Source organism: Saimiri boliviensis, chromosome 5 (assembly GCF_048565385.1).
Source record: "Saimiri boliviensis isolate mSaiBol1 chromosome 5, mSaiBol1.pri, whole genome shotgun sequence".
Classification (NCBI taxonomy): domain Eukaryota; kingdom Metazoa; phylum Chordata; class Mammalia; order Primates; family Cebidae; genus Saimiri; species Saimiri boliviensis.
In genome coordinates this window covers 154,487,456-154,559,544 of record NC_133453.1, presented here as the reverse complement: position 1 = coordinate 154,559,544, position 72,089 = coordinate 154,487,456, and positions in this window count along the sequence as shown.

Sequence of the window (72,089 nt, the reverse complement as noted above, 5' to 3'; positions counted from 1 at the left end):
AATACAAATACAACGCTTAGCTGTGTCTAGAAAAGTAATACAAATAGACTCCCAAGCTGTGTTATTTTCAAAAATACAAAAATTCAGCCCTTAGCCGTAATTCGGAAAATAATACAAATACACCCACAAGCTGTGTTATTTTCAAAAATACAAATACATCCCTTAGCTCTATCTTGGAACATAATACAAATACACCCCCAAGCTGTGTTATTGTCAAAAATACAAATACAATCCTTAGCTGTATCTTGGAAAATAATAGAAATACACCCCCAAGCTCTGTTATTGTCAAAAATACAAATACAACTTTTAGCTGTATCTTGGAAAATAATAAAAATACACCCCCAAGCTTTCTTATTGTCAAAAATACAAATATAACCCTTAGCGGTAACTTTGAAATTAATACAAATACACCCCGAAGCTGTGTTATTGTCAAAAATACAAATACAAAGCTTAGCTGTATCTTTGAAAATAATACAAATACGCCACCAAGCTGTGTTACTGTCAAAAATAAAAATGCACCCCTTAGCTGTTTCTTGGAAAATAATACAAATACGCCCCCATGCTGTGTTATTTTCAAAAATACAAAATACATCCCTTAGCTGTATCTCGGAAAATAATACAAACACACGCCCAAGGTGTCTTATTTTCAAAAATACAAATACAACCCTTAGCTCTATGTCGGAAAATAATACAAATACATCAACAAGGTGTGTTATTTTCAAAAATGCAAACACAACCCTTAGCTGTATCTCGGAAAATAATACAAATACACACCCATCGGTGTTATTTTCAAAAATACAAATATAACCCTTAGCTGTATCTCGGAAAATAATACAAATACACCACCAAGCTGTGTTATTTTCAAAAATAGAAATAAAACCCTTAGCTGTATCTCGGAAAATAATACAAATACACTTCCAAGCTGTGTGATTTTCAAAAATACAAATACAACCCTTAGCTGTATCTGGGAAAATAATACAAACACACCCCCAAGCAGTGTTATTGTCAAAAATACAAAAAAAAACCCTTAGCTGTATCTCGGAAAATAATACAAATACATCCCCAAGCTGTGTTATTTTCAAAAATACAAATACAACCCTTAGCTGTATCTAGGAAAATAATACAAATACACCCCCAAGCTGTGTTATTTTCCAAAATACAAATAAAACCCAAAGATGTATCTTGAATAATAACACAAATACACCCCCAAGCTGTGTTATTTTCAAAAATACCAATAAAACCCTTAGCTGTATCTTGGAAAATAATGCAAATACACTCACAAGCTCTGTTATTTTCAAAAATACAAATACAACCCATAGCTGTTTCTTGGAAAATAATACAAATAACCCCCCAAGCTGTATTATTTTCAAAAATACAAATACACCCCTTAGCTGTATATTGGAAAATAATACAAATACACCCAGAAGTTGTGTTATTTTCATAAATACAAATAGAAACCTTACCTGTATCTTGGAAAATAATTCAAATACACACCCAAGCTGTGTTATTCTCAAAAATTCAAATACAACCCTTAGCTGTATTTTGAAAATAATTCAAATACACTCCAAAACTGTGTTACTGTCAAAAATACAATTACCACCCTTAGCTGTATCTTTGAAAATAGCACAAATACACCCACAATCTGTGTTATTGTCAAAAATACAAATACAACCCTTAGCTCTATCTTGTAAAATAATACAAATACCCTTCCAAGCTCTGTGATTGTTAAAAATACAAATACAACCCATAACTGTAATTTTGAAAATAATACAAATACACCCCATAGCTGTGTTATTTTCAAAAATACAAATACAACCCTTAGCTGTATCTTGGATAATAATACAAATACAACACCAAGCTGTGTTATTTTCAAAAATACAGAACTTAGCCGTAATTCAGAAAATAAGACAAATACACCCCAATCTGTCTTAATTTCAAAAATACAAATACAACCCTTAGCTGTACCTTGGAAAATAATACAAATACAACCCCAAGCTGTGTTATTTTCAAAAATACCAATACAATCCTTAGCTGTATCTTGCAAAATACTACAAAAATCCCCCCAAGCTCTGTGATTGTCAAAAATACAAATACAACCCATAACTATATTTTTGAAAATAATACAAATACACACCAAATCTGTGTTATTTTCAAAACTGCAAATACAACCTTCAGCTGTATCTTGGAAAATAATAGAAATACACCCCCAAGCCGTGTTATTTTCCAAAATACAAGTACAGCCATTAGCTGTATCTTGGAAAAAAACACAAATACACCCCCAAGCTGTGTAATTTTCAAAAATACCAATACAACCCTTAGCTGTATCCTGGAAAATAATGCAAATACAACCCCAAGCTATGTTATTTTCAAAAATACAAATACAACCCTTAGCTGTACCTTAATAAATAATACAAATACACCCCCAAGATGTGTTATTTTCAAAAAGACAAATACAACCCTTAGCTGTATCTTTGAAAATAATACAAATACACCCCAATCTGAGTTACTGTCAAAAATACAAATACAACCCTTAGCTGTATCTTTGAAAATAATACAAATACACTCCCAAGCTGCGTTATTGTGAAAAATACAAATAAAACCCTTAGTTGTATCTTTGAAAATAATACAAATACACCACAATGCTGTGTTATTTTCAAAAACACAAATACAACCCTTAGCTCTATCTTTGAAAATAATACAAATACAACCTCAAGTTGTGTTATTTTCAAAAATACAAACCAAACCCTTAGCTGTATCTCGGAAAATAATACAAATACACCACCAAGCTGTGTTATTTTCAAAAATAGAAATAAAACCCTTAGCTGTATCTCGGAAAATAATACAAATACACTTCCAAGCTGTGTGATTTTCAAAAATACAAATACAACCCTTAGCTGTATCTGGGAAAATAATACAAATACACCCCCAAGCAGTGTTATTGTCAAAAATACAAAAAAAACCCTTAGCTGTATCTCGGAAAATAATACAAATACATCCCCAAGCTGTGTTATTTTCAAAAATACAAATACAACCCTTAGCTGTATCTAGGAAAATAATACAAATACACCCCCAAGCCGTGTTATTTTCCAAAATACAAATAAAACCCAAAGATGTATCTTGAAAAATAACACAAATACACCCCCAAGCTGTGTTATTTTCAAAAATACCAATAAAACCCTTAGCTGTATCTTGGAAAATAATGCAAATACACTCACAAGCTCTGTTATTTTCAAAAATACAAATACAACCCATAGCTGTTTCTTGGAAAATAATACAAATAACCCCCCCAAGCTGTATTATTTTCAAAAATACAAATACACCCCTTAGCTGTATATTGGAAAATAATAAATATACACCCAGAAGTTGTGTTATTTTCATAAATACAAATAGAAAACTTAGCTGTATCTTGGAAAATAATTCAAATACACACCCAAGCTGTGTTATTCTCAAAAATTCAAATACAACCCTTAGCTGTATTTTGAAAATAATTCAAATACACTCCAAAGCTGTGTTACTGTCCAAAATACAATTACAACCCTTAGCTGTATCTTTGAAAATAGCACAAATACACCCACAATCTGTGTTATTGTCAAAAATACAAATACAACCCTTAGCTCTATCTTGTAAAATAATACAAATACCCCTCCAAGCTCTGTGATTGTTAAAAATACAAATACAACCCATAACTGTAATTTTGAAAATAATACAAATACACCCCATAGCTGTGTTATTTTCAAAAATACAAATACATCCCTTAGCTGTATCTTGGAATATAATACAAATACACACCCAAGCTGTGTTATTTTCAAAAACACAAATACAACCCTTAGCTGTGTCTCGGAAAATAATACAAATACACCCACAATCTGTGTTATTTTCAAAAATAAAAATATAACCCTTAGCTGTATATCAGAAAATAATACAAATACACGCCCAAACTGTGTTATTGTCAAAAATACATATACAACCCTTATCTCTATCTCTGAAAATAATACACATAAACCCCCAAGTTTTGTTATTGTCAAAAATACAGATAGAACCCTTAGTTGTATCTTTGAAAATAATACTAATACAACCAAAAGCTGTGTTATTGTCAGGAATACAAATACATCCCTTAGCTGTATCTTGGAAAATAATACAAATACACCCCCAAGCTGGGTTATTGTCAAAAATACAAATACAACCATTAGCTGTATCTTGAAAAATAATTCAAATACACCCACAAGCTGTGTTATTGTCACAAATACAAATAAAACCCATAGCTGTATCTTGGAAAATAATACAAATACACCCCCAAGCTGTGTTATTGTCAAAAATACAAATACAACAATTAGCTGTATCTCGTAAAGTAATACAAATACACACCCAAGCTGTGTTACTGTCAAAAATACAGATACAACCCTTAGCTGCATCTCGGAAAATAATTCAAAAACACACCCAATCACTGTTATTTTCAAAAATACAAGTACAACCCTTAGCTGTATCTCGGAAAATAACACAAATACACACCCAAGCGGTGTTATTTTCAAAAATACAAATATAACCCTTAGCTGTATCTCAGAAAATAATACAAATACACACCCAAGCTGTGTTATTTTCAAAAATTCATATACGACCCTTAGCACTATCTCGGAAAATAATACAAATACCCCCCCAAGCTGTGTTATTTTCAAAAATACAAATACAACCCTTAGCTGTATCTCGGAAAATAATACAAATACACCCCCAAGCTGTGTTATTTTCAAAAATACAAATACAACCCTTAGCTGTATCGTGGAAAATAATACAAATACAACCGCACGGTGTCTTATTTTCAAATATACCAATACAACCCTTAGCTGTATCTCGGAAAATAATACAAACACACATCCAATCTGTATTATTTTCAAAAATAAAAATAAAAACCTTAGCTGTATATCGGAAAATAATACAAATACACCCCCAAGCTGTGTTATTTTCAAAAACACAAATACAACCCTTAGCTGTATCTCGGAAAATAATACAAATACACCCACAAGCTGTGTTATTTTCAAAAATAAAAATATAACCCTTAGCTGTATATCGGAAAATAATACAAATACATGCCCAAACTGTGTTATTGTCAAAAATACATATACAACCCTTATGTCTATCTCTGAAAATAATACACATAAACCCCCAAGTTTTGTTATTGTCAAAAATACAGATAGAACCCTTAGTTGTATCTTTGAAAATAATACTAATACAACCCAAAGCTGTGTTATTGTCAGGAATACAAATACATCCCTTAGCTGTATCTTGGAAAATAATACAAATACACCCCCAAGCTGGGTTATTGTCAAAAATACCAATACAACCATTAGCTGTATCTTGGAAAATAATATAAATACACCCCCTAGCTGTGTTATTGTCACAAATACAAATAAAACCCATAGCTGTATCTTGGAAAATAATACAAATACACCCCCAAGCTGTGTTATTGTCAAAAATACAAAGAGAATCCTTAGCTGTATCTTGGAAAATAATATAAATACACCCCCTAGCTGTGTTATTGTCAAAAATACAAATACAACCCTTAGCTGTATCTTGGAAAATAATACAAATACACCCCCAAGCTGTGATATTGTCAAAAATACAAATACAACGATTAACTGTATGTTGGAAAATAATACAAAAACACTCACAAGCTGTGTTATTGTCAAAAATACAAATACTACCCTTAGCTCTATCTCTGAAAACAATACACATACACCTCCAAGCTGTGTTATTGTCAAAAATACAGATACAACCCTTAGCTGTATCTTTGAAAATAATACAAATACACCCCAAAGCTGTGTTTTTGTCAGGAATACAAATACATCACTTAGCTGTATCTTGGAAAATAATACAAATACACCCCCAAACTGTGTTATTTTGAAAAATACAAATACAACTCTTAACTGTTTTTTGGAAAATAATACAAATACTCCCCCAAGATTTGTTATTGTGAAAAATACAAATACAACGCTTAGCTGTGTCTAGAAAAGTAATACAAATAGACTCCCAAGCTGTGTTATTTTCAAAAATACAAAAATTCAGCCCTTAGCCGTAATTCGGAAAATAATACAAATAAACCCACAAGCTGTGTTATTTTCAAAAATACAAATACATCCCTTAGCTCTATCTTGGAACATAATACAAATACACCCCCAAGCTGTGCTTGTCAAAAATACAAATACAACCCTTAGCTGTATCTCGGAAAATAATACAAATACACCCCCAGTCTGTGTTATTTTCAAAAATACAAATACAACCCTTAGCTGTATCTTGGAATATAATACAAATACAACCCGAAGCTGTGTTATTTTCAAAAATACAAATACAACACTGAGCTGTATCTTGGAAAATAATACAAATACACCACCAAGCTGTGTTTTTTTCAAAAATACAATTACAACCCTTAGCCGTATGTCAGAAAATAATACAAATACACCCCCAAGCTGTGTTATTTTCAAAAATACAAATTCAACCCTTATCTGTATCTCAGAAAATAGTACAAATACACCCCCAAGCTGTGTTATTTTCAAAAATACAAATACAACCCTTAGCTGTATATTTGAAAATAATACAAATACACCCACAAATTGTGTAATTTTCAAAAATAAAAATACAACCCTTAGCTGTATCTCGGAAAATAATACAAATACACCCCCAAGCTGTGTTATTCTCAAAAATAGATATAAAACCCTTAGCTGTATCTCGGAAAATAATACAAATACACCCCCAAGCTGTGTGATTTTCAAAAATACAAATACAACCCTTAGCTGTACCTAGGAAAATACTACAAATACACCCCCAGCCGTGTTATTGTCAAAAATACAAATTAAACCCTTAGCTGTATCTCGGAAAATAATACAAATACACCCCAAAGCAGTGTTATTTTCAAAAATACAGAAATACAGAACTTAGCCGTAATTCAGAAAATAAGACTAATAAAAACCCAAGCTGTGTTAATTTCAAAAATACAAACAAAACCCTTAGCTCTATCTCGGAAAATAATACAAATACATCCCCAAGCTGTGTTAGTTTCAAAAATATATATATAACCCTTAGCTGTATCTTGGAAAATAATACAAATACAACCCCAAACTGTGTTATTTTCAAAAATACAAATAAAACCCTTAGCTGTATTTCGGAAAATAATACAAATACATCCCCAAGCTGTGTTATTTTCAAAAATACAAATACAACACTTAGCTGTATCACGGAAAATAATGCAAATACACCCCCAAGCTCTGTTATTGTCAAAAATACAAAAACAACAATTAACTGTATCTTGGAAAAGAATACAAATACAACCCCAAGGTGTGTTATTTTCAAAAACACAAATATAACCCTTAGCTGTATCTCAGAAAATAATACAAATACACCCACAAACGGTGTTATTTTCAAAAATACAAATACATCCCTTAGCTGAATGTCGGAAAATAATACAAATACACCTTCAAGTTGTGTTATTTTCAAAAATACAAATACAACCCTTAGCGGTATCTCGGAAAATAATACAAATACACCCCCAAACGGTTTTATTTTCAAAAATACAAATACAAAACTTAGCTATATCTAGGAATATAATACAAATACACCCCCAAGCTGTGTTATTTTCAAAAATACAAATACAACCCTTAGCTGTATCTCGGAAAATAATACACATACACCCCAAAGCTGTGTTATTTTCAAAAATAAAAATACACCCCTTAGCTGTATCTTTGAAAATAATACAAAGACACCCCCAAGCTGTATTATTTTCAAAAATAAAAATACAACCCTTAGCTCTAACTTGGAAAATAATACAAATACACCCCAAAGCTGTGTTATTTTCAAAAATACAAATACAACCCTTAGCTGAATCTCGGAAAATAATACAAATACACCCACAAGCTCTGTTATTTTCCAAAATACAAATACAACCCTTAGTTCTATCTCGGAAAATAATACAAATACACACCCAAGCTGTGTTATTTTCAAAAATACAAATACAACCCATAGCTGTATCTCAGAAAATAATACAAATACACCCCCAAACGGTTTTATTTTCCAAAATACAAATACAACCCTTAGCTGTATCTAGGAATATAATACAAATACACCCTCAAGCTGTGTTATTTTCAAAAATACAAATGCAACCCTTAGCTGTATGTCAGAAAATATTACAAATACACCCTCAAACTGTGGTATTTTCAAAAATACAAATTCAACCCTTAGCTGTATCTCGTAAAATAATAAAAATACACCCCCAAGCTGTGTTATTTTCAAAAATACAAATACAACCCTTAGCTGAATCTTTGAAAATAATACAAATATACACTCTAGCTGTGTTGTTTTCAAAAATAAAAATAGAACCCTTAGCTGTATCTCGGAAAATAATACAAATAAACCCCCAAGCTGTGTTATTTTCAAAAATACAAATACAACCCTTAGTTGTATCTTGGAAAATAATACAAAAACACCCACAAGCTGTGTTATTTTCAGAAATACAAATTCAACCCTTAGCTGTATCTCGCAAATAAATACAAATACGCACCCAAGCTCTTTTATAGCCAAAAATACATATACAACCTTTAGCTGTAACTCGGAAAATAATACAAATACACACGCAAGCTGTGTTATTGTCAAAAATACAGATAAAACCCTAAGCTGTATCTCGGAAAATTATACAAATACACCCCCAAGCTGTGTTATTTTCAAAAATACAGATACAACCCTTAGCTGTATCTCGCAAACTAAAACAAATACACCCCCAAGCTGTGTTAATTTCAAAAATACAAATACAACCCTTAGCTTTATCTCGGAAAATAATACAAATACACCCACAGTCTGTGTTATTTTCAAAAATAGAAATAAAACCCTTAGCTGTATCTCGCAAAATAATACAAATACACACCCAAGCTGTTTTATAGTCAAAAATAACTTTACAACACTTAGCTGTAACTCGGAAAATAATACAAATACACACCCAAGCTGTGTTATTGTCAAAAATACAGAAACAACCCTTAACTGTGTCTCGTAAAACAATACAAATAAACCCGCAAGCTCTGATATTGTAAAAAATAAAGATACAACCCTTAGCTGTATCTCGGAAAATAATACAAATACACCCCAAAGCTGTGTTATTTTCAAAAATACAAATACAACCCTTAGCTGTATATCGGAAACTAATACAAATACACCACCAAGCTGTATAATTTTCAAAAATACAAATACAACCCATAGATGTATCTTGGAAAATAATACAAATACAACCCGAACCTGTGTTATTTTCAAAAATACAAATACAACCCTTAGCTTTATCTCGGAAAATAATACAAATACACCACCAAGCTGTGTTATTTTCAAAAATACAATTACAACCCTTAGCCGTATGTCAGAAAATAATACAAATACACCCCCAAGCTGTGTTATTTTCAAAAATACAAATTCAACCCTTAGCTGTATCTCGGAAAATAGTACAAATACACCCCCAAGCTGTGGTATTTTCAAAAATACAAATACAACCCTTTGCTGCATCTTTGAAAATAATACAAATACACCCACAAGTTGTGTTATTTTCAAAAATAAAAATACAACCCTTAGTTGTATCTCGGAAAATAATACAAATACACCCACAAGCTGTGTTATTTACAAAAATAGAAATACAACCCTTAGCTGTATCTCGGAAAATAATACAAATACACCCCCAAGCTGTGTTACTTTCAGAAATAGAAATAAAACCCTTAGCTGTATCTCGGAAAATAATACAAACACACACCCAAGCGGTGTTATTTCCAAAAATACAAATACAACACTTAGCTGTATCACGGAAAATAATGCAAATACACCCCCAAGCTCTGTTATTGTCAAAAATACAAAAACAACAATTAAATGTATCTTGGAAAAGAATACAAATACAACCCCAAGGTGTGTTGTTTTCAAAAACACAAATATAACCCTTATCTGTATCTCAGAAAATAATACAAATACACCCCCAAACGGTGTTATTTTCAAAAATACAAATACATCCCTTAGCTGAATGTCAGAAAATAATACAAATACACCCCCAAGTTGTGTTATTTTCAAAAATACAAATACAACCCTTAGCTATATCTAGGAATATAATACAAATACACCCCCAAGCTGTGTTATTTCCAAAAATACAAATACAACCCTTAGCTGTACCTCGGAAAATAATACACATACACACCAAAGCTGTGTTATTTTCAAAAATAAAAATACACCCTTTAGCTGTATCTTTGAAAATAATACAAAGACACCCCCAAGCTGTATTATTTTCAAAAATAAAAATACAACCCTTAGCTCTAACTTGGAAAATAATACAAATACACCCCCAAGCTGTGTTATTTTCAAAAATAAAAATACAACCCTTAACTGTATCTCGGAAATTAATACAAATACACCCACAAGCTCTGTTATTTTCCAAAATACAAATACAACCCTTAGTTCTATCTCGGAAAATAATACAAATACACACCCAAGCTGTGTTATTTTCAAAAATACAAATACAACCCAAAGCTGTATCTCAGAAAATAATACAAATACACCCCCAAACGGTTTTATAGTCAAAAATACAAATACAACCCTTAGCTGTATCTAGGAATATAATACAAATACACCCCCAAGCTGTGTTATTTTCAAAAATACAAATGCAACCCTTAGCTGTATGTCAGAAAATATTACAAATACACCCTCAAACTATGGTATTTTCAAAAATACAAATTCAACCCTTAGCTGTATCTCGTAAAATAATACAAATACACCCCCAAGCTGTGTTATTTTCAAAAATACAGATACAACCCTTAGCTGTATCTCGCAAAATAATACAAATACACACCCAAGCTGTTTTATAGTCAAAAATACATATACAACATTTATCTGTAAGTCGGAAAATAATACAAATTCACCCCCAAGCTGTGTTATTTCCAAAAATACAAATACAACACTTAGCTGTATCTCGGAAAATAATGCAAATACACCCCCAAGCTCTGTTATTGTCAAAAATACAAATACAACAATTAACTGTATCTTGGAAAAGAATACAAATACAACCCCAAGGTGTGTTATTTTCAAAAACACAAATACAACCCTTAGCTGTATCTCAAAAAATAATACAAATACACCACCAAACGGTGTTATTTTCAAAAATACAAATACAACCCTTAGCTTAATCTCGGAAAATAATACAAATAAACCCCCAAGTTGTGTTATTTTCAAAAATTCAAATACAACCCTTAGCGGTATCTCGCAAAATAATAAAAATACACCCCCAAGGTGTGATATTTCAAAAATACAAAAACTACCCTTAGCTGTATCTCGGAAAATAATACAAATACACCCCAAAGCTGTGTCATTTTCAAAAATAAAAATACAACCCTTAGCTGTATCTTTGAAAATAATACAAAGACACCCCCAAGCTGTGTTATTTTCAAAAATAAAAATAAAACCCTTAGCTCTAACTTGGAAAATAATACAAATACACCCCCAAGCTGTGTTATTTTCAAAAATACAAATACAACCCTTAGCTGTATGTCAGAAAATATTACAAATACACCCTAAAGCTGTGGTATTTTCAAAAATACAAATTCAACCCTTAGCTGTATCTCGGAAAATAATACAAATACACCCCCAAGCTGTGTTATTTTCCAAAAGACAAATACAACCCTTACCTGTATGTTTCAAAATAATACAAATACACACTCTAGCTGTGTTAATTTCAAAAATAAAAATAGAGCCCTTAGCTGTATCTCGGAAAATAATACAAATAAACCCCCAAGCTGTGTTATTTTCAAAAATACAAATACAACCCTTAGCTGTATCTCAGAAAATAATACAAAAACACCCACAAGCTGTGTTATTTTCAGAAATACAAATTCAACCCTTAGCTGTATCTCGCAAAAAAATACAAATACGCACCCAAGCTCTTTTATAGTCAAAAATACATACACAACCTTTAGCTGTAACTCGGAAAATAATACAAATACACACGCAAGCTGTGTTATTGTCAGAAATACAGATAAAACCCTAAGCTGTATCTCGGAAAATTATACAAATACACCCCCAAGCTGTGTTATTTTCTTTTTTTTTTTTTTTTTTTTTTTTTTTTTTTTTTTTTTTCTTATGGGGTTTTGCCATGTTGGCCAGAATGAACTCCTGACCTCAGGTGATCCACTGGCCTCGGCCTCCCTAAGTGCTGGGATTACAGGCATGAGCCACAGTACCCAGTCGATTATGGTTACTTTTAATCTTAATTTCAAGCTGTGTTATTTTCAAAAATACAGATACAACCCTTAGCTGTATCTCGCAAAATAATACAAATACACACCCAAGCTGTTTTACAGTCAAAAATACATATACAACCTTTATCTATAACTCGGAAAATAATACAAATACACACCCAAGCTGTGTTATTGTCAAAAATACAGATACAACCCTTAGCTGTATCTCGTAAAATAATACAAATAAACCCCCAAACTGTGTTATTGTCAAAAATACAAATACCACAATCAGCTGTATCTCGTAAAGTAATACAAATACACACCCAAGCTGTGTTACTGTCAAAAATACAGATACAACCCTTAGCTGCATCTCGGAAAATAATTCAAAAACACACCCAATCACTGTTATTTTCAAAAATACAAGTACAACCCTTAGCTGTATCTCGGAAAATAACACAAATACACACCCAAGCGGTGTTATTTTCAAAAATACAAATATAACCCTTAGCTGTATCTCAGAAAATAATACAAATACACACCCAAGCTGTGTTATTTTCAAAAATTCATATACGACCCTTAGCACTATCTCGGAAAATAATACAAATACCCCCACAAGCTGTGTTATTTTCAAAAATACAAATACAACCCTTAGCTGTATCTCAGAAAATAATACAAATACACCCCCAGCTGTGTTATTTTCAAAAATACAAATACAACCCTTAGCTGTATCGTGGAAAATAATACAAATACAACCGCACGGTGTCTTATTTTCAAATATACCAATACAACCCTTAGCTGTATCTCAGAAAATAATACAAACACACACCCAAGCTGTGTTATTTTCAAAAATAAAAATAAAAACCTTAGCTGTATCTCGGAAAATAATACAAATACACCCCCAAGCTGTGTTATTTTCAAAAATACAAATACAACCCAAAGCTGTATCTCGGAAAATAATACAAATACACCCACAAGCTGTGTTATTTTCAAAAATAAAAATATAACCCTTAGCTGTATATCGGAAAATAATACAAATACACGCCCAAACTGTGTTATTGTCAAAAATACATATACAACCCTTATCTCTATCTCTGAAAATAATACACATAAACCCCAAGTTTTGTTATTGTCAAAAATACAGATAGAACCCTTAGTTGTATCTTTGAAAATAATACTAATACAACCCAAAGCTGTGTTATTGTCAGGAATACAAATACATCCCTTAGCTGTATCTTGGAAAATAATACAAATACACCCCCAAGCTGGGTTATTGTCAAAAATACAAATAAAACCATTAGCTGTATCTTGGAAAATAATACAAATACACTCGCAAGCTGTGTTATTTCCAAAAATACAAATACAACCCTTAGCAGTATCTTGGAAAATAATACAAATACTCCCCCAAGCTGTGTTATTGACGAAAATACAAATACAACCCTTAGAAGTATCTTGGAAAATAATACAAATACACCCCAAATCTGTGTTATTTTCAAAAATACAAATACAACCCTTAGCTGTATCTTGGAAAATGAAACAAATACACCCGAAAGCTGTGTTATTTTCAAAAATACAAATACAACCCTTAGCTGTATCTTGGAAAATAATACAAATACACCCCGAAGCTGGGTTATTTTCAAAAATACAAATACAACCCTTAGCAGTATCTTGGAAAATAATACAAATACACCCCCAAGCTGTGTTATTTTCAAAAATACGAATACAACCCTTAGCTGTATCTTGGAAAATAATACAATACACCCCCAACCTGTGTTTTTTTCAAAAATACAAATAGAACCCTTAGCTGTATCTTTGAAAATAACATAAATACACACCCAAGCTGTGTTATTGTCAAAAATACAAATAAAACGCTTAGCTTTATCTTTGAAAATAATACAAATACACCCCCAAGCTGTGTTATTGTCAAAAATACAAATACAACCCTTAGCTGTATCTTGGAAAATCATACAAATACATCCTCAAGTTGTGTTATTTTCAAAAATACCAGTATATCCCTTAGCTGTATCTTGGAAAATAATACAAATACACCCCCAAGCTGTTTTATTTTCAAAAATACAAGTACAACCCTTAGCTGTAACTTGGAAAATAATACAAATACACCCCCAAGTTGTGTTATTTTAAAAAATACAAATACAACCCTTAGCTGTATTTTGAAAATAATTCAAATACAACCCCAAGCTGTGTTATTGTCAAAAATACAAATACAACCCTTAGCTGTTTCTTGGAAAATAATACAAATACACCCCTAAGCTGAGTTATTTTCAAAAATACAAATACCTCCCTTAGCTGTATCTTGGAAAATAATACAAATACACCCCCAATCTGTGTTATTTTCAAAAATACAAATACAACCCTTAGCTGAATCTTGGAAAATAATACATAAACACCCCCAAGATGTGTTATTTTCAAAAAGAAAAATACAACCCTTAGCTGTATCTTGGAAAATAATACAAATACACCACAAAGCTGTGTTATATTCCAAAATACCAATACAACCCTTAGCTGTATCTTGGAAAATATCACAAATACACCCCCAAGCTGTGTTATTTTCAAAAATACCAATACATCCCTTAGCTCTATCTTGGAAAATAAAACAAATACAGACACAAGCTGTGTTATTTTCAAAACTACAAATACAACTCTTAGCTCTATCTTGGAAAATAATACCAATACACCCCCAAATTTTGTAATTTTCAAAAAGAAATATGGAACCCTTAGCTGTATCTTGGAAAATAATACAAATACACCCGCAAGCTGTGTTGTTCTCAAAAATACAAATACAACCCTTAGCTGTATGTTGGAAAATAATACAAATACACCCCAAAGCTGTGTTATTGTCAAAAATACAAATACAACTCTTAGCTGTATCTTGGAAAATAATACCAATACACCCCCAAGATGTGTTGTTGTCAAAAATACAAATAAAATTCTTAGCTGTATCTTGGAAAATAATGGAAACACATCTCCAAGGGGTGTTATTTTCAAAAATACAAATAATATCCTTAGCTATATCTTGGAAAATAATACAAATACACCCACAAGCTGTGTTATTTTTAAAAAGACAAATACAACCCTTAGCTGAATCTTGGAGAATAGTACAAATACACCCCCAAGCTGTGTTATTGTCAAAAATACAAATACAACCCTTAGCTGTATCTTGGAAAATAATACAAATACTCCCGAAAGCTGTATTATTCTCAAAAATGCAAATACAACCCTCAGCTGTATATTGGAAAATAATACAAATAAACCCCCAAGCTGTGTTATTATCAAAAATACAAATACAACCCTTAGCTGTATCTTGGAAAATAATACAAATACACCCCCAAGATGTGTTATTGTCAAAAATACAAATACAGTCCTTAGCTGTATCTTGGAAAATAATGCAAATACACCCCCAAGGTGTGTTATTTTCAAAAATACAAATAAAACCCTTAGCTATATCTTGGAAAATAATACAAATACTCCCCCAAGCTGTGTTATTTTCAAAAAGACAAATACAACCCTTAGCTGAATCTTCGAGAATAGTACAAATACACCCCCAAGCCGTGTTATTTTCAAAAAGACAAATACAACCCTTAGCTGTATCTTGGAAAATATTACAAATACACCCCCAATCTGTGTTATTTTCAAAAATACAAATACAACCCTTAGCTGTATCTTGGACAATAATACAAATACACCCCCAAGATGTGTTATTGTCAAAAATACAAATACAGTCCTTAGCTGTGTCTTGGAAAATAATACAAATACACCCCCAAGGTGTGTTATTTTCAAAAATACAAATAAAACCCTTAGCTGTATCTTGGAAAATAATACAAATACTCCCCCAAGCTGTGTTATTTTCAAAAAGACAAATACAACCCTTAGCTGAATCTTGGAGAATAGTACAAATACACCCCCAAGCTGTGTTATTTTCAAAAAGACAAATACAAACCTTTGCTGTGTCTTGGAAAATAATAGAAATACAACCCCAAGCTGTGTTATTTTCAAAAATACATATACAACCCTTAGCTGTATCTCAGAAAATAATACAAATACACCCCCAATCTGTGTTGTTTTCAAGAATACAAATACAAACCTTAGCTTTATCTTTGAAAATAATACAAATACACTACGAAGCTGTTTTATTTTCAAAAATACAAATACAACCCTTAGCTGTATCTTGGAAAATAATACAAATACACCCCCAAGCTGTGTTATTTTCAAAAATACAGATACAACCCTTAGCAGTATCTTTGAAAATAACACAAAAACACCCCCATGCTGTGTTATTTTCAAAAATACAAATACAACCCTTAGCTGTATCTTGGAAAATAAAACAAATACACCCCCAAGTTGTGTTATTTTCAAAAATACAAATAAAACACTTAGCTGCATCTTGGAAAAAAATACAAATACACCCTCAAGCTCTGTTATTTTCAAAAATACAAATGAAACACTTAGCTGTATCTTGGAAAATAATACAAATACACCCTCAAGCTCTGTTATTTTCAAAAATACAAATACAACACTCTTTTGTATTTTTGAAAATAATGCAAATACACCCCCAAGCTGTGTTATTTTCAAAAATACAAATACAACTCTTAGTTTTATTTTTGAATATAATAGAAATGCACCCCCAAGTTGGGTTATTTTCAAAAATACAAATTCGACTCTTATTTTTATTTTTGAATATAATACAAATACACCCCCAAGGTGTGATATTTTCAAAAATACAAATACTAAATCACTTAAATCGGGGACCGTTTTAGCTGTTTATTCTGAATAACTTGTCTAGCATTCAAAGCACGGAGAGTTTTAGCTGTGTATTTTCAAAAAGTTGTCTCTACATGCCATAGCTCTTGAAGTCAAAACGAGTGATCTGTGTCCCCTTGAGTTGAGCATTCTTTTCGTAAGAAAGGATTAAGTTCTATTTGAATTCTGGAAAACTGCTTCTCATCCTGTCAATCAACTGTCAGTTTTGTGTGTTAACTTCCAGGAGAGGTAATAGAATCAATCCAAAATCAAAGATGTATTCAACTCCAGATTGACAAGTCAAATCAAGAAAGCAGGCACTGAGTCAGAAGAGGTATCTTTTCCCAGTAGGCCTTAAGGCCCACATAAATCCCTGTGAAGGAATCGGGAAACAGAGACAGAAAGGGACTCGCCTAAGGCTTGTCACTTGAAAGGGCCTGGCAGACTGACTGGCAGAGGGCTGGAAATCAAATCCAAATCTTCGGTTGTGTAATTCCACAGGGTACACCGCCTCCCCCAAGCCCAATGTGACACTTCAATGGCTTAAGGAGAGCTTGAAGTGATGGATGTCAACATGAAGAGACATTAGATTCCATCGGACCTGTCTTTGGCTCATTGTCTCTAAGGAGAATGTGCCTGGTTCAAATTCTCAATTTGCTTCTCACCTGAGAGATGTGACCTCAGTGGTCAATGGGAAATGAGCTGGTTTCAGTCACCACCCTCTCACTCATCATCAAGAAAATTTCCTTCAACCATACATTTATAGTGTTTTCAGGAGTGCTGGGCTTCATCCACAGTTCTGAGTAACATGCTAAAAGAGGAAAGAAGATTTGCTGCTCAGGAATGGAGACAGAAACACAGACACACAGACCCTCAGACAGACACACACACACACACACACACACACACACACACACACACAGTGTCACAAAAAACACCCAAACACAGGCCGCACACACCACTTCTCGTGTTCAGCAAAATACTTAGTGGTTTGAGGTGGGCTTTGAACCAGTCCATACTCCAAAAAAACACACACCTTTCGCTATTTCAGCCATCTATTCTCGTAGGAAATGTGAATAATTCTTTCAGACACGGCTCATGATGACAGTGACCACTCTCATTTCACCCTCAGAGGCAGACAAAAGGACTGCAAAGGACTCAGGTGTCGTCCCTGCTGACTGAAGAGGACTCCCATTTCCCCTCGAACCCAAAGTCACAGAAAAAGTAGCTTTCTCTTTGAAGAGCACGCCACTTTTAAAAATACACAGCAGTATTCTGAAAAACTTGTCTAGCATTCAAAGTACGGACAGTTTTAGCTGTGTATTTTCAAAAAGTTGTCTCTACTTGCCATAACTCATGAAGTCAAAACTAGTGATCTCTGTCCCCTTGAATTGAGCATTCTTTTATTAAGAAAGGATTAAGTTCAATTTGAATTCTGGAAAACTGCTTCTCATCTTGTCAATCAGCTGTCAGTTTTGTGTGTTAATTTCTAGGAGAGGTAATAGAGTCAATCCAAAACCAAAGGTGTATTCAGTCCAGATTGACAAATCAAATCATGAAAGCAGGCACTAAGCCGGAAGAGGGATCTTTTCTTAGTGGGCCTTAAGGCCCACATAAATCCCTGTGAAAGAATTTGGAATCAGAGACAGAAATGGACTCGTCTAAGGCTTGTCGCTTGAAAGTGCCTGGCAGACTGACTGGCAGAGGGCTGGAAATCAAATCCAAATCTTCGGACGTGTAGTTCCACAGTGTGCACCGCCTCCCCCAGACCCAATGTGACTCTTCAATGGCTTAGCGAGAGCTTGATGTGATTGATGTCAACATGAAAAGACATTCGATTCCATCGGACCTGTCTTTGGCCCATTGTCTCTAAGGAGAATGTGCCTGGTTCAAATTCTCACTTTGCTTCTCACCTGAGAGATGTGGCCTCAGTGGTCAATGGGAAATGAGCTGGTTTCAGTCACCACCCTCTCACTCATCATCCCATTTCCCCTCAAAGCCAAAGTCACAGCAAATGTAGCTTTCTCTTTGAAGAGCACACAACTTTTTCAAAATACAGAGCTAAAGCGGGGACCGTTTTAGCTGTGTATTCTGAAAATCTTGTCTAGCATTCAATGCACGGACAGTTTTAGCTCTGTATTTTCAAAAAGTTGTCTCTACCTCCCGTAGCTCATGCAGTCAATACGAGTGATCTGTGTCCCCTTGAGTTGAGCATTCTTTGAGTAAGTAAAGATCACGTTCTATTTTAATTCTAGAAAACTGCTTATCATCTTTTCAATGCACTGTCCATTATGTGTGTCTATTTCCAGTTCAGGTAATAAAATTAGTTCAAAACCATAGGTTTATGAAAGTTCCGATTGATAAATTTACTCAACAATCCAGGCGCTGAGCTGGAAATGTGGTTAGACAAAATTCTGACTAGAATAACCAGCTTAGAGAAGAACATAAACGACTTAATGGAGCTGAAAAACACAGCAGGAGAACTTCACAAAGCACACGCCAATTTTAGTAGTTTAATCAATTAAGTGGAAGGAGGAATATCAGAAATTGAAGATCAACTGTATGAAATAAAATGAGAAGGCCACATTAGAGGAAAAAAAAGAGTGAACAAAAATGAATAAAGACTACAAGACCTATGGGATTATGTGAAGAAACCAAATCTATGCACGATCGATGTACCTGAATGTGACAGGGAGAATGAATCCGAGCTGGAAAACACACTTCAGAATATTACCCAAGAGAACTTCCCTAACCTCGCAAGGCAAGCTGACATTCAAATTCTGGAAATACAGAGAACACCACAAAGATATTTCTCAAAAAGTGCAACCCCAAGGCACATAATCATCAGACTGACCGGGGTTGAAATGAAGGAAAAAATGTTAAGGGCAGCTAGAAAGAGAAAGGTTGGGTCATCAACAAACGGAAGCCCATTAGACTTACAGTGGATCTCTCAGCAGAAACCCTACAGGCCGGAAGAGAGTGGGGGTCAATATTCAACACCCTTAAAGAAAAGAACTTTCAACACAGAATTTCACATCCAGTCAAACTAAGCTTCATAAGTGAAGGAGAAATAAAATCCTTTACAGACAAGCGACTGCTGAGAGATTTTATCACCACCAGACCTGCCTTACAAGAGTTCCTGAAAGACGCACTAAACACGGAAAGGAACAACCACTACCAGCCACTACAAAAACGTATCAAAAGGTAAAGACCGAGGACATAACGAATAAACTGCATCGACTAACGGGCAAAACCACCAACCAGTGACAAAATGGCAGGATAAAATTGGCACGTATCAATATTAATGTTACATATAAATGGTCTAAATGCACCCATTGAAAGACACAGACAAACTGGATAAAAAGTCAAGATCCTTTGTTGTGCTGTATTCAGGAGACCCATCTCATGTGCAAATACACACATAGACTCAAAATAAAGGGATGGAAGAAGATTTACCAAGCAAATGGAGAGCAAAAAGAAGCAGGGGTTGCAATCCTGGTCTGATAAAATGGACTTTCAACCAACAAAGATCAAAAGAGACAAGGTCTTTTACATAACGGTAAAAGGATCAATGCAAGAAGAGCTAAGTATCCTAAATATGTATGCACCCAATACAGAAGCACCCAGATACGTAAAGCATATCACTCCTTCTAAAACTCTTTGAAACAATACAAAAAGAAGGAATACTCCCTTTTTTTAAATTGCATTTTAGGTTTTGGGGTACATGTGAAGAACATGCAAGATTGTTGCATAGCTACAACATGGCAGTGTGATTTGCTGCCTTCCTCCCCTTCACCTGTATCTGGCATTTCTCCCCATGCTATCTCTCCCCAACTACCCACCCCCTGCTGTCCCTCCCCTGTTTCTCCCCGACAGACCCCAGTGCGTAGTGCTCCCCTCCCTGTGTCCATGTGTTCTCACTGTTCAACACCCGCCTATGCGTGAGAACATGCGGTGTTTTTAAAGACCCACAGAGAGACTTAGACTCCCAAACAATAATCGTGGGAGACTAACATTCCACTGTCACTATTTGACAGATCAACAAGACAGAAAATCAACAAGGATATCCGGGACTTGAACGCAGATCTGGACCAAGTGGACCTAACAGACATCTACAGAAATCTCCACCCCAAATCCACAGAATATATATTCCTCTCAGCACTGCATGATACCTAGTCTAAAACTGACCACATAATTGGAAGTAAGTCGCTCCTCAGCAAATGCAAAAGAACGAAAATCCTAACAATCTCTCAGAACACTGTGAAATCAAATTAGAACTCAGGATTAAGAAAGTCACTCAAAACCACACGAGTACATGGAACCGGGACAATTTGCTCCAGAACAGCAACAGGATAAACAATGAAATGAAGGCAGAAATAAAGATGTTCTTCGAAACCAATGAGAACGAAGACACGACATACCAAAATTTCTGAGACACATTTAAAGCAGTGACTACGAGAAAAATTATAGCAATAAATGCCCACATTGGAAGTGAGGAAAGATGTAAAATCGTCACCCTATCATCAAAATGGAAAGAGCTAGAGAAGCAAGATCAAAAAAAGTTCAAAACCTAGCAGAAGACAAGAAGTAACTAAGATGAGAGCAGAAGTGGAGATAGAGGCAAAGAAAAACTCTTCAAGAAATCGGTAAATCAAGCAGCTGGTTTTTTGAAAAGGTCAACAAAATAGACAAGATAGCCATACTAATGACATAGAAAAGAGAGAAGACTCAAATGGATGCAATACAAAATGATAAAAAGGGTATCACCACCAATTCCAAAGAAATACAAACTACCATCAGAGATTACTACAAACAACTCTATGCATATAAACCAGTAAATCTGGAAGAAATGGATAAACTCCTGGACACTTACACCCTCCCAAGACTAAATCAAGAAGGAGTTAATCCCTTAATAGACCAACAATAAGGACTGACGTTGAGGCAGTAATTAATAGCCTACCAACCAAGATAGTCCAGGCCCAGATGGATTTACAGCAGAATTCTACCAGATGTACAAAGAGGAGTTCATATCACTCCTTCTAAAACGCTTCGAAACAATACAAAAAGAAGGAATACTCCCTAACATATTTTACGAAACCATCATCATCCTCAGACAAAACCTGGCAGACATACAACTAAAAGAAAAAAATTCAGGCCAATAGCCAGGATGAACATTGATGCAAAAATCTTCAATAAAATACTGGCAAACTGAATCCAACAGCACATCAAGACGCTTATCCATCACAATCAAGTAGGCTTCACCGCGGGGATGCAAGCCTGGTTCAGCATACATAAATCTATAAATGTAATCCATCACATAAACAAAGAAAAAAAAAAAACACAAAAACACATCATCTCAAAGGATGCAGAGAAGGCCTTCAACAAACTTCTACAGCCCTTGATGCTAAAAAAAAAAAAAAAAAAAAAAAAAAACTCTCAATAATAAACTAGGTATCAATGGAACACATTTCAAAATAAAAAAAGCTATTTATGACAAACCCACAGCCAACATCTAACTTAATGAGCAAAAACTGGAAGCATTCCCTTTGAAAACTGGCACTAGACAAAGGTGCTCTATCTCACCCTTTCTATTCAACATAGTATTGGAAGTTCTAGCTAGAGCAATCAGGCAAGAAAACGTCATAAAGGGTATTCGATTAGGAAAAAAAGAAGTTAAATTGTCTCTATTTGCAGATGACATGATTGTATATTTAGAAGATCCCATTGTCTCGGCCCAAAATCTCCTTAAGCTGCTAAGCAACTTCAGCAAAGTCTCACAATACAAAATCGATGTGCAAAAATCACAAGCATTCCTATACACCAGTAAAAGACAGAGAGCCAAATAATGAGTAAATTCCCATTTACGATTGCCACAAAGAAAATAAAATGCCTAGGAATACAACTAGCAAAGGCTGTGAAGGACCTCTTCAAGGAGGATTACAAACCACTACTCAAGGAAATAAGGGAGGACACAAACAGATGGAAAAACATTCCATGCTTATGGTCAGGAAAAATCGGTATGGTTAAAATGGCCCTACTTTCCAAAGTAATTTATAGATTCAGTGCTATCCCCATCAATCTACCACTGACCTTCTTCACAGAACTAGGAAAAAAAAAAAAAAAAAACAAAACACTTTAAACTTCATATATAACCAAAAAAAAGAGCCCATAAAACGACAATCATAAGCAAAATAAACAAAGCTGGAAGCATCACGCTACCTGACTTCAAACCATTCTCAAAGCTACAGTAATCAAAACAGCATGGTACTGGTACCAAAAATGAGATATAGAGCAATGGAACAGAACCAAGACCTCAGAAGTAATGCCACACATCTACAACCATCTAATCTTTGACAAACTTGACGAAAACAAGCAATGGGGAAAGGATTCCATGTTTAATGAATGGTGTTGGGAAAACTGGCTAGCCATGTGCAGAAAACTGAAACTGGACCCCTTCCTTACACCTAATACAAAAATTAACTCCAGTTAGATTAAAGATTTAAACATAAGACCTAACACCATAAAAACCCTAGAAGAAAGCCTAAGCAAAGCCACTCAGGACATAGGCACAGGCAAGGACTTCATGACTAAGACATCAGAAGTACTGGCAACAAAAGCCAAAATAGACAAATGGGATCTAATTAAACTGAAGCGTTTCTGCATAGCAAAAGAAACAATCACTAGGGTGAACTGGCAACCAACAGAATGGGAAAGGAATTTTGCAACCTACCCATCTGACAAAGGACTGCTATCCAGAATCTACAAAGAACTAAAACAGGTTTACAAGAAAAAACGAACCTATTCAAAAGTGGACAAAGGATATAAACAGACACCTTTCAAAAGAAGACATAGATGAGACTAATAAATACCTGAAAAAATGCTCATCATCTCTGGTCATTAGAGAAATGCAAATCAAAACTACACTGAGATACCATTTCAGGCCAGTTAGAATGGTGATCATTAAAAAATCTGGAGACAACAGATCCTGGAGAGGATGTGGAGAAATAGGAACACTTTTACACTGTTGGTGGGAGTGTAAATTCGTTCAACCATTGTAGAAAACAGTATGGCGATTCCTTAAGGATCTAGAAATCGAAATTCATTTTGACCCAGCAATCCCATTATTGAGTATATGCCCAAAGGATTATAAATCATTCTATTATAAATACCCATGCACACATATGTTCATGGATGAATCTGGAAACCATCATTCTCAGCAAACTGACACAAGAACAGAAAACCAAACACCCCATGTTCTCGCTCACAGGTGGGTGATGAACAATAAGCACACATGGGCACAGGAGGGGAACATCACACACTGGGTTCTGTTGGGGGGTGCAGAGTTAGGGGAGGGACAGCAGGGAGTGGGGAGGCTGGGTAGGCATAACATTGGGAGAAATGCCAGATGTGGGTGATGGGGGGATGGGGGCAGCAAACCACCATGGCACGTGTGCACCTTTACAACAATCCTGCAAGATCTGTACGTGTATCCCAGAACTTAAAGTACAATAAAATTAATAAATAAATAAAATAGGGATCAATGCAGAGCAAAAAAGACTTGTTTTCAAAGGTAAAACACATTTTTTATAGAAAAGATAGAAACCAAACACTGATTTGGCACATAATTCAGACATGTTATTGATCGATAAATATCTGAAAAATCAGGTACAAAAAAGTGAGTTACAGGGAACATTAAAATCTGAAAATTAGTGTGCATTTAGCAATAGGACAGTACCACAGGGGCAAAGGAATCTCAAAGGCCCCCTATAATCTAACATAAGCTAGCTGAGTTCATCTTGTTCTCAAATTGGACCTTCGACTCCAGCTTATGTGGCCCACTTCCCTACACTCTGAATACAGCTTGCTCATTCATACGTCTTTGCCTTTGGTGACACCTTTTGATGTTCATGGAAAAATCCTCTAATTCCTAAATCATATGCCTCCGTTAAAATCCCTCCCTAGATACACCTTTTCCTCACAGTGTTCCCTAGATGACAATACTATTCTTGCAGAATTGAGAGAGGTCTCACTTAGATAAGATCAAGAAACAGTCCCGGACCTGCCACGTTCTCACACAAATATGTATTACCATGAAATGACTCTCTCACTGTACCACACTTGTTTATTGTGCCCTGCCAAATTAGATCATAAACTATTCTGGAGGAAGAATGGTGTCCATTGTTCTCTTTGTTCCAAATCACCTGGTTGAATAAGAGGTTAATAAATGGTCATATACTTGCTATTTTAGACCTAAAAAAAATTCTTCCTAAAAAAAACAAAGTACTTAAAACAATTACTACAAAAGCAAGAGAAGAGGTTAATCTTCCTAATGTCTTTAATTTCAGTGGCCTAGGTAATGACTACTCTCTTCAAGTTTAAGTGCAATTCTTCGGAAGAGGTCGGAGGAAAGACGAGTGAGGAGAATGCAATTTTTTAATGTTCTAAGTACTACTCAAGAAGCAAAGAAGCAGATGTCCTTCGTTTCCATACAGACCAGAAATATGTGATGTAATAGGCTTCACACAGACTGAGAGAAAATTTGTTTATACGTGGGGAAGAATTTTTCACTGCACAGCTAACCACTGAAGCAAGCTTCTTAAAGGAAATTTCAAAAACCACGTAGACAACGATGTGTTTCCATTCGTTGGAACATTTTACTACTATAGGAACAATCGCTTTCTTGACTCTCCTCCCCCTGCCCTAGATCCATCATGAACAAGTGTCTTTGGAAATATCTTACATTTAGAAAGTTGGATAGTCTTACTGGAGTGAAAGAAATAGTTCTTACCATTTTTATTCACAAATAACATAAAAATGTAACAATGATTGCAAGTAGGTACTGAAGAAATAGAGATTACACTGCAGGTTTATAGAAGACACAAAGTCAAAGCAAAAGCAAGCAAAATGTCATCAAATGGAGAAGAAATTGTTCAGCCTTTCTCTTTTCTTGATCTGTACTCTGAAGCTGGCATAAACCCTCATGTTTATTAGAAATGTCCTCAGCAGGGAATCTTGAAGTAGGGATGTGTATCCTAGTCACTAATGGGATTATTTAATCTCCCTGAACCTCTGTTTTTCCGCCATTCATAAGATGAGAATGAGAATACTTATCTACCTATATAGGTGCGACCAGATGCTGTCATGAATATGAACATATTTGCTAAAGTAAAGTGAGCTATTACTGAAATGTATGATTATTATGGGAAATTTGGTGGGGAAAGTAGAATATGATTAGAATAGTATTTTACTCTATTATTATTATTTTACCACAGCACAATTGCCGATTTTCCGTTTAATACTTGTTGAGTACCAGGTTTCCAGAGTAGAGAAATAAACAAAACAAATACTCCTGCAGTGAATGAAGGAAAGCAAACTCTTGTCAAATACATGTTTGTGCCTCAGTACAATACAGCTAACATTTCCTGAGTGCCGGCTAGACAACAAGTGCATGAATATTTTCATATAAACACTCAGAGCTCAATCTTTTTGCTTAAACTATTTTCTGACATGGAAAGAGCCCAGGTTTTCTTTTAAAAAGATAGAAAATTTAGAATGCTCAGTAAAAGTTATGACATCAAATTAATAGAAATTGACTCAGTTTTTACAACTTAAATTTTACGGTGCTTGAACTAAATCAATATCGATTGAATTCTTTTGAGAAAACTTCAACCCTTACTAGTGTTGCTTCCCTCAGGTTGATTCAACAGAACTTTAATCCACCCAAATCATATGTGCTGCGCCTGGATGTGCCTCTGGAGAGCATCGAACTCTCCCTGTACATGAACAGCTTTTCACTCAACTTTTAAATCCCACTTCAATATCATAGAATTTTAGAATTACAAAAGGACCTTAGAGGTTAAAATCTTCCACTCATTCTAGGAGTCTTACAAAATATTCATGGACAATTTTGCCCTGTCTAAAAGCTAGACTCCCTTCTATTATGTAAACATCTAAAAAAAAAAAAAAAAGGCATCATAGTCTTTCATTAGGTAGCCCAAACGATTATATCATTGGTAAAATATTAAGACAAAGTCCGTATTTCTGGAACACATTTAATGCCTCAATTTTGGAAAAAAAAAAGTCATTATTGTCCTCCATCAAAATTAGGTAGAACTGGAAAATTTTTTACATTATTAGCTGGACATAATGTATTTTTAGACCCTCAGAATAAAATACGTACATACTTGCTTTTTAACGCCTGAAATTATCATTAATGTTAGTAGTCTCCTCATCTCTTACATTATGTTAATACAGTATTTACTAATTAATTTACTCAAATATTTTACATTCTTAGTATGTGTCGTGTAGATTACCAGTCCATGAAAAAGATCAAAATTCAATTCTTTATCGTAATTTTTATGTGTTACACAGGGGTGACTCTCTTGCCTCTTCTGTAGCATCTCAGAGGCAATTCTCCATGCCCAACAATCTTCCCTCTCCTTCCATATGTTACCCCAGACATATTTGGGGTTCATAAGTGGAGGACCACAACCCCTGGGCTACCTAAAATAAGCCCCTTACATGCACAGAAACGTTGGCCTGCAGGTTCGGTAGAATGTCCTTCTACCAGAGGACCCTGGATTCCAAAGGTGTTAAGCCATCTCCTGATGCACCTGGTAGAATTCTTTGCTGGCACTACAATTGTCTTTGGCTCTGACCTTCCTGAGCAGGGGTTCCTAACTCCCCAGGCCGTGGACTGAGACTGGTCTGCGGCCTGCTAGGAACTGGGCTGTACAGCAGGAGGTCAGTGGCAGGCAAGTGAGCATTACCACCTGAGACCTGCCTCCTGTTACATCAGCCAGCATTAGATTCTGACAGGAGCGTAAACTCTGTCGTCAACTGCACATGTGAGGGATCTAGCTTGTGCACTCCATATGAGAATCTAACTATTGCCTGATGATCTGAAGTGGATCAGTTTCATCCAAAAACCATCCCAACTGGTTTTGGGGTAAAGCTGCCCAAGACGGAAACCAGTCTCTGTTGTCAAAAAGATTAGGGACAGCTCTTCCCAAGGATAGGACTTCCCAGTTGTGTTAGTCCATTTTGTATTGCTGTAAAGGAATATCTGAGACTGGGTAACTTATTCAGAAAAGAGGTTTCTTTGGCTCACAGTTCTGCGGGCAATACAAGCATGGCACCACCACCTGCTCAACTAGTGGTCAGACCTCTGGGAGCTTTTACTCGTGGTGGAAGGCAAAGGGGAAGCTGGTGTTTCACATTGCAAGAGAAGAGGGAGGTCCCAGACTCTTAACCAGCTAAACTAATAGAGCAATAAATCACTCATTTCCCTGGGGAGGGCATCAAGTCATTCATGAGAGATCTGCTCCCATAACACAAACACCTCCCGCCAGACCCCACCTCCAACACTGGGTGAATCACGTGTCATCATGAGAGTCAGAAAAGACAAAACATCCAAACAATATCCCCAGTTCTCACACCTGTGCAGTGCCTCCAATCAGGGTCATACATAAAGCTGCTGGTGCTGTCATTCGGCCTCTGAAGTTTTTGTTGCACGTGGGTGTGTGCATATGCATATCAGTGGTAACTCCTCAAAGCAAGCCTGGGACTTATCGTCATTTAAGTTTGCATCATGGCCATACTCTTTACATTCCAGTTCCTGGAAGAAAATCCCATGAAACTAAAAACAACAAAGCTGGCCTCCATAGCCACCTCCCTTGTGGGAAATGAGTCATCTAAAATTCACAGGGAGGCATGTTTGGCATGGGATATAGAAATGATCCATTTTAATGTAGTGCTTTTGGTAGAAAGAATACCCACACTTGGGACAAGCATATTATACGCCATGAAAAACATACAACTTTGTGGTTCATATAACCTCCTCTGAGATGGAGGTCAACATGTATTTTTGATTTTAACCTTCAGACTCAGTACACAAACCCTGTCCAACTCAACTAGACTCCGTCATGCTGGGTGTTGGACAGAAATTACCGATGAGCTTAGTAAAAACAAACCAAGCTAAAGCAGACAACCAAAACTCCTCTGGAAAACATTTTTTTTCAAGTTCTTAAAGGCATTTTTATATGCACTATTTCTTATGCTCTGAAGAAATTTATTTTATATAATCATTTAAGAGATTAAATAACTAGTATAATGAATAGAAAATTACTTTCCAATTATTTGGTTACATTTCTGTACAAGGTCAAATGTAATTCACGGGAAAACGGAATCTGTCCAAATAAACCAAAGAATGACACAAATAAAAACTGTCCGAGAATTCTGAATTATTTCTGGAGAAACTGTTATGCCATTGTGTCACTATAACCACTGTTAGCATGAGTGGCAGAGAACGTATTTCCAAGGCAGTTTTAGTGGCAAAATAAGATCTGAACACAATTGCCTTAAATAACTTAAAATAATCACAAATTCCATAATTAGGAATCTACTTATGGATCAAGGCAGACGAGAGGCAGGAGTAGGTGGCAGCTCCAGTCAGAGCAGCATGTGGAGGCTTCCACTGTGAATTTTTGCTCCAGATTGACTCCAAGAACAAACCAGCAATACTGAGATGACTGACAGACCCTCTGAAGGAAACAGACTCTTTCCTCAGGACCCCAGAGACACCCCAAATACTATGAGAGACCCAGCTGTGGAAGTGGAAAACGTCCCCAATGGAGAAGCTGAAGCTGAAAGAAGGAAACCCTCTGGCAAGTTTCCGAGCCTGATTCGTCATTCACCTGGAAACAGACTCAGGGATGCTGCAGGGGGCATCGTGGGAGTGAGACTGGCCCTTCAGGTTTCCTGGGAGCTGGGTGAGGCCTGTGACTGCCAGCTTTCCCCCACTTCCCTGACAACCTGCAAGATCCAGCAGAGGCAGCCATAATCCTAGGTACACAATGCCAGTGACCTGGGAGTCTCATCCCCACCCACCACAGCAACCACAGCAAGACCTGCCCAAGGAGAGTCTGAACTCACACACACCTGGCCCTGCCCTACATGACGGTCCTTCCCTACCTACCCTGGTAGGGAAAGACAAAGGGCATATAATCTTGGGAGAGAAACCCACCAATGGTTTCTCTCCACAATACCACAGCTGATGCTTTCTGGGATGTGCCACCTCCTGGCAGGAGGCCAATCAGCACAAACATAGACCTCTCAATCAACAAAGTTAAGAACCCTCATGGGTTTGCTGCACCCTACACCACCTCCTCCGGAACAGGCACTGGTATCCACAACTGAGAGATCCATAGATGGTTCACATCACAGGACTCTGTGCAAACGATCCCCAGTACCAGCCCAGAACCAGATAGACTCACTGGGTGGCTGGATCCAGAAGAGACAACAATCACTGCAGTCAGCTCACAGGAAGCCACATCCACAGGAGAACAGGGAGAACACTACACCACGGGAACACCCCATGGGACAAAAAATATCAGAACAGCCTTCAGCCCTAGACTTTGCCTCTAACACAGCCTAGCCCAATGAGAAAGAACCAGAAAACCAACCCTGGTAATATGGCAAAACAAGGCGTGTCAACACCCCACAAAAATCACACTAGTTCACCAGCAATGGATTCAACCCAAGAAGACATCCCTGATTCCCCTGAAAAAGAATTCAGGAGGTTAGTTAAGCTACTCAGGGAGGGTCCAGAGAAAGGCAAAGCCCTGTGGGGGTGGGAAAAAAAATCCAAAAAATGATACTAGAAGTGAATGGAGAAATATTAAAGGAAACAGACAGCTTCAAGAAAAAAAAAAAAAATCCAAAATTCAGGAAAATTTGTTCATACTTTTAGAAATGTAAAATGCTCTGGAAAGTCTCAGCCATAGAATTGAACAAGTGGAAGAGAGAAATTCAGAGCTCAAAGATAAGGACTTTGAATTAACCCAACCCAACAAAGACAAAGAAAAAAGAATAAGAAATTATGAACAAAGCCTCCACAAATTATGGGATTATGTTAAATGACTAAACCTAAGAATAATTGGTATTCCTGAGAAAGAAGAAAATTCTAAAAGTTTGGAAAGCATATTTAGGGAAATAACTGAGGAAAACTTCCCTGGCCCAGATAGAGACCTAGGCATGTAAATACAAGAAGCATGAAGAAGACATGGGAAATTCATCACAGAAAGGTCTTTGCCTAGGCATATTGCCATCAAATTATCCAAAGTTAAGAGGAAAGAAAGACTCTTAAGAGCTGTGAGACAGAAGCACCAGGTAACCTGTAAAACCAAAGTCACCCGATTAAAAGCAGATTTACCTGCATAAACCCTACAAGCTAGAAGGGATTGGTGTCCTATCTTCAGCCTCCTCAAACAAAACAGTTAGCGGCCAAGAATTTTGCATCCAGTGAAACTAAGCATTATTTAAGAAGGAAAGATACAGTCATTTTCAGACAAACACACACTGACAGAATTGACCATTACCAAACCACCACTACAAGAACCGCTATAAAAGGAGCTCTAAATCTTGAAACAAAATCCTGGAATCACACGCAAACAGAATCTCTTTAACGCATAAATCACACAAAACCAATAAAACAAAATTACAAGGTAAAAAGCGAAAACAAAACAACACAGACTATGCAGGCAACAAAGAGCATGATGACTGCAATGATACCTCACATTTCAATACTAACATCGAATGTAAATGGCCCAAATGCTCCACTTAAAAGATGCGGAACTGCAAAATGGGTAAGAACTCACCAACCAACCATCTGCTGCCTTCAGGAGTCTTGCCAGACACATGAGGACTCACAGAAACTTAAAGTAAAAGGCTGGAAAAAGGCATTTCATACAAAAGGACACCAAACTGAGCAGGGATAATTGTTCTTAGATCAGACAAAACAAATTTTAAAGCAACAGCAGTTAAAACAGACAAAGAGAGATAGTACATAATGGTAAAAGGCCTTGTCCAACAGGAAAATACCACGATCCTAAACATATATGCGGCTAACACTGGAGTTCCCAAATTTATAAAACAATTACGAACGGTCCTAAGAAATAAGGTAGACAGCAACACCATAAGAGCGGGGGACTTCAATACTCCACTGACAGCACTAGACAGGTCATCAAGACAGAAAGTCAAGAAAGATACAATGGATTTAAACTATACCTTGGAATAAATAGACTTAACAGATATATACAGAACGCTTCATCCAACAACCACAGAATACACATTCTGTTCAACAATACATGGAACTTTCTCCAGTATAGACCATATGATAGGCCATAAAACGACCCTCAGGAAGTTTCAGACAACTGAAATTATATCAAGCACTCTATCATACCAACAGTGGAATCAAACTGGAAATAAACTCAAAGAGGAACCTTCAACACCACACAAATACATGGAAATTAAATAACCTGCTCCTGAAAGAGCACTGGGTCCCAAAGCAAATTGAGATAGAAATGTAAAAATTTGTCAAACTCAATGACATATTTAAATTACACAACCTATCAAAACCTCTGAGCTACAACTAAGGAGGTGCTAAGAAAAAACTGCATAGCCCTTAACACCTACGTCAAAAAGTCTGAAAGAGCACAAACAGACAATCTAAGGTCGTGCCTCAAGGAATGAGAGGAAAAACATAAACCAAACCCAAACCCAAACCCAGAAGAAAGGAAATAGCCAACACCAGACTAAATGTAATAGAAACAAACGAACAAAAATACAAAAGATAAATGAAACAAAAAGCTGGTTCTTTGAAAAGATAAATAAAGCTGGTAGACCATTAGCAGAATTACCCAAGAGAAAAGAGAAACATCCCAATAACCTCACTGAGAAGCACAACGGAAGATATCACAACTCACACCACTGAAATACTAAAGATCACTCAAGGCTATTACGAACACCTTGACAGAAATAAACTAGAAAAGCTAGAAGAGATGGATGAATTCCTGGAAAAATACAGCCCTCTTAGCTTCAATCAGAAAGAATCAGATGCCCCAAACAAACTAATAACAAGTAGCAAGACTGAAATGGTAATTTAAAAATTACCAACAATAAAAAGTTCAGAAGCAGATGGAATCACCACAGAATCCTACCAGATATTCAAAGAAGAATTGGCAGCAATCCTTTTGACACTATTCCACAAGACAGAGAAAGAAGGAACCCTCCTTAATCCGTTCTATGAAGCCAGCATCACCCTATTACCAAAGCCAGGAAAGGAGACAACTAAAAAGAAAACTACAGAGCAATGTCCTTGATAAAGATACATGCTAAAATTCTTAATAAAATACTTGCTAAGCAAATCAAACAACATATCAAACAGATAATCTACCATGATCAAGTGACTCATACCAGGGATGCAGGGATGGGGTAACATAAGCATGTCAATAAATGTGCTGTACCACATTAACAGAATTAAAGACAAATATTACATGATCATCTCAATAGATGCAGAAAAAGCATTTAACAAAATCCAGCATCATTTTCTGATTAAAACCTTCAGCAAAATCGGTACACAAGGGACATACCTTAATGTAATAAAGGCCATCTATGCCATACCCACAGCCAACAGAATACTGAATGGGGAAAAGTTGAAAGCATTCCTCCTGAGAATGGAAACAAGACACGGATGGCCACTCTCACCATTCCTCTTCCACATAGTACTGGAAATCCTAGCCAGGGCAATCAGACAAGTGAAAGAAATAAAGGGCATCCAAACAGATAAAGAGGAAGTCAAACTGTCTCTGTTTGCTAACAATATGATCATCTACCTTGAAAACCCAAAGGACTCCCCAAGAAAGCTCACAGAACTGATAAAATAATTTAGCAGATTTCCCAATACGAGATTAATGTACACAAATCAGCTCTTCTATACACCAACAGTGACAAAATGGAGAACCAAATCAAGAACTCAAACCCTTTCACCATTGCCGCCAAAAAAGAAAAAAAAAAAGAAAAAAAAATACTTAGGAATATATCTAACAAAAGGGTGGACAGACCTCTAGTAGGAAAACTACATAACACGGATGAAAGAAAACATAGATGACACAAAGAAATGAAAACACATCACATGGCCCTGGATGGGTAGAATCAATATTGTAAAAATGAGCATACTGCAATGTACAAATACATGCAATGTATAAACACGATGCAATTCCCATCAAAATTTTACCATCATTCTTCACAGAGTTAGAAAAATAGTTCTAAGGCCGGGCGTGGTGGCTCATGCCTGTAATCCGAGCATTTTGGAGGCCCAGGCGGGTGGATCACCTGAGGTCGGGAGTTCAAGAAAAGCAGTTCTAAAATTCATATGGAAACAAACAAGAGCCAACATAGCCAAAGCACGACTAAGTAAAAGGAACAAATCTGGAGCATCACACTTCCTGATTTCAAACTATAAGGCCATGGTCACCAAAACAGCATGGTACTGGTATAAAAACAGGCACATAGATCAATGGGAACAGAATAGAAAATCCAGAAATAAAACCAAATACTTACAGCCAACTGATCTTCAGTAAAGCAAGCAAAAACATCAAGTGGAGAAAGGACACCCTTTTCAACAAATGGTGCTGAGATAACTGGCCAGCCACATGTCGGAGAATAAAGCTGAATCCTCATCTCTCACCTTATACAAAAATCAACTCAGGACAGATTAAAGACTTAAACCTAAAACCTGAAACTATAAAAATTCCAGAAGATAACACTGGAAGAACCCTTTTAGGCATTGGCTTAGGCAAAGATTTTATGACTAAAAACCCAAAAGCAATTGCAATATAAACAAAGATAAATAGCTGAGAGATAACTAAAGAGCTTTTGCATGGCAAAAATAACAGTCAGCAGAATAAACAGTTAACTCACAGAGTGAGAGAAAATGTTCACAATATATACTTCTGACAAAGGACTCATATCCAGAATCTACAACAAACTCAAACAAATCAGTAAGAAAAAATCAATCAACCCCATCCAAAAGTGGGCTAAGACATGAATAGACAATTCTCCAAAGAAGACATACAAATGGCTAGCAAATAATTTAATAAATGCTCAACATCACTAATGATGTGGGAAATGTAAATCAAAACAACAATGCAATACCACCTTACTCCTGCAAGAATGGTCATAATCAAAGAATGTAAAAACAACAACAACAACAACAACAACAACAACAACAGTAGATGTTGGCATGGTTGTGGCAATTAGGGAACACTTCTACACTGCTAGAAGAAATATAAACTAGTACGGCCACTACGGAAAACAGGGCGGAGTTCCTTAAAGAACTAAAAGTAGAATTACCATTTGATCAAGCAATACCACTACTGGATATCTACTCAGAAAAAAAGTCATTATTTGAGAAAAGATACTTGCACATGCATGTTTATAGCAACACAATTCACAACTGCAAAATCATGGGACCAACCCAAATACCCATCAATATATGAGTGGATAAAGAAACTGGCATACATATACATGATGGAATACTACTCAGCCAAAAAAGGAATAAATTAGCAGCATTTGCCATAACCTAGATGAGATTGGTGACTTATTCTAAGTGAAGCGACTCGAGAATGGAAAACCAAATATTGTATGTTCTCACTGATATGCGGGAACTAAGCTATGAGAACACAAAGGCTTAAGAATGACACAGTGGACTTCGATGACTTGGTGGAGGGGGGGAGGCACAAGGGACAAAAGCAACAAATACAATGCCGTGTATACTGCTCAGGCGATGGGTGCACTAGGATCTCACACATTACTAAAGAATTTACTCATGTAAGCAAATACCAGCTGCACCCCAATAACTTGTGGAAAATAAAATAAAATAACAAAGAATCTTTCTATGAATTATTTGTTATGCACTAGGCATGGTTCTAAGAGGTTTACATATATTGATTTATTTAATATTCTCACCAACCACCCTCAGGGGACACTATTGTCAACCTCATTTTACAGATGAGGGAATGAGACATAGAAAAGTTAAATTGCTTACTCAATGTTACACATAATATGTGGCAAAGACAAGATTTAAAGTAATTAATAATGTGACCGTATTTTAGGGGAAAGTTCAATTGATTTGAGGAAATAAATGTGAAATGCATCAGCATTTTCTTTGTGTTTCAGCAGATAATGCATTGTGCCTCACTGCCACTGATGAACCACGTAGGAAGCTAGGCGAGAACAAAGCCGTGATTAACCAGCAGTCTGCTGGTCAGGAGAAGGGTGAGAAGGTGCCAGTGGGGTCCTACCCATTCTCTATGAGCTTATCTAGGACTCTCCAATCTCTCTACTTTCTCATTCTGCCTAATACAAAATACATTACAAAACCTGTCTTCCTGAGACTAAAATAATTCACCCATGCTTGGTGTCCAGGGCCCACGTTAATCATATCTGAAACTTGGTTTAACAAATGCACAATGAATCATCATCGCTTTCATCTCTTTAAACTATGACACAGTCATTAAAACATACCTAACTTGACTTCAAGATGCGCAGGGTAGAGAATCAGAGGGTTGGATGGGCATGGGGAGCTGGGTGCAGGCTCAGTCTCATCTGGCCTTCACTTGCCTTCCTCTAAGCCAGATTGCCTGAGGGGAGGAGCAGTGTAACATCTGCTTCCAGTGATGAAAATCCACCCTACCAACAGAATGGCCATACATTGAGAAGAGGGAAGTACTGAGTTCTGAAACTCAGTACTTCATGAGTGAAGACTCATCCCAAACTCCTTCGATGTAAGTTTACTATCTATCTGTGGATGTTATCAGACTACATAATCTTGTAAATTTATTTAGACCATCTTTCAGTTATTTTGAGTGAGTTATGCTTTTTCAATTAGTTGATGGTTGTTTTTTTAAAACTGGGAAGAAATGCAGATAACTGTTTTCTCACCATAAACTGAGCACATATGATGCTTCAAGCCATATAAATGTTTCATGGGTTTTGTGAACTGTACTGGTAGGAAGAGAATTCTGACATGTCACCTCATAATTCTTTGTGTAAAATCAACATGACAACAGCTTGAAATTGAAATCTAAGTTCAAACCTGATTAATAGTTTCATAAAATCTACAGTGGTAGTAAGTGATTGCAGGAAGGAAAAAATTATCTGGGTAGTTTTCAGCCATACTGATGTGTACAATGAATCTAGGGGTGATTAAATGTTAAGTGCATAAACAAATGAGCTAATATGTAAGTGGAATGTTGATAAATTATTGATCGATGGCCTAAATAGTACATACGACTTAGTTATATCACTGACTATCTAGATGATTCTGCTTTCCTGAATTGGTTTTTCTAGCTCCATTCTTTCCAAATCATCAGGAATGCTTGATTTACTACCTGGCTAACCAGGAGCTCACAGGTATCTTCTCATCCTTGAGCCAAGGGCCTTCACTCATCACTGTTTCTTTCCTTGATTATTACTTGCAAGTGATAAATGTACTTGCTTTTCATCATCTCTTCTTCCAATACATGCCCCATGATGAGAAGGACTCAGCCTGGCTTGTTATTCCCATAAGGACAAAGGCCAACTAAAAATAAGAAGCTCGACTCTATGTAAAGGACTGAATTGTGCCCCACACTAAATTTGCATGTGGAAGTCCTACCCTCCAGTGTGACTTTATTGGAAGAGAGGGCCTTTAAAGAGTTAATTAAGGTTAGATGAGATGACAAGGATTGGGCTTCAGTGTGATAAGACTGGTGTTCTTCTAAGAGGAGAAAGAGACACAAGAGATCTCTCTCCCTGTGCATGGGGAAAAGGCCACATGGGAGGGAGTGAAAAGGTAACTGTCTCCAAGATAGGAAGAGCAGTCTCACCAAAAGCCAACCCCACTGGCACCTTCGTCTTAGACTTTCGGCCTCAAGAACAGTGAGGAAATAAATATCTGTTGTTTAACTTACCCAATCTGTAGTATTTTGTTAGAAGCCTATAATTACTAACTGACTCATATATTCTCCATGTTAAAAATAAGAAAAGAAGCACCTTTTGCTTAGGGCGTTTATTTTAGAAAGCTTGTACATCTTTGTCATATTGAAATGTATGTAAATATTCTTAAAAGATAACTTAGTCTCATTAATTTTAAGACCCAAAGATGCTGTTCTGAAAGCCTGGGAATCATCACTTTGAAAATTATCAAGGAAGATAACACCTCCATTTCTCAGGTTCAGTAGGAGGCTGGGAGGGTATGTTCCGCAGGTATCTTACTCCAAGTTGCAAGACAACCTCCTTTTATAAAGACATAAGAAGTTTATTTTTTTCTTTGGAAAAGCCAATTGTCTAACAGAGACGGTTACCCCAATTGCTAAGAACGTTTAAAATGAAAGGTGTGTGACAAATGGGACTGTAAAGTCCCCTTGAGGACAAGTTATTGCTTACCTTGAGAATTTGTATGTTAAAGGTTGTATCTGCTTTTTATATAAAAAGGTGAGAGTTTTTTTTTTTTTTTTTTTTTTTTTTTCTGTCTTTGCAACTGCTGAGCTGATTTCCTGAGAAGTGCATCTCACTTTGGTTTCATGCTAAAAGAAATAAAGGTTATTCAATTAGAAAAAGAGGAAGTCAAATTGTCTCTATTTGCAGATGACATGATGGTATATTTAAAAGACCCCATTGTCTCAGCCCAAATCTCCTTAAGTTGATAAGCAACTTCAGCAAAGTCTCAGGATACAAAAACAATGTGCAAAAATTATGAGCATTCCTGTACATCAGCAACAGACACACAGAGAGCCAAATCATGAGTGACCTCCCATTCACAGTTGCTACAAAGAGAATAAAATACCTAGAAATACAACTAACAAAACATGTGAAGGACCTCGTCCAAAAGAAGGACAAACCACTGCTTAAGAAAATAAGAGAGGACAGAAACAGATATAAAAACATTTCATACGCATGGTCAGGAGGAATCGATATTGTGAAAATGACCATACTGCCCAAAATAATTTACATATTCAATGCTATCCCCATAAGCTACCAATGACTTTCTTCACAGAATTGGAAAATAAACACCTTAAGCTTTATACGGAACCAAAAGAGAACCTACATAGCCAAGACAATCCTAAGCACACAATTATGGAGACATCATACTACCTGACTTCAAACTGTACTACAAGACCACAGTAATAAAAACACCGTGGTACTGGTACCAATGTAGACCATACGGGACAGAACAGAGGCCTCGAAAGTAACACCACACAGCTACAACTGTCTGATCTTTGACAAACCTGACAAAAACAAGCCATGGGGAAAGGATACCCTAGGTAACAAATGGTGTTGGAAAACTGGCTAGCCACATGCAGAAAGCTGAAACTGGATCCCTTCCTTGCACCTTATATAAAAATCAACTCCGGATGGATTCAAGATTTAAAGATAAGACCTAACACCGTAAAAAACCTAGGCAGTACCATTCTGGACATAAGCATAGGCAAGGACTTCATGACTAAAACAGCAAAAGCAATGGCAACAGAAGCCAAAACAGACAAATGAGATCTAAACTTAAGAACTTCTGCACAGCAAAAGAAATTAGCATTAGAGTGAACTGGCAACCAAAAGAATGGGCAAAAAATTTTGTGACAGAGATGAAGAGACACTTTTCAAAAGAAGACATTCATGCAGCCAACAAACATGAAAAAAAAAAGCTCATCATCACTGATAACTAGAGAAATGCATATCAAAACCACTTTGAGGTACCATCTCATGCCAATTAGAATGGCAATCATTAAAAAATCTGGAGACAACAGATGTTGGAGACAATGTGGAGAAACAGGAATGCTTTTACACTGCTGTTGAGAGTGTAAATTGTTCAACCATTGTGGAAGACAGTGTGGTGATTCCTTCAGGATCTAGAAATAGAAATATTGTTGGACCCAGGAATCCCATTATTAGATATGTACCCAAGGGATTATAACACTTTCAATTATAAAGACACGTGTACACATATGTTTATTGTGGCACTGTTTACCATAGCAAGGACTCTGAACTAACCCAAATGCCCATCATAGATAGACTGGACAAGGAAAATATGTCACACATACACCATGGAATACTGTGCAGCCATAAAAAATAACTTCATGTCCTTTGCTGGAACATGGATGAAGCTGAAAACCATCATTCTCAGCAAACTGACACAAGAACAGAAAACCCAACATTGCATGTTCTCACTCATAAGTGGGTGCTGAATAATGAGAACACACAGACACAGGTAGGGGAACATCACACACTGGGGCCCAGGGGCTGAGGGGCTAGGGGAGGAATAGCAGGGTGTGGGCGAATTGGGGAGGGATAGCATTAGGAGAAATACCTAATGTAGATGACGGGGCAATGGATGAAGTAACAACCACCATGGCATGTGTATACCTATTGAACAAGCCTACATGATCTCCATATGTATTGCAGAACTTAAAACATAATATTTTTTTCTAAAATATAAGTGGATGGTGAACAATGAGACCACATGGACACAGGGAGGGGAACATCACACACTGGGGCTTGTGGGTGGTGGGGGAGGGGTGGGGAGGAACAGGCAGGGGTAGGGGGATTGGGAAGGGATAACACGAGAAATACCTAGTGTAGTTGATGGGAGGATCAGATGCAGCAAAGCACCAAGACGTGTGGATACCTATGTAACAAAATGCACGTTCTGCACATGTACCCCGGAAATTAAAGTGTAATAATAGTATTTCTTTCTCTTCTACCTTCGTGGAGAAGTTTTCTTGGTTGGGGGGAGATTTCGTTTTCAATTATGTGTCTCTAACACCTCCCAGTCTCCGTGAGAATGTTAAACATATATACATATATACATATATATGCATATGTATATGTGTATATATATATATATATATTTATATATATATGTATATAAACATCTTCTAAATTAATACTTTATCTCTTCATCTGTATTAGTCCAATTTGCATTGCTGTAATAAAGGGATACCTGAGGCTGGGTAATTTATAGGGAAATGAGGGTGATTAGACTCATGGTTGTGCAGACTGTCCAAGAAGCATGGCACCAGCATCTGCTTCTTGTGAGACCTCAGGGAGCTTACAACCATGGCAGAAGGCAAAGGGGAGCTGGCATCTAACATAGTGAGAGAGGAAGCAAGAGAGAGACAGGGGCAGTATCACACTTTAACAACCAGATCTCAGTGAGTGAAGAGAGCAGGAATTCAGCCATTACTGTGAGGAGGGCACCAAGCCATTCAGGAAGGATCTGCCCGATGAGCCAACACCTCCCTCCCAGCAGGCCCTACCTCCAACACTGGGGATCACATTTCAACATGAGACTTGAAGGGCCCAAACATTCAAACGATATCACCATCTCTGTTACTACTGTATCGACACAGGTAATGAGGGGTTCTGTTAGACTTCATTACATCTTAATTCTGCTGCCCATATCAGATAAACAATGGTAGGCTGGTAATGAGGAATCAGAAGTAGAGGCCAAAAGTGGTTTTACTCAGATGGCCATAGCATCATTTTAAATGTTTGGAAAAATTAGATTTCTTGGGTTAGTGCACTGATTAGTGGAAAATGCCCTGTGCTTGCAGTTGGAAGAATGTGGATCTGAACTCCGTTCCACCACTGACTCTCTCTGTGAGTCTTACCAGTCTCCTAATTTCACCCTGAAGCCCAATCTCCTCATCTGAAAACATCTCTTGTTTCTTCTAGGGTCACTGAGAGACCAGATGAAATATTACAGGTGTGCTTTGCGTGATGAACACTTGTACCCTAGTGTTTTCTTAGTATTCACTAACCTTGCCATCTAAAGGGACTGACATTTACCAGCTAGTTTCCAAAGGGGCTTACTCCTAAAGGAAAGGAGAACTGATCTTTCCATTTCCAGTTCATCTGTCCATTCTTCTACTCCTTTAAACTTCTTCACAAAGACTTTCTTGCCTTTCAGCATTATATTCTATCTTTAATAACATAGGACATGGTGCTCACAGTTTTGCACATTTAATTTGTTCTGCATTGGGGGTTATGGTTCCTAAGGGAGATGCCCTATCAAGTTACCCTGTCTTTTCAGCTCAAGAATTCAAGGTGTTTATAAACTGAGGAAATACAATGACTTCAAGTGGAAAATAAAATGAAGAATAACTGCATACTACAAGATAGCAGTGCAATTTAGAGCTAGAACAGGCCTAGTGTGTTCTAAATCTAGCATAAACACATTTTATGTTATAAATATGGATTTTAAGTAAAAAACCAAGCTTTCTGTTGTGATTTATTTATTTAGGTTTCTCTCTAATTTGGTTGAGGTCTCTCTTTAAAGGAGGCCAGAAGCCAGCCCATCTCCAGGAGAGCCCTGGCCAGGAGGAAAGGAAGGCTCTGGGGTGTCAGTCAGGTAAGGCACAAGGAGGAGGCAACACCAAAACACAGGAACAGAAGAAATCTCTAACTTACACATCCTGGAGAAGGTCGGGGAGCGTCTGGAGGACGAGGGGCAGTCTGAAGGCCGTGAGGAACCAGAGAGCAGAGGGAGGGCCTGAAGCTTTCTTCTCGGGCTTTCCCGTGAGGGTGTGGCTTTGCTGATTTAAGAGAACACGTGGAGCTGGGCTTATTTACAGGGCTCTGGTGTCGACCATTAGGTTTTATCATGACCAGCAGCTGTGTGATGGGTGGGTTCTGACTCAGCGGGATGGGCCGCATCACGACCACTCAGGGAGGGGGAGGGTTACCCAGATCGGAGGGGATACAGTGAGACTGGGCTTCAGACAACTTAGGTCAGGTCTGAAAATGGATGCTGAGGCAGCAACTATTAAACACATTTATGGCAGCTTTCCCCGAAACCTGGCTTTTAAATCATTTATATTACACATGAACAAAAACTAAACTGAAAATATTTGGAAGTAACCCCTTTGGTTTGCACTAATAAGCGGGAATCAAGTTTCTAGGTTGTCCTGTTTTAAGTCAAATGACAATGTTATTTAAGTTCTCCTATTCGTAGGTTCTCCTATTATAAGTAAAATGACAATGTCATTTCATCTTAAAGCTAAGATATGAAAATAGAGAGGGAAATATGTAGCCCTTTACCTGAGGTGTCAAAGTGTTTCTGTTCATAAAGGCCGTTTTAAGTTTTAGTTTCAGATTGATCTTGTTACTTTAGTGCAGTCTAGGTGAAAATATTCTTTTGAGGCTGTAAGACACATGTTCCCATTTGGAAAAAAGCTATTTCATTGACCATATATGTTTCTACTATGACTGTCGAGTGTTTCTTTTATCTAGAGGCTTATATTGCTAAAGAAGTTGCCTATGGTTACAGTTTGCAGCCAACAAGTTACCCTGAATTAGCACAGGTGGCTCTTGCTATAGGAATGCTGTGGCGTGAGGCTTAACCATAGTTCTCATATTGTGGTTCCCGAACCAGCAGCATCAGTTGTGTCTGAGAACTTATTATAAATGCAGATTCTCAGACCCCACCCAGACCTACTGAATAAGAGACTCTGAGTGGAAACCAGCAATCTGTGGCCCAACATGCCCTACAGGTGATTCTGGACTGCACTAGAGAGCCATCAATTTAATGTTACAGAAACCCCTTTAGGGTTTCTGTAGCACATTGCTTCAGTAATATAAATGTTGACTTTATTTTACTTAATGGCATATGTGATATAAATGGTATATTAATGTCATATAAATGACTATAAATGGTAGCACATTACTTAAATAATATAAATGGTCAACATTTTAAAATTCTTTAAGCTGGTACTGAAAACCACCATCCTGTTTAACAAGGGTTCAGCCTAACAACAGTGGTGGTCATCACAATTCACAGTTTTGGCCAGTTGGTCCTGTTCATAGACACAGTCAGTGATTCACCCAGAGGACTCACAATGAGTTGCAAACACGTCCCTTCTGCAGAGCTCAGACCGGGATGCCTTTTGAGGTGCTAACTGGCAAAATAAGTTAAATGTCGTTGCGATTTACCCTGCCCTCATCTTCACCCTCATTCTGGGTCTTTGCTTTCCTTGAAACAGTCGCTTTCTCTGTGACCTTATTTATCCTCTCTCACTGTGTGCCCTTCCTCAAACTTGCAGAGAATCCACAAGATTCAGTAATCACCTTCTGAAGGTAGTTTCAGAACTGACTGCTCTCTTAGCTATATCTCTATCTTAGTAAACACAGTCACTTACATGTCCTCCTGTTAACATCAGCACAAATAAATAAAACTGAATGTGTGCCTCACATCAGCTTCCTATCTGAGCGTCCACATTTTTGTCAGTGGGAGGTTGCACAGATCTACAAGTTACCCTGATTCCCCTTTCTCCTTTGCTGGCTTGACCCTGGAATGAGCTATAGATTTTCATAATATATATCATATTTATCCATTTCTCCATTACTGTATTTAGAATGTAAACACCGGAAATGGGAAACTGTTTTCCAAAAGGCCTTCTTCTGTCCCTTTCTTATTCCCTCCCTCTCTTTCTTCCCTTTCTCTTAATTCCGTCCTTTTTTCCTTCTCTCCTCCTTTCTTTCCTCCCCTTCCTTCCACAAACAGATGGCAAAAGAAATGATTTAGCTCCTCTCCTTCTAGGTGTCCCACTGACTAAGAGCAGCCTTTGCATTCTTGAGCCTCAAAGTTCTCCACGTTCTGCTGACAATCTACTTCTTTCATCTCCCCTCCATCCACTTCCTGTATTGACTCTTATTGTGTCTCAAACTCAGACACACCGAAAAGCCTGATTGAAAGAGATATTTGAGACCAAATCCTAGGGTTTCTGACACAGTAGTTTCATGGTAAATCCCAAGATTTAACATTTCTGAAAAGTTTTCATGTGCTACAGATAGAATGTTGGTATCTCCCACAAATTCATATGTCCAAGTCCTAACCCCACAGTGTGTCTGTATTTAGAGATGGGGTCTCTAAGGAAGTCAGTCAAGTTAAATGAAGTCATAGGGTTGGGCCCTGGCCTGATGAGATTAGTGTCCTTATAAAATAAGGTGTTCTTATAAAATAAAACACCAGAAAAAGGAAAGGAAAGGAAAGGAGAAAGGAAACGAAAGGAAAGAAGAAAGAAAATGAAAGGAAAGGAAAGGAAAGCAAAATCAGATGTGGGTGTAATGCACACTAGCATGAGCAGGGGTGCGGTGTTGGTGGCGGATAAGATAATCAGGGAAGCCTTCTCTGTGAATGTGATAGAAGTGAGGGATGAGCCCTGGGAACTAATTTGAAGTTTCTTCAAATGGTTGCAAGTAGATTTACCGTATGACTCAGTGATTCCATTGCTAGCTATATGCCCCAAAGACCTGAAAACAGGTGTTCAAACAAAAACTTGTATGCTCTTTAAATGTGTCAAGATCATAAATATGCAGGAAAGTCTTGGAAACAGTGTCAGGAAAACTGGATCAGAATGAAAAAACATATTTTACTCCCAAGCGGGGCAAGAGGTAAAAGGTAAATGAGTTTGTGAACTGAATTATCATGTAGGAACCATGCTGATTTCTTGATCTAGGGGTTATGCGGTGGTAACCTAGGAGAGTTTCCACACTTTGGATAAAATATACCGGAGTATTTTGTGGGATGTTGTAAATCTGGCACAGCAATAACTGGTGGGGACTCTAAGAAAAGAAACAGGTTATATTTTGCACTGCTACTGGAAGTTTCCTAGAAGTATGACATTATTAAAAAGTAAATTACTTTTTAAAACAACCATATCAATACTATGCCAGAAAAGCAGAGATGTCACCAAAATCCACTACAGAGGCTACTCTTCATCCAAAGCTGTGAACCCTTATAAAAGCCTCAATGTCAACCAACTCCACTTAGTAGATATTATTATACTTACTAGTATTAGAGGCTGCTGTGTGGACACATTAGTTTTACTGCACAGTGTGGATATTAGTGTTAGGGCATAGTGTACATATTATATTGGTGTTGTAGAACAGTGCAGATATTACATTAACATCAGGGAACCATACGGATAGTATTACATTAGCATTGGAAGCAACAGTGTGGATGTCAGATTAGCGTTAGAATATTATATTGGTGTGGATATTATGTTGGTGTTAGGGTACGGTATGGATATCATAGTAATGTTAGGGCACGGTGTGATTATTATATTAGAGGCCACTGTGAGAACATATCTTAGCAGCCACTGTGTCTGGATATTGACATTGATATCAGGATGTAGTCGTAATGATGGGATTTGGGGATTTCATTTTTCTAGATGAATTTCTTCCTTTGCTGAGTACTCTAAAGACTCTCTTCTCTGCACTCAAGGCCGTGGAAAGGAAGCTTTTTACTCACCAATGAACAAGACTTAGTTGACACCACCGTCGTGCTGCCCCGAGGAAGTCTTCGGGCACCTCAGAGGGAAGTTGGTCAGGGGTGGGTTCGTGCGCCCTCTGGTGGCACCAGAGCTCAGCACAGATACTCTTGCTCAGTTTCTCAGCAGACGTGCACCCCCGCCTGGCTGTCCTGAAATACCTATAAAATTCAATATTGAGTTTACTCAATGTAATAATTTTAGAAATTCAAACCAAAATGAAGCCCACTGTAGCCATTCCTTCCCAAAGACGGTGATGGAAGACTTTGGAAGCCATGTAGAATCAAATGAATATATACACAAATTAAGAAAAACAAAAACCTACTCAAAATAGTCCAGAGACTGTAATTTTAAATGCAAAACTATAAAAAATCTAAAAGAAAATCTATATGACGTTGAGTTTGGTGTTGACTTGTAACACAAAACATCAAATGCCAATTCATGAAAATATTGATAATGGACTTCATAAAACTAAGTATTCTACTGTGCAAAACTGTATGCAGAGAACAAAAAGAAAAGAGAGATGCGAGAAGATAATGACAAAACACATACGTGATTTTAAAACTGGGTAAATATCTGAACAGATACCTAACCGAAGCAAATATACTGATAGCAGGCAGGACATGGTGGCTCATGCCTGTCACCCCACATCTTTCGAAGGCTTAGACGGGTAAATATTCTGAGGTCAGAGTTCCAGACCAGCCTGGCCAACATGGCGAAACCCGTCTCTACTAAAAATACAAAAAATTAGCCACGTGTGCTGGTGGGCACCTGTAATCCCAGCTGCTTGGGAGGCTGAAGCAGGAGAATCGCTTAAACATGGGAGGTGGAGGGTGCAATGAGCCAGTATCGTGTCATTGCACTCCAACCTGGGTTACAGAGCAAGAAAGACTCCATCTCAAAAATATATATATGTATATATATATATATATATATATATATATATACTGTTAACAACACATCTCATACATGTTGATATGTTTATACGAGGGGAAACTAGTTCGGGTCTACACAGGAAATCTGCATTTTCCTCCCTTTATTTAAAAATTGTAATTTTAAAAAATATCTCCTTACTTATTTGTACTAATAAGAAGCAGTAATTGACACTAACTACTCCCACTTTTCAAAACAAGGGCATTCATGATGCTGCAAAGTAATTTATGCAAACATATGTAATTTCAAAGAAATGCCTATTTTACAAGATTTATGTTAAAATAACACATCCATGTAAACATATTTATCATATATTTTTTCTTGTGGTGTGGTTCACTTTCTAGGAAATCTGGTCACCTTAGAACCAAGGAAAGACTTCAGATTTTGGACACTATTTCAATTTACAGCAGGACGTTTTCAAAAGTATAACTTAAAAAAAATTAAAATAGCAATTGATAGTGACTGAATCACTTATTATAATGAATGCCTGTCTTTGTTTTGTTTCCCAGCATTCCTTTTAGCTACAATACAACAAAAGCAAATATTTGCCACTGGAAAAAAATATTCAAAGAAAGACTGTAAAGGGAATTTGTGAGCACAATTATTCAATGTTTCATGATGATGCTTTCTAATACTGAAAAGTTAAAAGGGTTACTCAAAGTTATCCCCCCAAAGATGCTTTGAAGTAATCGATGAAACTAGAGAAACAAAAGTGGCAGGACAATCAATACGACTTTAGATGTCACTGTGTCTCGTGAGAAAAAGTAATTTACCTTTAGAGGATTGCTAAGAATGACCGGAAACCCAGACTCTGGAATGCATCTAAATTTAGTTGTCAATATCACTAGCAATGAAGGTGATAAAAAGGGATCTGTGTTTTATTTCTGTAATACAATACCAATGCAGTATTTAACGCTCCAAGGAAAATAAGTTATACCTGAAATACAGTTGACAATATCAGAATCAAAATAAGCTTCCTGACCAGGCACGGTGGCTCATGACTATAATCCCAACACTTTGAGGGGCCAAAGCAGGTGGATAATCTGAGGTAGGGAGATCGAGACCCGCCTGACAAACACGGAGAAACCCCATCTCTACTAAAAATACAAAAATTACCCAGGCTTGGTGGTGCATGCCTGTAATCCCAGCTACTGGGGAGGATGCGGCAAGACAATCGCTTAAACCAGGGAGGAGGTGGGTGTGCTGGGCCAAGATCACACCATTCCTCTGCCCTACTGTATGTGTAAAAATGCAAATTCACTGAACCAGACTAAATTGTATTCAGTGGAAGGCTGATCAAAAAATTCAAAAGAATGTAACTTTTGTTTTATCTACTTCTTACCTAGAACCACCCCCCACCCCGCCTTCCTACCTCCAGTTGTTCCACCTCACTGAACCGAATGACTTTACATCTTGCACATATTGATTGGTGTCTCATGTCTCTCTAAAATATATAAAAGCAAGCTCTACCCTGACCACCTTGGGCCCATGTTGTCAGGACCTCCTGAGGCTGTGTCATGGGTATGTCCATAACCTTGGCAAAATAAGCTTTCTACTTGACTGAGACCTGACTCAGATATTTAGGGATCACAATCCACAATCACCATGGTGTGACATTTGACTACAGCATTCAGTACAGAGATGAGCTATACAGGTATGGTATGTAGCCTGAAAGCAAGAAGCTATACCATATCACTTACACCATCCAGGTTTTACAAGGACACTTGATGGTGTGTGCACAAAGATGAAATCACTAAGGACACATTTCTTAGAAAGTATGCACATTGTTAGGAGACGCTTGAGTGTATTTTAAATGGTTAAAGCCTAGGAGGAAAAAAAAAAAAAAAAAAAAAAAAAAGCAACTGAACTCCTGTTATGGTTTAATAACAAAGCTTAATAGAGTTAACATATTTCACCTAATCTAAGATGCTAATAATTAACACACATTATTTTATGCAACATCACAAATAGGCTGCCAATTAAACCAACTTTCTGAATGACAACAAAAATGTAAACTTTCTTCTATTAATGCCAGGAAAGTAAAATGAATATGAATCATGGTTTTGACATGTTAAAGCAAAAAAGGGGAAAGCTGTTAGCCTGAGGTCTTCCCTAAGCAAACGAAACCGAACTTCGAGGCATGCTAACTGACTTAAAAACGTTAACCAACCAACCAGTCAATGACAAAATACCCAGCTGCCAGCTGGCTGTATGACTATTGACGCTGAGGGAACCATCCCCACAACTGGCGGTCGCCCAACAGGAGCCAATGAGAAACCTCACTCAGCAGCCACCGCTGAGAGCTGGAAGACCCAAGCCCTGTTTCTCACTCTGGTGCTTCAGGCACGATTCAAGCATCATTCCTTCCTTCAAATTTGCCTAAAATTCTTCTAACCCCTAAATTCTAACTTTTAACCGTAACCCTTATCCCTAATCCTCACCCTAAACTCTAACGATACGTTAGTTTCTACGTTTGCACTGATATGTCAGTGTTGATTATTAAAACTTGCACTGCAGCCACCGGGCCTCGGGCGGGGAGAACCTAGGTGCGAAGGATTCAGAGGAGCTTTCGGTGTCCAGTTTTCCATACCGAGATCTTACCAGTCTCTGACCCTAAGCATTGAAGGGCTGCAAACAGGAAGGAATTTACTCACTGTAGACGTGGCCCAGAGTTGTAGCGAGGCTATGCCCGCTAGGCCTGTGCCATGGAGCATGCAGCTCCACACTCACGGTTCCCAACAGACATATACTGAGAAGACTGCAACCCCGCAGACCGGCAGGATGCCGCGTGATGCACGCCAGGGCCTGGATGCCACACCACGCAAGCCGGCGCTGGGACGATGCACCACATGCCCCTAACCCCAACCCACCCCTAATCCCTAACCCCTAACCCTAACCCTGAGCCTAACCACGTTAAGTATAGGTTGCAATGAGCACAGATTGTGCTAATGCTCTCCACCTTTGGCAACAGAGCTACACTCTGTCTCAAAAAGGAAAAATACAAAAAAAATAGCTAGGCATGGTAGTAGGAGACTAATCTCAACTACTTTAGGGGGCTGAGGCAGGGGACTTTTTGAACCCAGGTAATGAAGGTTACAGTGAACTGAGATCGCCCCACTACACTCGAACCTGGACAACAGTGCAAGACTTCATCTGCAAAGGAAAATAGAGACACAGTTAAACACACACTGCACTAATAAGACATGCAAACAGACATCAGGCACATAACAAGATGATCAGTATCATTACCATTACGACCATCTACACCGAAACCACAATGGCATATACCTTTGACACACACTAGAAAGGCTATAATCTAAAGAAATGTAAAATAACAAGTGTTAGCAAGGTCTGAGAGAAATGACCATCCTTAAATACCGTATGGGGAATATAAAATAGTGCAGCCTTTTTTGTTTAAACATGTATGTTACTGCGATTTAGGTTTTGGGGTACATTTGAAGAATATTCAAGATTGTCGCATAGGTACATACTTGGCAATGTGGTTTGCTGCCTTTCTCCCTATCGCCTATATCTGGCATTTGTCCCCATGATATCCCTCCCCAACTCCCACTACATGCCCTCCACAGACCCCAGTGTGTGATGCTCACCTCCCTTTGTCCATGTGTTCTCACTGTTTAACACCCGCCTATGAGTGAGAACATGCAGTGTTTGATTTTCTGTTCCTCTGTCAGTTTGCCGAGATTGATGCTTTCCAGGTTCATCCGTGTCCGTACAAAGGACACGAACTCGTCGTTTTCTATGTATATGTGCCACATTTTCCCTGTCCAGTCTATCATCGTTGGGCATTTGGGTTGGTTCCAAGTCTTTGCTATTGTAAACCATGCTGCAATGAACATTCGTGTGCACGTGTCCTTGTAATAGAACCATTTATAATCCTTTGGATATATACTCAGTAATGGGATTGCTAGGTCAAATGGAATTTCTATTTCTAGGTCCTTGAGGAATTGGCACACTGTCTTCCACAATGGTTGAACTAATTTGCACTCCCACCAACAGTGTAAAAGTGTTCCTATTTCTCCACATCCTCTCCAGCATCTGTCGTCTCTAGATTTTTTAACGATGGCCATTCTAACTGGCAGGAGATGGTATCTCAATGTAGTGTTGATTTGCATTTTTCTACTGCAGCCTATTTTTAACACAGTTTGCTGATTCCTCAAAAAGTTAAAAATACGCCGGGCATGATAGCTAATGCCTATAATCACAGCACACTGGGAGACAGAGACAGGTGGATTACATGAGCCCGGGAGTTAAAAGCTAGCCAGGATGACACAGCAAAACCCAACCTCTACTAGAAATACAAAAATTAACCAGGCATGGTGGCACACACCTGTAGTCCCAGCTACATGGGAGGCTGAGACAGGAGGATTGCGTGAGCCCAGAATGTGGAGGCTGCAGTAAGCTGAGATTGCATCACTGCACTGCAGCCTAGGAGACAGCACAAGACCTCATCTCAAAATGGAAAGGCCAAACATGGTGACTCACACCTGTAATCCCAGCACTTTGAGGGGTGGAGGCAGAAGGATCTCTTGAAGTCAGCAGTTAAAAACCACCTTGGCCAGCATGGCAAAACCCGGTCTCTACTAAAAATATGAAAATTATCCGGGTGTGGTGGTATGCACCTGTAATCCCAGCTACTTTGGAGGCTGAGGCAGGAGAATTGCTTGAACCCAAGAGACTGAGGTTCCAGTGAGCTGATATCAGGCCACTGCACTCCAGCCTGGCCAACAGAGAGGCAAGATCGCACCAAAAAAAAAAAAAGAAAGAAAGAAAGAAAAAGAAAGAAAAGAAAAGAAAACCATAATGCCTGGGACTGGAGGAGTGTAGTGGCTCACGCCTATAATCCAGCACTTTGGCAGACTGAGACGAGCATGTACCTCAGGTTGGGAGTTTGAGACCAGCCTTACCAACATAGAGAAACCTCGTCTCTACTGAAAATACAAAAATTAACTGGGCGTGGTGGTGCTCACCTGAGGAATCATTTGAACTTGGGAGGTGGAAGTTGCAGTAAGCCGATTGTGCTACTACACTCCAGGCCTGGGTGTCAGAGCGAGACTCCATCTCCAAAAGAAAAAAAAATACAAAAACTTAGCTGGGCATGTTAACAGGAGCCTGTAATCTCAGCTACTCGAAAGGTGAGACACAAGAGTCATGTGAACCCAAGAGTGGGAGGTTGCAGTGAGCCGAGATCGCACCACTGCACTTTAGCCTGGGTAAAAGTGCAAGACTCCATCTCAAATTAAAAAAAGAAAGTGAAAAGACAGCACACAGTGCATTATATATCTAACAACAGTCTGTTAACCACAGTGTATAATTTGTCTGACTCAACAACAAAAGCAACCAAATTACAAAATCTAAAAACAGCTGAACACACACTTCAACAATATGACATGCAAATGGAAAACAAGCACATAACAGGATGATCAATATAACTCTCATTATGGCAATCTACATGGAAACCACAATGATAAACTCCTTTAACACACACTCAAAAGGCTATAATCCAAATAAATAGAAAATAACAAGTGTTAGCAAGGTCAGAGAGAAATCACCATACTTAAATACCACATGTGAATATAAAATGGTGCAGCCTATTTTTAACATAGTTTCGTATTTACTCACAAGTGAAAAATAGTCTGGGCACAATAGCTGATGCCTGCAACCACAGCACATTGGGAGGCCGAGACAGGTAAATCACGTTGAGTCCAGCAGTTGACGATAACCCAGGACGACTTAGCAAAACCCCATCTCAACTAAAAATACAAAAATTAGCCAGGCATGGTGGCACACACCTGTAGTCACAGCTACTGGAGAGGCTGACACAGGAGGATTGCTTGAGCCCAGAATGTGGAGGTTGCAGTAAGCCGAGATTTCACCACTGCACTCCAGCCTGGGAGACAGCACAAGACCCCGTCTCAAAAAAGAAAGGCCGGGCATGGCAGCTCATGCCTGTAATCCCAGCATTTTGGGAGGCCGAAGCAGAAAGATCGCTTGAGGTCAGGAGTTCGATACCAGCTTGCCCAACATGGTGAAACCCCGGTACCTGTAATCTCAGTTACTTGGGAGGCTGAGGCACAAGAATTGCTTGAACCCAGGAGGCAGAGGTTCCAGTGAGTAGTTGTCAGGCCACTGCACTCCAGCCCGGCAGACAGAGCAAGACCTATCTCAAAATAAAAAAGAAAGAAAACCAAAATACCTAGGAGTGGCAGGTGCAGTGGCTCACGCCTGTAATCCCAGCACTATGGGGAGTTGAGGCAAGCAAATCAACTGAGGTTGAGAGTTTGAGACCAGCCTGACCATTGTGGAGAAACAACATCTCTATAAAAAATACAAAAAATTTGCCGGGCGTGGTGGCACAGGTCTGTAATCCCAGCTAGTCAGAAGGCTCAGGGAGAAGAATCGCATGAACCCTGGAGGTGGAAGTTGCAGTGAGCCGATATTGCACTAATGCACTCCTGCCTGGGTGACACAGCAACAGTAATACACCATCTCAAAAATCAATAAATAAATACAGAAAATTGGCTGGGCATGGTACTGGGAGTATGTAATGTCAGCTACTTGGCAGACTGAGGCAGGAGAATCATCTGAAACCAGGAGGTAGAGGTTGCCATGAGCCGAGATCACACTACTGCACTCCAGCCAGGGAAACAGAGCTAGACTCTGTCCATCTCATGAAAAAAAAAAAAAAAAAAAAAAGATAGGGGGAACACAACCCACAGAAAGGAAGAAAATATTTGTGCATTACATGTCTAACAGTCTGTTAGCCACGATGTGTTATTTGTATAAATCAACAACAAAAACAACCAAATTACTAAATGGAGAAACAGCTGAACCCACACTCCGCCAATAAAACACTGAAATGTAAAACAGGCACATAAGAGATGGGTAATATCATTATCATTAGGGCCATCTTAACTGTATGACATACTCAATGTCATACACAATGACATACACACGCTTTGCCAAAAATACATGTTAATGGAAAACAAGCACATAAAAAGATGATCACTATCATGACTATGGCCATCTAAACTGAAACTATGACATACTCCCGCACACACACTAGAAAGGATATAATCCAACAAATGTTAATTAACAAGTGTTGGCAAGGTGAGAGAGAAACCACAATCTTTAAATACTGTACAGGGAACAAAATCGGTGCATCCTGTGTTTCACATAGTTCGGTAATTCCTCAAAAAGAAAAAAAAAAACTAGCTGGGCACGTCAGTTGATGCCTGTAATCCCAGCACAAGGGGAAGCTGAGGCAGGTGCATTGCGTGACTCCAGGAGTTCAAGACCAGCAAGGATGACAAAGCAAAACCACCTCTACTGGAAATACAAAAATTAGCCAGTTCATAGTGGCACACACCTTCAGTCCAGCTTGGGTGCCAGCATAAGATCCTGTCTCAAAAAAGAAAGCATGGCCATGGTGGTTCATGCCTGTAATCCCAGCACAAGGGGAAGCTGATGCAGGTGCATCATGTGACTCCAGGAGTTCAAGACCAGCAAGGACGACATAGCAAAACCACCTCTCTACTGAAAATGCCCAAATTAGCCAGTTCATGGTGACACACACCTGTAATCCCAGCACTTTGGTAGGCTGAGACGGACAAATCATTTAACATTCGGAGTTCAAGACCAGCTTGGCCAATATGGCCACTCAGACCCTGGATTCTACCTCTGCAGCCCACCTGCACCTGAACCCTCCTCCCCACATCAGTAAAAGCCTGGAACTCTCAGAACAGCAGACCTCACCAGCCATGGAACTTGATAGTCCTCAAGTTCCTGAGGATGGAGCTGCTGAGCCGGGCCCTCAAGTCCTTCTGCCTCATTTGCTCTCCTGGGATTGGAGGGGAGAGAGAGATGAAGACACGGCTGGTCCAGAATTATCCCCTGCACCCTGACAGTCACCCTGCAGAAAATCCCACTGATCTCACCAAGTGTGTCCCAAAGCTGCCTGCCTCTCCGCATCTCTGACCCTCAGTCCTGATCCATCCACCGTTATCCTGTGTCTGGACTCCTGCAGGAGCTGACCCAGGAGCGTTTCCCCAGGGAGGCAGCTTCTGATGCCCAGAGAACAGAGGCTGCCCCTGAGCCCACCTGTGGATGGCACTATCAGAAAGGCTACCTGGAGGTGAGTAATGCCTGAGCTACATCTTTTTTTCTTCCTTTCACATTTTTGGTGGGGTTTGGGGAGGGGGGAGATCTCACTATGTTGCTCTGGCTGGCCTCAAGCTCTTGAGCTCAAGTGATCCTCTGCCCTAGGCCTCCTAAAGTGCTGGGATTACAGCCTGAGCTACACATAAAATGACCAGGAGGTGGACACCAGGAAGGCAGAGGATGGGGCTGGGAAGAGGGAGGGGAGGCTTTGAGACAGGGAACAGCATGACTCAGAGGACACAGTGCGGCCAGAGGAGTGTGTGGGAAGGGTCACTTGGCACTTTCGGGTCAGGCAGGAATTTGGGGTCTCCTGTGCTTCACTGGGTGAGGGGGGCATCATCAGAAGGCAGCTGCCTGGAGAAGAATTTTTATTTTTTGAGATGGAGTCTTGCTCTTACCAGGCTGGAGTGTAGTGATGCAATCTCAGCTCACTGCAACCTCCGCCTCCTGTGTTCAAGCGGTTCTCCTGCCTGAGATTCTGGAGTAGCTGAGATGATAGGTGCCTGCCACCATGCTTAGATAATCTTTGTAGTTTTTAATAGAAATAGCATTTTGCCATGTTGGCCAGGCTGCTTTTGAACTCCTGATCTCAGGTGATCCGCCTGCCTCCACCTCCCAAAGTGCTGGGATTACAGGTGTGAGCCACCATGCCTGAAGGAGGCCACGCAGGAGGCTGGAGAAACAGTCCAAGTGACAGATGGACATTGGGACAGCTGGGCATAGAGAGGAAATAAACTCCTTCCCTTCATGCCCCTTGCCTCCCTCCCTCTCTCCCGCCTTTCTTTCCTTTCTTCCCTACTCCTTTCTTCTGCTCTCCCGCCCTTTCTTTCTTCCCTTTTTTCCTTTCCTCCCTCCCCCCTCTCTTCCTTCTCTCCCTCATTCCTTCTCTTCCTCCTTCAACTCTTTCCTTCCCTCCATCTGTCCTCCCCTTTCCTATGTGTCCTTGCCTCCCTCCTCTTCACTCCTCCCCTCCTCTCCTTTCTCCCCTCCCTCCTTTCTTCCCTTCATCTCTCCCTCCCTTCTCTCCACCCTCCTATCTTCTGTAGTTCTCAAACACTGATCCAGCACCTTCTGCATGAGGAGCACTAACTAGATACTGAGTCTGCCACAGGGAGTGGCCCGTGCTGCTGTGGAGCTTCCAGTCTAAGGAGAGCGAGGCCATCGGCCCCTGCCAGGAGCCTCCTGCAGGGCCCTTTAGGAAGTGCGAAGTGCTGGGGAAAAGCAAAAACAAACCCAGGACAGGCCAAGGAAGGGAGCTGCTGGGAGGAGAGGGATGGGCGGGCCATGTCCTTGCTGGATGGTGGTGAGGGAGGCAGCCCTGACTGCAGGGGGTGCTGGAGGGGACAATGGTCTTCTGGAAGGAGGGTGGTCCCGGTGGAGGGAACAGCTAAAGCAGATGCCTGGAGGGATGTGTGAACATCAGGCAGGTGTGAGGATGGGGAAGAATGGTAGGTGGAAAACGGAGGGAGACTGGTGGAAGGTGAGGCTGGAGGCAATGAGGCAGCCCAGGGTGAGCCTGGTGGGCCACTCTGGGGCCTTTGGCTCAGATCGAGAAAAATGGGGCCGCTGTGGGTCTGAGCAGAGGAGGGTGCAATGGATTCAGCTCACACAGGTCTCCTGTGGCTGGAAGGGCAGAGAGGCTGGGACAGAAGTAGGGAGTGAGCCAGGGCCTTGCTTCTGGATGCATTTTCAAGGTGATGCCAAGCACATCTTCTGACTAACGGAGTGCAGGAGAAAAAGGCATTGATCTGACCCAGGGCCCGGGGCCTGAACACTAGAGAGAGGAGTCCCCATCCATTGCGATGGGGAAGGAGCGGGGCAGATCTGCACAATGGGCAACTCACAGAGACAAGAACAAAGACAGACCCACCGGCTCCCACTCAGCTCTCCCCTCCCCATCGCCCATGCCAGGGCCTGTGTCTCCCTCCCTACTGCCTGCCTGGTCCATCCCTTTCCCAAAAGCCAAACCTAACAGCGATTCCTCTTCTTGGTGATGAAGAAATTCAGAAGGAGGAGGCTCAGGAAGACAGCGATGGCAGTGAGGGAGGAGGGCACAGAGAGCACAGAATGTCAGGAGATCCCAAGGAGCCCAGCTGCCAGAGGTGTGTGAACCACAGCAACTGCATCTTGAATAGGAGATGGGTAAAAGGAGGCTGAGACCTACTGGGCTGCGTTCCCAGGCGGGGAAGGCATTCTAAGTCACAGGATGACATAGGAGGTCAGCACAAGATACAGGTCACAGAGACATTGTCGATAAAACAGGCTGCAGTAAAGAAGCCAATCCAAAACCCATCAAAACCAAGATGGCCAGGAGAGTGACCTCTGGTCGTCCTCGCTGCCACATTGCCACCAGTGCCTTGACAGTTTATAAATGCCATGGCAACATCAGAAAGTTGCCCTGTATGATCTAAAAAAGGGGAGTCATGAATAATCTACCCCCCCATTCAGCATGTCATGAAGAAATAACCCTAAAGATGGGCACCAGTGCCCTCTGGGCTGCTCTATGGAGTAACCATTCTATCTTTACTTTCCTAAAAAACTTGCTTGTCTAGGAAAGCATAAACTTGCTCTGTGGCTCACACCTGTAACCCCAGCACTTTGGGAGGCTGAGGGAGGCGGATCACCTGAGGTCAAGAGTTTGAGAGCAGCCTGGCCAACATGGTGAAACCCCATCTCTACTAAAAATATAAAAATTAGCCAGGTGTGGTGGCAAGCACCTGTGATCCCAGCTACTTAGGAGACTGAAGCAGAAAAATCACTTGAACCCCAGAGGAGTAGGTTGTAGTGAGCCAAGATCACACCACTGCCCTCTATCTAGCCTGGGCAACAGAGTGAGACTCCATCTGAAAAACAAACAAAAAAAAAAACCACCAACCAAACAAAAAAAAAAAAAAAAAATGTGTTTTCACTTTATGTACTCACCCCGAGTTGTTTCTTGCACGAGATTCAAGAACCCTCCCTTGGGGTCTGGATCGGGTCCCCTTTCCTGTAACACAGCTGCAGATCCTGCAGGGGGTCAGACTTGGGTCCTAAGATGCAGTCGGGGAATGTCATAATGGCAGCCACCAGGTCTCAGGGATCTGGGCTCATGGGGGTCTGCTGGGTCAGGAGGCACCTGCTGAATATGGGGTTCTTCAATGTCAGGGAGGGGAATGGTCCACTTACACGATGGGGAGAGGGTTATATTCAAGACAGAACATGCACGCACATGGCGGACTATGAGATGTTCCTGGCCACAACAGTGAAATTGGGACCTCTGGAATCAGGACCAGGTTCAAATCCTGACTCTGACGCTTGTGAGTGTGGCCTTGGGGCAAGCCACCTCCCTAATGTGCAATTCTCTTGTCTGTACAATGGGAACAGAGTTGTCTTTATTTTGCATGTTTGCTTATTACATTTAATTATTTCCCTAATCTTCATTTTACCCTCATGAGGGTTGTCAGACTTAGCAAAGCATCATACAGATGCACAGTTACCTTCGAAGACAAAGAGTAAATAAGGTTTTAGTTTAAGTCTCGTGCATTATTTGAGACATACACGAAGAGTCCAAAACTCACACTTCACTGGATGTCCTGTGTTTTCTCTGGCAACCCGGCTCCCCACCGACGTGGTGCTTTTGGGATAGTTATCTCCCGCTCTCAGCTTTGGTTTCTATATCTGGAAAATGTGGAAGTGGGAGGTAGAATAAATGATTTTGAAGTTGCTGTGACTTTCTGAGAGTCCTTCACATGTTACTTGAACCCATTCTCTTGCCAAGCCCAAGCCCCACCCCAACTCCAGTCTGCATGCCTCAGTTTCCCCTCTCAGTCCTTAGGAATACTGTTTTTTTTAAAAAAAACTGGAGTCTCGCTTTGTTACCCAGGCTAAAGGGCAGTGTCCCGATCTTGGCTCACTGCAACCTCTGCTTCCCAACCAATGCTGTCTCAGCCTCCCGAGTAGCTGGGATTATAGGCGTGAATCATTATGCCTGGCTATTTTTTATATTTTTAGTATAAAAATTAGGGTTTCACCATATAGGGTTTCACCATGTTGCCAGGCTGGTCTCGAACTACTGGCCTCAAGTGAACTACCCATCTCAGCCTCCCTAAGTACTGGGATTACAGGTTTGACCCACCCCACCCAGCTCAAAGACAATGGAACACTACTTTCTAATCTTGAGTCAGTTTCACTTATGCAGCAATGGAGCCAGCTGGTGGCTCCATGGAGAAGTGCCCTGAGGGTAAACTGCCCGCAGCAGGGATCGGAAAAACACTCAAAGGAATCTGACAGAAGATTAGCATCTCTGGGAGAAAAAATGGTTCAATAAACTGTAGCAACCCCAGTATCCACACCTCCTTCACCAGGATCTCATGGTGATGTTAGGAGCTGTCTACCAAGAGGCAGGAAAAATGCACAGGGAAAGTGACACAGTGCATTATCTGCAGGTATCTTGGTCTTCTCGGATTTTTTTTTTTTTTTTTTTTTTTTTTTTTTTTTTTTGGTGGAGTCTTGCAATGTCCCTCAGGCTGGAGTGCAGTGGTGTAATCTCATCTAACTGCAACTTACACCTCCCGGGTTCAACTGATTCTCCTGCCTCAGCCTCCTTAGTAGCTGGGATTACAGGGGCCTGCCACACCATGCCTGGCTAAGTTTTGTATTTTCAGTAGAGATGAGGTTTTGCCATGTTGTCCAGGCTGGTCTTGAACTCCTGACATCAAGTGATCCACCTGCCTCAGACTCCTAAAGTGCTGAAATTACAGGCATGAGCAACCACACACAGCCTGGTCTCCTCTGATTTTAGCAATGATGGTGTCGACCTGATCAATTGCCCTGAATTTTCCCTTGTTCTTCCTGTCTGTCTCTTTCTTCCTAATGAAGACAAGTATGCACTACACATCAATCACTGTCTGAGTGCCTTCTATTGCATTTGCTAAGCACCTAATGTTTGCAAGGCCCTAGAATACAAGGTGAAGGAATTAGAAAAAAGTCCTGGCCCCTAGTCCTGCCAAAAACAATCATATGTATGCGCATTTGATTTTTTAAAAAGTATTCAATTATAATCAAAATGCCACTAACATTTTCACAAGGTCAGGCGCAGTGGCTCACACCTGTAATCTCAGCACTTTGAGAGGCCAAGATGGGTGTATCATTTGAGGTCAGGAGTTGGAGGCCAGCCTGGCTGACGTGGTGAAACCTGGTGTCTACTAAAAATACAAAAATGAGCCAAACCCAGTGGCACACGCCTATAATCCCAGCTCCTCAGGGGGCCGAGACTGGAGAACTGTTTGAACCCAAGAGGCAGAGGTTGCAGTGAACTGAGATTGTACCACTGCACTCCAGCCTGGGTGATGTAGCCAGACTCTGTCTCAAGAAAATAAAACATTTTTTACTATTTTTAGAAAGAGTGTCTTGCTCTGTCTCAGAGCTGGAATTCAGTGGCGTGATCACAGTTCACTGAAACCTTGAACTGCTGGGCTCAAGGGATCCTCCTGCCTCAGCCTCCCAAGTAGTTAGTACTATAGGTGCACACTATAACCAACATGCCCAGTTAATATAATTTTTTTTTTTTGTAAAGATAAGATCTCTCTGGTTGGTATGTTACTCAGACTAGCCTTGATCTCCTGGCATCCAGTGATCCTCCCACCTCAGCCTCCATATGCCATTATACCTTAATGGTACCTAGCCAGGGCTTAGTACTTAAATGTACTTAGTATTTAAATGTACTTAGCCAGAATCACCTATACCTGTGATCCCAGTACTTTGGGAAGCCAAGGTAGGATGATCACCTGAGGCCAGGAGCTTGAGAGCACCTGCCCAACGTACTGAAACCACATCTCTACTAAAAATACAAAAAAATTATCTGGGTGTGGTAGTGCCTGTAATCCCAGCTACTAGGGAGGCTGAGGCACATGAATTGCTTGAACGTTGGAGGTGGAGGTTGCAGTGAGCTGAGATCACACCATTGCATCAGCCTGGCCAACAGAGGGAGACCCTGTCTCAAACAAACAAACATCTAGCCAGGGCTCTGGAAACCATGGCATATAGTATCTACACAGGAGACATAGAGATCCCACCATCTGTTTTTTTTTTTTTTTTTTTTTTTTTTTTTTTTTTTTTTGAGATGGAGTTTCGCTCTTGTTACCCAGGCTGGAGTGCAATGGCGCTGTCTCGGCTCACCGCAACCTCCGCCTCCTGGGTTCAGGCAATTCTCCTGCCTCAGCCTCCTCAGTAGCTGGGATTACAGGCATGTGCCACCATGCCCAGCTAATTTTTTGTATTTTTAGTAGAGACAGGGTTTCACCATGTTGACCAGGATGGTCTCGATCTCTCAACCTCGTGATCCACCCACCTCGGCCTCCCAAAGTGCTGGGATTACAGGCTTGAGCCACTGCGCCCAGCTCACCATCTGTTTTTATACAGCTCATGAGCTGCCCAAGAATGTTTATTGGTTTTATATTTTTAAATACTTGAAAAAAATCAGACTGGGCACAGTGGCTCACACCTGCAATCCCAGCACTTTGCGAGGCTAAAGTGGGAGGATCACCTGAGATCAGGAGTTGGAGACCAGCCTGGTTAACATGGTGAAACCCCATCTCTACTAAAATACAAAAATTAGCCAGGCCTGGTGGCACACACCTGTAATCCCAGACTATAGTGCAGTGGTTCAGTCTTGGCTCACTGCAATCTCTGCCTCCTGGGTTCAAGTAGTTCTCCTGCCTCAGCCTCCCAAGTAGCTAGGACTACAGGTGTGTACCACCATGCCCACCATTTTTTTTTTTTTTGTATTATTAGTAGAGATGGAGTTTCACCATGTTGGGGAGGATGGTCTCGATCTCCTGACCTCATGATCTGCCCACCGCAGCCTCCCAAAGTGATGGGATTACAGGCATGAGCCCCAGCTTTTTTTTTTTTTTTTTTTTTTTTTTTGAGAGAGGGTCTCGCTCTGTGGAGGTGCAGGCTGTGCTGAGTTCTGACTGTACTACTGCACCCAGGCTGGAGTGCAGAAGTGACATAATGGCTCACTGCAGCCTCCACCTTCCCTGGATTCAAACGATCCTCCCCCTTCAGCCTCGTGAGTAGCTGGCTACAAGACCATGCCAACATGCCTGGCTAATTTTTTTGTGTTTTTTGTAGAGACTGGGTCCCTCTATGTTATGCACGCTGGTCTCAAACACCTGGCTTCAAGCAGTCCCCCTGCCTTAGCCTCCCAAAGTCTGGAAGTCTGGATATTACAGCGGTGAGCCACTGTACTCAGTCTGTATTATCCTTACAAACGAATTTTTTTTTTTTTTTTCTTTTTTGAAGACAGGGTCTCAGTCTGTCATCCAGGCTCACTGCATCCAGGTGCAATTGTGGCTCACTGCAGCCTCCACCTCTCAGGCTCAAGCAGTCCTCCTGCTTCAGTCTCCCAGTAGCTGGGACCACAGGTGCACCACCATGTAAGACTAACTTATTTTTTGTAGAGATGGGCTTTTACCCTCCTGCCTGGGCTGATCTCAAACAGCTGGACTCAAACGATCCTCCAGCCTCAGCCTCCCAAAGTGCTGGGATTACAGATGAGAGCTGCCAAACCCAACCTGTTTTATTGCTTATAATAGTTACCTGTATTAGAAGACATTCCAAGCCGGGCGCAGTGGCTCAAGCCTGTAATCCCAGCACTTTGGGAGTCTGAGGCGGGTGGATCACGAGGTCAAGAGATCGAGACCATTCTGGTCAGCATGGTGAAACCCCGTCTCTACTAAAAAATACAAAAAATTAGCTGGGCATGGTGGCACGTGCCTGTAATCCCAGCTACTCAGGAGGCTGAGGCAGGAGAATTGCCTGAACCCAGGAGGCAGAGGTTGCGGTGAGCTGAGATGGCGCCATTGCACTCCAGCCTGGGTAAACAAGAGCGAAAACTCCGTCTCAAAAAAAAAAAAAAAAAGAAGACATTCCATTGTGTTCAATCCCCTGGCTGACCAAAAACTCCACGGCCATCACTCTGAGCCTGCTTATAGAGAAGACTAGTAGGGGTTGCATTGCCTTTTCTTTTTTCTTTTGAGATGGAGTCTTCTCTGGCCCCAGGCTTAAGTGCAGTGGCGTGATCTAAGCTCACTGCTAGCTCCACCTTCAGGGTTCAAGTGATTCTCCTGCCTCGGTCTCCCAATTAGCTGGGATTACAGGCACATGCAACCATACCCGGTTCATTTTTGTATTTTTAGTAGAGCCAAGGTTTTGCCATGTTAGCCAGGCTGATCTTGAACTCCTGACCTCAAGTGATGTGCCCACCTCAGCCTCCCAAAGTGCTGGGATTACAGGCATGCACCCCCATGCGTGGCAGAAGGATCGGATTTTCTCATTTTATTTCTTAGATGGAGTCTCACTCTGTCACCCAGGCTGGAGTACAATGGTGTGGTCTCGGCTCACTGCAACCTCCACCTCCCGGGATTCTCAGGCCTCAGCCTCTTGAGTAGCTGGGACTACAGGCATGTGCCACCACACCTGGCTAATTTCTGTATTTTTAGTAGAGATGGGGTTTCTATGTTGGCCGTGATGGCCTCGAACTCCTGACCTCTGGTGATCTTCTCACCTCCACCTTCTAAAGTGCTGAGATTACAGGTGTAAACCACCGTGCTGAGCCATGGGTTTTCTTGAACCAAGGCATATTCCTTGTCATGTTTAACAAAATTGTGCCCCAGCCCTGTACTTTCCTTGATTCATCCTCCTTTGAATAGCGAACCTCTCAAAAGCTGTAAGGAACATGGAAGAGCCACTGGCCAGGTGGGCTGGGGTCCCAAGCAGTTGCCACCGCCTTTCCCAGGATGTACACGGGGTCTCATGTACCTGTCCTGTTATCTCCTAGGTCAGCTCATCGACACCGTCTGGGTGAAAAAAGGAGACCAGACCTTGTTTTCTTCCATGTTCACAGCCAGTATCACCATCCACAACATTGCTGTCAGTGCATGCCTGACCCAGCAGTTTCCTGGAAATATTTAGACCTGGTTTATTAACCATACACCTGCCAGACCCAACCCAGCCAAAACACTAAATCGACTGAACGCAGTGACCCACACCTGTAATCCCATCACTTTGGGAGGCCGAGGCCGGTGGATCTCCTGAGGTCAGGAGTTTGAGACCAGCCTGGCCAACATGGTGAAATCCCATCTCTACTGAAAATATAAAAATGAGCCAGGTGTGGGGGTGCACACCTGTAATCCCAGCTACGTGGGAGGCTGAGGTGGGAGAATCACTTGAACACAGGAGGTGGAGTTGCAATGAGCTGAGATTGAACCACCGCACTCCAGCCCGGGCAGAGCATGACACTCCATCTCAAAAAACAACAGTAACGAGGCTGGGCCCGGTGGCTCACGCCTGTAACCCCAGCACTTTGGGAAGCCAAGGCGGGTGGATCACGAGGTCAAGAGATTGAGACCATCCTGGTCAACATGGTGAAACCCCGTCTCTACTAAAAAATATAAAAAAAATAGCTGGGCATGGTGGCACATGCCTGTAATCCCAGCTACTCAGGAGGCTGAGGCAGGACAATTGCCTGAACCCAGGAGGCGGACGTTGCGGTGAGCCGAGATCGTGCCATTGCACTACAGCCTGGGTAACAAGAGTGAAACTCCGACTAAAAAAAAGACGACAACAACAACAACAGTAACAACAACAAAAACACAAACTCAAACTCCAGCCCTTTTTTTTTTTTTTTTTTTTCTTTTTTAAGAGATAGATAGGGACTTCCTGTGTTGTTCAGCCTACAGTGCAGTGGTATAATCATAGCCCACTGCAGCCTCTTACTCCCAGGATCAAGCAGTCCTCCCACCTTAGCCTCCTGAGTAGCTGGGATTACAGGTGAATGCTACCATGCCCAACTAATATTTGTGTGTGTGTGTGTGGAGATGGGGTCTCACCATGTTGGCCAGGCTGGCCTCAAACTCTGAGCTTCAAGTGATCCTCCCATCTCAGCCTTCCAAAGTCCTGGGATTACAGGTATGAGCCTCTGCTCCTGGCCAAAACCTAATTACACATTCGGGAATGACAGAGAGCATGAGCTTCTGTGTCCTTTAACAATGAAATGCAAAATCCATCGGTATGCTGCATCCAGACCCATCTCACATGCAGGGATACACAAAGACTCAACATAAATGGATGGAGAAAGAATTACCAACCAACTTGAGAGCAAAAATAAGTTAATTAATAAAAAGCAGGAGTTGCAAATCTCGCCTCTGATAAAATAAACTTTAAAGCAACAAAGATCAAAAGAGGCAAAGAAGGACATTACATAATGGTCAAAGGATCAATGCAACGAGAAGAGCTAACGATCCTAAATATATACGCACCCAATACAGGAACACCCAGATTACGTAAGACTTATAAAGAGACAGACTCCCACACAATAATAGGGGGAGACTTCAACATCAATATTAGACAGATCAACGAGACAGAAAATTAACAAGGATATCCAGGACTTGAACTCACATCCGGAACAAGTAAACTTAATAAACATTTATAGAACTCTCCATTTTAAATACACAAAAATATACACTCTTATCAGTATCACATCATACCTACTTACAGGTTTAAATGAATTATTGGTTGGCTGCTTGTTTGTTATTTTCTTTCCTCATTTTTTTCCTGTCTCCATTATTAAGCAAAACTACTGGCATAAAAGACGTTTTCAATACCCGTTTTTAGACTGCATTCTAGCCTGGGCAATAAAGCAACACTCCCGTTCTCTCTTCCTCTTCCTCTTTCTTCCTCTCCTTCATTCTTTTTAATTATTCTTTTTTCTTTCTTTCTTTCCTTTTTTTTTTTCCTTAAAAACAACAACAACGGCCGGGCGTGGTGTCTCAAGCCTGTAATCTCAGCACTTTGGGAGGCTGAGGCGGGTGGATCACGAGGTCAAGAGATCGAGACCATCCTGGTCAACATGGTGAAATCCCCTCTCTACTAAAAATACAAAAAATTAGCTGGGCATGGTGGTGCGTGCCTGTAATCCCAGCTACTGAGGAGGCTGAGGCAGGATAATTGCCTGAACCCAGGAGGCAGAGGTTGCGGTGAGCCGAGATCGTGCCATTGCACTCCAGCCTGGGTAACAAGAGCGAAACTCCATCTCAAAAACAACAACAACCACAACCACAACCACAACAACAACAACAACAACAACAACAACAACAACAATGAAATGGATTATTCGTTGGATATAACTTTGCTGGGGATGCTGTAACAAAGTGCCACCAACTAAGTGGCTTAGAATAAGACAAATTTATTGTCTCAGGCCAGATGCCGTGGCTCATGTCTGTAATCCCTGTACTTTGGGAGCATGAGTGAGAGGATAACTTCAGGTCAGGAGTTCAATACCAGCCAGGCCAACAGGATGAAACCCCACCTGTACTAAAAACAATACAGCCGGGAGTGGTGGCTCACACCTGTAATCCTAGCACTTTGGGAGGCTGAGGTTGGCAGATCAAGAGGTCAGGAGTTTGAGACCAGCATAGCCAACATGGTGAAACCCCATCTCTACTAAAAATATAAAAATTAGCTGGCTGTGGTGGTGCACGCCTGCCATCCTAGCTACTCAGGAGGCTGAGGCAGGAGAACTGCTTGAACCCAGAGGTGGAGGTTGCAGTGAGCTGAGATTGCACCACTGCACTCCAGACTGGAGGAAAGAGCAAGAATCCATCTCGGGGAAAAAAAAAAAAAAAAGCCAGGTATGGTTGCATGTACCTGTGTTCCCAAGCTACTCAGGAGGCTGAGGTTGGAGGATTGCTTGAGTCAGGGAGGATGAGGCTGCAGTGAGCTGAGATCACACCACTTCACTCCAGCCTGGGTGACAGAACAAGACCTGTCTCAAGGAAAAAATATTTTATTCTTTCTTTTTCTTTCACAGGCAACAAATTTTTCTTTTAGTAAGGACAACAGTTATATAGCATCAGGGCCCCACATTCATGACCCATTTTAACTTGATGACCTCTGTAATGACCCAGTCTCCAAATAAGTTCATGCTTGTAATTCCAGCACTTTGGAAGGCTGAAGCGGGAGGATTACTTGAGGCCAGAGCTCGAGACCAGCCTGAGCAACATAATGAGACTTCACCTCTACAAAACCAATTAAAAAAAAAAATTAGCTGGGTATAGGAATATGCACCTGTAGTCCCAGCTCCTTGGGAGGCAGGAGCACAGAGCCAGTCCAGGAGGTCGAGGCTGCAGTCATCTGTGATTGTGTCACTGTACACCAGCTTGGGCAGCAGCAAGACCTAGTCTGTCTCAAGAGGGAAAAAAAAAAAAAAAGTTTGCTGATCCAATTTGGGGTAATTTTTAAAAACTTTAACTCTGTATTTTTTCATATTGCTTAGCTTTTCTACATGAACTCTGTGATTATAACCAGAAAATAGCAGTCGCATTACTTGTTTTTGTTTGTTTTTTGAGATGGAGTTCTGATCTTGTTGCCCAAGCTGGACTGCAGTGGCATGATCTCTTTTCACTGCAACCTCTGCCTCCTGGGTTAAGTGATTCTCCTGCCTCAGCCTCCTGAGTAGCTGGGACTGCAGGCGCACACCAGCCCACGTGGCTCATTTTTGTAGTTTTAGTAGAGAGGGGGATTCACCGTGTTGGTCAGGCTGGTCTCGAACTTCTGGCTTCCAGTGATGTTCCCGCCTCAGCCTCTCAAAGTGCTGGAATTACAGGCCTGAGCCACTACCCCTGGCCATACTTATCTTTTTGTCCACAAAAATGACCAGCATTTCAATTTTTGTTTTGTTTTTCTTAGATGAAAAAAACTGGTAGTTATAATTGGGGAGGACAATTTGCATTATGGGAATCTGGGCATCATGCCAAGTTCCATAATCTAAGTTGGTAAAAAGAAACTGGGGTTATAGGCTGGTGGGGTGGCACACGCCTATAATCCCAGCACTTTGGGAGGCCGAGGTGGATGGATTACGTGAGGTCAGGAGTCTGAGATCAGCCTGGCCAACATGGTGAAACCCCATCTGTACTAAAAATACAAAAATTAGCTGGGCCTAGTTGTGGGTACCTTTAATCCCAGTTACTCATGAGACTGAGCAGGAGAATCACTTGAGCCTGGGAGTGGGAGTGAGACTCTGTTTCCAAAAACACAAACAAACAAACAAAAAAAAAAGCAAAAGAAAAATTGGGGTTATGAATCATTTGGTAAGGAATAATGGTCTTGTTCACAAACTTGTGATCCTTTTTTTTTGCAGGCTAGAAATCAACCCAGTTAGTAAAATAGTAGCAACAGCAGTCAAAAGGGAAGAGTATTTAAAATGCAGGAGGTGCTGGTCTAAGCACGTTCATGGATTACATTATTTAGCCTTGAGCATCATCTTACGAGTACATCCTCATATGGTTCCTATTTGACAGGTGGAAAAACTGAGGCACGGAGACCTATGTCATCTGTCCGGACTCACAGTGGTACTAAGTGGTAGTGCACGTGTCACCTGACATTATCTTGTGCACTATGCCTATCTAATTATTGTTTTTGAGACACAGTTTCCTTCTTCTCGTCCATGCAGGAGTGCAATCTTGGCTCACTGCAACCTCCACTTCCCAGGTTCAAGCGATTCTCCTGCCTCAGCCTCCCAAATAGTTGGGATTACAGGCATGTGCCACCATGCTTGGCGAATTTTATATGTTTATTAGAGATGGGGTTTCTGCATGTTGGTCAGGCTGGTCTTGAACTCCTGACCTCAGGTGATCCACCTTCCTCTGCCTCCCAAAGTGCTGGGTTTACAGGCATGAGCCACCACATCTGGCATTTTATTTTTTTGAGATGGAGTCTCACTCTGTCGTCCAGACTGGAGTGCCATGGGATGATCTCTGCTCACTACACCCTCCACCTCCCAGGTTCAAGCCATTCTCCTGCCTCAGCTTCCTGAGTAGCTGCGATTGTAGGCACGTGCCACCACGCTAGGCTAATTTTTGTAATTTTAGTGGAGTCAGGGTTTCACCATGGTGGCCAGGATGGTCTTGAACTCCTGACCTCAGGTGATCCACCTGCTTCAGGCTCCCAAAGTGCTGGGATTACAGGCATGAGCCACCTCACCTGGCCACTATGCCTATCTCATTGTATTTCTAAAAGGAAAGGGGAAAAAAATTGTACTTCCATCCTCACAGTAATTCCATGAAGGAGATAATATCATCCACCTTTAACAAATGAGAAAACAAAAGCTCCAGTTTTTTTGTTTTGTTTTGTTTTGTTTTTTCCCTCCTGAGACAGTGTCTCACTTTGAAGCCCAAGCTTGAGGGCAGTGGCATGATCTTGGCTCACTGCAGTCTTGACCTCTGGGACTCAAGTGATCCTCCCACTTTAGCCTCCTGAATAGCTGGGACTACAGGGTGACACCACCACACCGCAATAATTTTTCTGATTTTTTTTTTGTAGAGATGGGGTCTTGCTATGTTGCCCAGGCTGCTGTCAAACTCCTGGGCTCAAGCAATCCTCCCACGTCGACCTCCCAAAGTGCTGGGATTGCAGGCGTGGTTGCTCCAGCTTCTTTGTTTCCCAGAGCCACACTAAGTTGTTAGTGGCTGAGTCAAGAGAGTCCCGGGGGTCTACTTAGCGTTTTTCCAGCTAGACTACAGCCACTGTAATAACTGGAAGTTGTCTGACAGTGAAGTAAGATCGATTATTTGGGTGTGGAGCACAAACAGAGGAACCATCTCTTAGAAAACTTAACTCTCACATTCTGATGCGGCCAGGATGTTTTGTAGGAAGAGATTCCATAGCTCCCATCCACGACCAGTGAATAGGAATTAGGTACAAGGCGTGGTGGCTCATGCCTGCAATCCGAGCACTATCAGAGGCCAAGGTGGGCAGATCACCAGGTCAGTTCAAGACCAGACAGGCCAATATGGTGAAACACCATCTCTGGGCCGGGCACGGTGGCTCAAGCCTGTAATCCCAGCACTTTGGGAGGCCGAGGTGGGCGGATCACAAAGTCAAGAGATCGAGGCCATCCTGGACAACATGGTGAAACCCGGTCTCTACGAAAAATACAAAAAATTAGCTAAGCATGGTGGCGCATGCCTGTAATCCCAGCTACACGGGAGGCAGAGGAAGGACAATTGCCTGAACCCAGAAGGCAGAGGTTGTGGTGAGCTGAGATCATGACACTGCACTCAAGCCTGGGTAACAAGAGAGAAACTCCGTCTCAAAGAAAAAGAAAAAAAGAAACCCCACCTCTATGAAAAATACAAAAATTAGCTGGGTGTGGTGGCAGGTGCCTGTAATCACAGATACTTGGGTGGCTGAGGCAGGAGAATCCCTTGAACCAATGAGGCAGAGGTTGCAGCGAGCTATCATGCCACTGCACTCTAGCCTAGGTGACAGAGCAAGATTCAGTATATATAAATATATATATATATAAAAAAAGACCGTTTTAGCTGAGTATTCTGAAAAACTTGTCTAGCATTCAAAGCACGGACAGTTTTAGCTGTGTATTTTCAAAAAGTTCTCTCTACCTGCCATAGCTCATGATGTTAAAACGAGTGATCTGTGTCCCCTTGAGTGGAGCATTCTTTTAGTAAGAAAGGATTAAGTTCAATTTGAATTCTGGAAAACGGCTTCTCATCTTCTCAATCAGCTGTCAGTTTTGTGCGTTAATTTCTAGGAGAGGTAATAGAGTCAATCCAAAACCAAAGGTGTATTCAAGTCCAGATTGACAAGTCAAACCAAGAAAGCAGGCACTGAGCTGGCAGAGGGATCTTTTCCCAGTGGGCGTTAAGGCCCACATAAATCCCTGTAAAGGAATCAGGAAACAGAGACAGAAAGGGACTCGCCTAAGGCTTGTCACATGAAAGTGCCTGGCAGACTGACTGGCAGAGGGCTGGAAATCAAATCCAAATCTTCGGACGTGTAATTTCACAGGGTGCACCGCCTCCCCCAGGCACAATGTGACACTTCAATGGTTTAGCGAGAGCTTGACGGGATGGATGTCAACATGAAAAGACATTCGATTCCATCGGACCTGTCTTTGGCCCATTGTCTCTAAGGAGAATGTGCCTGGTTCAAATTCTCACTTTGCTTCTCATCTGAGAGATGTGGCCTCAGTGGTCAATGGGAAATGAGCTGGTTTCAGTCACCAACCTCTCACTCATCACCAAGAAAAATTACTTCAACCATACATGGATTGTGTTTTCAGGAGTGCTGGGCTTCATCCACAGTTCTCAGTAACATGCAAAAAGAGGAAAAAAGATTTGCTGATCAGGAATGGAGACAGAAATACAGACACACACACACAGACACACCTACACACACACAAACACACACACGAACACGTGACACAAAAAACACCCAAACACAGGCCGCACACACAACTGCTCGTGTTCAGCAAAATACTTAGTGGTATGAGGTGGGCTTTGAACCCGTCCATGCTCCAAAGGAAGACACACCTTTCGCTATTTCACCCATCTATTCTCGTAGGGAATGTGAATAATTCTTTAAGACATGGCTCATGATGACAGGGACCACTATCATTTCACCATCAGAGGCAGACAAGAGGACTGCAAAGGACTCAGGTGTCATACCTGCTGACTGAAGAGGACTCCCATTTCCCCTCAAACCCAAAGGCACAGCAAAAGCAGCTTTCTCTTTGAAGAGCACACAACTTTTTCAAAATACACAACTAAAACGGTCCCCGCTTTAAGTGCTTTAGCCCTTAAAGATGGGACCGTTATAGCTGTGTATTCTGAAAAACATGTCTAGCATTCAAAGCACGGACAGTTTTAGCTGTGTATTTTCAAAAAGTTGTCTCTACCTTCCATAGCTCATGAAGTCAAAATGAGTGATCAGTGTCCCCTTGAGTTGAGCATTCTATTTGTAAGAAAGGATTAAGTTGGATTTGAATTCTGGAAAACGGCTTCTCATTTTG